Consider the following 72089-nt stretch of genomic DNA (forward strand, 5'->3'; position numbering starts at 1 on the left):
ACTACCATCTCTGTTTCCCCAAATTAGGAGAATTACTATGTACTTTTTAAAACGTAAATGCTGCTTTCATTTTTAGGGAGCACTCTGTATTCAAAATCTCACACTGTTTCAGCAAGAAATCTGTACAAAGCAGTGACATGCTGTTTTGATTATGTCTCCGCTCATCCTTTTAAGAAGGCTGAAAAGTTGTTTCAGCAGATTTCCTGCAGGTGTGCCTGATTACCTGGGCTCCACTGTTTCAGAAAGATAAATGGAAAACTTAGATCTTCATGAAATAAGGGCTGGAGGGAGAAATTCTGCAGTGAACTGTCTTAAAAAGCAAAAAGCTTCTTATCCTTAGAAATCTTTAATCATTGATTTGGTGACTGCTGTTGGAGGTATTTTGGAGAGGATGGTGATGTAGGATTTTAAGGCTTGTGGGCTTAAATAGTCATATCCAATTGGGAGCTTATATGAGTTTAAATTATGTGAAAAGATTGACATACTAGGCCTTAGGATCTATTGAATTTTCAATGACATACACATGGGTTGGTACCCATGTAAGCCTGGCACCCAGTGTTCTAAGTTATCAGTGGTTAAGTTTAGGTTCAGCATGACAGCATCTTCAGAAAAGCTTGTGCTAGATTTATTCTTTAACTTAAAAACACCAATCACTATTCTTCAGCCATTTCTTCTTTGTGAGATGTCAAACTCTGGATTTGAAGAAAAGTTTTTAAAGTTTAAAGACTGGGGAATCCAGATAGTGTCAAATGTGAAAAATCCTTGAAGAACATCTCATGATTCTTAACAATTTTGGAATCATAGGTCTTTTCAGACTCTATCCAGAAAAGTGCACATTGAACTTGATAGGCTCAGAGGACTCACCCCAGATTAAGAATACTTGTAAGAAAAAATATAAACTATCTAAAGTCTCATATTTTCACTTCTTAGGGATTGCTAGAACACACCAATTACTCAAGGTATTTTCATGGGGCCCTGAATCCCTTTCTGAAAATTAAATACCTTGACAGAAGTAATAAATACCCTCTTCCACCCCAAAATTACTATGAGTTATGTTTATACTAAAAGTCATCTCAGAATTGAAGAGGGGTTCATAAAGCCCTAAAACCAATAGAAGAAATTCAAAGTAAAAAGGCGAATGGATGACTATATAAAATGAAAGACAGTTCATCAAAGAAAACTATAAAGAGTAAAAGCAAAATGAGAAATTGTGGGAAAATAATTGCAATAAATATCTAGAATATAAGTTGCTTTTAGAATCAAAAAGAAAAACGCTAAATACCAATGTAACAAATGGTCAGAGTATGTGAAAATATGATTCTTTTAACAGTAGTTATTGAGTCATTACAGTGTGGGAGAAAAACACCCTTGTCCTCAAGGGGCTTAATTCGCAGTAAATGAAATACAAATGACCAATTAACATGTGAAAAATGCCCAACTTCACTTCATAATGGAAGAAATGCGCAAAATTATTAAGAAACAACATTGGCCTGTCATAATAGCAGAGACAAAAAAAAATAATACTGAATATTATTGAAGAGATGGGAAATAGATGCTCTTATCTATTCCAAGTAGGAAGTTCCATAGTGACAACTTTTTGGAGGATATCTTGTCAACATGTATTCAAAGTTTTAAAAACTGGGAACTCCTTGATCTATTTATTTCTCTTCTATATATCTGTTCTCAAAAAGTAGTTAAAAACTCAAATACCTACTACACACAAATTCCACTGTAGTATTAGTTATAACTAAAAAATACAAAACCAAACCAAACCCTAGGACTAACCTAAATTCTATTTAAAAATATACATCATGGTCCAATATGTGTTAAAGTAACATATACTTAGGAAAAACTAATCTAGAAAACACTGTGATTTTCATTCTATTTTTTGATTTTATATTTCTAAGTTTTCTATCTATATTCTTTTTTTTTTTAAGATTTATTTATTTACTTTAGAGAGAAAGTGCAGTGGGGTATGGGGGAGGTGATGAGGGAACAGAAGGCTGGCTGAGGACAAAGCAAAAGCTGACACCCTGCAACCTTTCCCCACCCCCACTCCTGCCTGGGACATACGCGACATTCTTTAGGCATCTCCCACCTATCTTAATGTTAATATCTTGCTAGAGGGAAAAATGGCCTGGTGTCTTGATATCTTGTAGGTCCTCTTTAGCATATGAAAGTTCTATTGAAACCTCCCTTTTCCTTACCACCCCAACCCCACGGTACAGAACCTGCCCTGCCTCACAGCCAAAGGGCAGCAGCTCTTTCTGCCCATGGGTCCTGTCCCTGTGCTTTAATAAACCACCATTTTGCCCCAAGATGTCTCAAGAACTCTTTCTTGGTCAACGGCTCCGGACCTCACCCCACTGAACCTCATTTATATTCTAAAACTTCATGGTGGGGGGTGGGAGAGAAAATCTCAAGCAGATGCTGGGTTAAGCGCAGAGCCTTGCATAGGGCTCAATCTCACAACACTGAGATCATGACCTGAGCAGAAAACAAGAGTCGGATGCTTAACCAACTGAGCCCCCAGGTGCCCCTCTATATTATTTTTCTAATGAAATATTATTATAATAAAATATTAGCAATAATTATCTTGGGCTGCTGAATTTAGGATGAGTTTTATTTTCTTTTAAAGAAAATTACTTATTTGCTTCTCAAATTCTCTATATTGAGCAGTTTTATATTTTTCTAAATTCAGAGAAGAAAAAAGCATTATTTAAAAGCAGATCTTGACAACAAGAATATATTCAAATGCCTGTCAAGTTATAATAATTCTATGGAGGCAAGAAAGAATATTCATGTAGAGAAGACACTTGGTAGAACCAGCCATCTTTAGAACATGTAGTTATTTGCTTGATAACATTTATGGGATTTTGATTCATTGGAAAAGAAGACAGAATTAAGTATTTTCTGCTTGATATCTGATGTTACTATATAATTTTGAAAAGGTTATACTTTGAACTTTCAAATGTTCTTAAAGGTACTAGGCAGTTTTGAAGTTTAGAAATTGGTTTACAGAGGTCTAAGCTTTAAGTTAAGCACTTGCAACATTTATCAAATATTGTTCTCATAGCTTCACAGTAAGACATTTGAAACCATATTAAATCCTTTTATCTCATTTACTTACATTTTTTCACAATAAATCTTAAGAAGTGCAAATCAGATGCCTTTTAGAAAATCCTAGCTAAAACCTAACTAAGGCAAAATGTCTGCAAGCATTTTAATACACAAGTGGTATGCCAGTGTTTTATTGCTACATTCAAAATAAAAAATGAAAAGAAGTTTAAAGAGATTAGTAACATATTTCAATCACACGTCTTTTCATAGTTTATATGAGAAATCTTCCTATATGTTAACATTTAGATATATATCTTTTCATGCCCACATATGACTATGGATACACAAACACACAGACAACCCAGTATCTCTTCAAGTATTCTTTGGCTCCTTTTCTTATTTATTTATTTATTTATTTATTCCATCAATTGATTGTTTCCCAGACATTTGTTATGTGATAGATATACTTAAGTATAACCAATACTTAGATGGGTTAGATATGTTTTGGTTTGAGGAGCTTACAAATGTAGTGGGTAAGACAAGTACATAATGCCATTATAACAGAGGATGCCACAGAGTAGTATGTACCAACAAGGAAATGACTAATTTGTCTTGCTTTGGGGGTGAGAGTGTAAAGAAATAACAATTACACTGGGGTGAAGGGCAGGAGCTTCTTAGGTGGAGAAGAAAAGAGTATTCTAGGTAGCAGGAATGGCACATAAAAAATACTCGGGTTTGTGAATGCATATTCCTTGTATAGGACTGACCAAATTGTAGGGTGAGCAAAGGGGAATGGCCTTTGGGGTTCAATTGTGAAGGGCTTTATAGACCAGGCTTTATTTAAGTCTCAGTCACAGTGACCTGGGACCTGACCATTATCAAGCTTCAAGGCCAAGGGTCATCTTCTCCTCTGCCTGATCTAATATCCCAGAGGGTTCTATTTGGAAATGCAAATAAGGCCTCCTCGAGGCAGAAAACAATCCTCCATTCCCACTGAGGAAGTGCTTTGCCTAAGCCCATTTTTCTTTCCAGGTATACCTTCTTCAGAATCAAATAGTAAACAATGCCCAGAGTGCTTTCACAAGACCTTCTCATTTGCAATGACCCAAGAAACCCAGCTTTGTTAATAAGCACTGAACACCTACTCAGTCTGGCAACTGGGTCAAAATGTTAATTACTCTCCAATAGCCACATTTTTTTTTCTCTCTTCATTTGCTTTTTCACCTCCTCAGAGACTTTAATCAAGTTTGAATTTTCCTCACTGCTGAGACTAGTGTAGTGTTAAAAATAAGTTAGCCCTTTGCCTGTCTCCTGGGCACCTATAATCTCAGGCGTCATTAGCTTCTCTCCCTTTCCAAGTTAATTATATTCAGTGTGAGCTTGAATTTTCAAATCCATCTGCTTTCTCCATCTCTGGAGATAGTTTATTTATATCTACTATTTTAAATAGAAAAGAGACGGAACAACAGTTTCCTCATACTTTAAACGTTTTGAGTTTGATGTAATAGCCATTTCTTTTAAAATAAAATCAATGGGAGAGAATTTATTTCACAGCATCTCTATGCCTAAACACTGAAAAAAACTGTCCAGTACAACTAAGGTATGTCTCTGCTGGTCTCTTATCTAGGCACTTACCACAATTTATAATTATATATGTATTTCCACGTTCCATTTGTAATGCTAACTGGACCGTAAACTCTGTAAGGGCAGGAAAATGTTTTGTTTATCAATTTATATATTATGGTTTTATATATATATATATATATATGTATATATATACACATATATATTATATATATGTATGTTAGTGTATTATCTGGAGAATGCTAGGTGCTCAATCTTTATAGAATGAAGAAAGAAAGGAATCAAAGTTTATAATAACTGTAATATTTCAGAAGATCACAATTTTTTTTAAATCACCAAGGGCCATTTTATTAATTTTACTTTTATGGGTGCTATTTTAGTTACCTATTGCTGTGGAACAAGTTGCCCCAAAGCTATGACTAAAACAACAATTTATTATTTTTCACGATTCTGTGGATTGGTTGGGTGGTTCCTCTATGGCTTTCATTTGGGTCACTCATATGACTGTGAATGCTGGACAGTCAGCTGAACTCTCAGGTCCAAGATGGTCTCACTCACAGCTGGGAGTTGGTGTTGGGTGCTTCAGTTCTCCTCCTCATGGCTTCTCATCTTCTAGTAGGCTACATTGGCTTTTTACATGGTGTCTGAGTGCAGGATTCTAAGAGGGCACAGATAGAAGCTACAAGCTCTCTTGAGGCCTATACTTTGGAACTGACACAACCTCACTTCTGCCATAATCTTTGGTCAAAGGAAGTCACAAGGTCAGCATAGCTTCAAGGGATGGGGGAAAAGATTCTACTTCTCAGTCAGAGGGATTATAAAATATTGTTCATACATTTTTCAATTTGTTGAATATTTTAAAGTGATGATAATGAAGATGATGAGGGTGATGATGATACTAAAATACCAAGTATTTACAATAAGCAGTGTTCAAAGTGATTTAAGTATTTACAACTCACAAGAGAAGTATGAATTGGGTGATATCATCCTCCTCAATTTATAGACAGGGAACAGGGTTAGAACAGTTAAAGAACTTGCTCAAAGTATGATACAAATTTAGATATGGAAACATAGATTGACTAATTTAGCCTATAGTTTTCCTCTCCTTCCCTTTCTCTGTACTCTTTTTTTATGAAGAAATAATCCCTGCTATCTGGGTTATGCCTCTCCATGTCACCATCAATCCTGATTTAAGTAAGCATCGATTATTGTTTTGGCTGGGTTGCTAATAAACAATAGAGTTGAATGAATAGGTTATGTGTAGGCACTGTTAACTACTACTGGTAGCCTGATTTGGATGTGTTAGAGAGTAGGTTCAGTCCTTTTTATTTATTTTTATCTTTATTATTATTATGAATGTCATTTAACCCTTTAAAAAATTGATTTAATGGGCACCTGGGTGGCTCTGTCAGTTAAACATCTAACTCTTGATTTTGGTTCAGGTCATGATCTCAGGGTTGTAAGACCAAGCCCCATGTCCGGCTCCATGCTCAGTGGGGAATCTGCTAGAGATTCTTTCTATCTGCCCCTACCCTGCTCATGTGCTCCCTCTCATTCTCTCTCTCAGATAAATAAATAAATCTTTAAAAAATAATAAAATTAGTTTAAGAACAGACAGGCAGCAATTATTTAGTTAATAAGATTGCAACTGGTCCTCCTTTTGGGTTACTATTTCAACTGGTAACTTTCTCATAGGCTAGACATCTCAAAAAATTTTTCTTTCTCTAGTCTTCTTCAGTCTGCATAACCAGTTTTAATTTTTTGGAAAGTTTCTCCTGTCTGTCTCCTCCTTCACACTCACTTCCATTGGGCATAACTTGCTGCAGCTCAAAGTTTGGATTATTGACCAGCAATATTGGCATCAACTGGGAACTTGTTAGATATGCAGAATCTCAGATTGCACCTAGAACTGCTAAATCAGAATCTGCATTTAAAAAGAGAGAAGACAAATAAAATTAGAAATGAAAGAGGAGACATTACAACTGATACCACAAAAATACAAAGAACCATAAGAACAATGAAGATGAACAATCATATGTGAAAAAATTATATAATCTAAAAGAAAGAGGTAAATTCTTAGAAACATACAACCTTTCAAGATTGAATCAAGAAGAAATAGAAAGCCTGAATAGGCCAATAATAAGGCAAGAGGCTGAGTCAGTTAAGCAACAGTAACAACAATAAACTCCTAACAAAGAAAAGCCCAGAACCAAATGGACTTACTGGTGAATTGCACCAGTCAAAGAAGAATTAATATCAATCTTCCTTAAACTCTTCTGAAATTATAAGTGGAGAGAACACTTCGAAACTATCTTATGAGGCTAGTATCCCCAGATACCAAAGATACAACAAAAAAGCTACAGGCCGGGACACCTAGGTGGCTCAGTTGTTAGCCATCTGCCTTCAGCTTAGGTCATCATCCCAGGGTGGTGAGATGGAGTGCCACATTAAGCTCTATGCTCAGTGGGGAGCCTGCTTCTCCCTGTGCCTGGCACTCCCCCTGCTTATTCTCTCTTTGTTAAATAAATAAATAAATAAATAAAACCTTAAAAAAAGAAAAATATGGGCCAATATTTCTAATAAATTTAGATGCTAAAGTCTTCAATAAAATGCTAATAAACTGAATTCAACAGTACATTAAAAAGGTCGTACACCACAATTCAGTGGAATCTATCCCTGGGATGTAAGGATGGTTCAACATACGTAAACTGATTGATGTGATATATTACATTAACAAACTGAAAGATAAAAACCACATGAACGTCTTAATGCAGAAAAAACATTTGACGATATTCAACATCCATTCAAGATAAAAAAATTTTTAACAAGATAGGATTGGAAGGGTCTTACCACAACACAATGAAGTCCATATATGAAAGGTTGGCAGCTAGCATCATACTTAATGGAGAATAATTAAAACCTTTTCCTTTAAGATTTATCAAGAACCAAGAATATTCACTCTTGCTGCTTCTGTTCAACACAGTACTTAAAGTCCTAGCCAGAGCAATTAGGCAAGAAAAAGAAATAAAAAACACCAAATATGAAAGAAGTCAAATTATCACTATTTGCAGATGACATGATCATATATGTGGAAAATCCTGAAGACACAGCAAAAAACTGTTAGAACTAATTAATACATTTAATAAAGTTGCAGGATACAAAATCAATATACAAAAATCAGTGGCATTCCTATATAGGAATGACTATCTGAAAAGAAAATTAAGAAAATGATCTCATTCGCAGTACCAACTAAAAGAATAAAATAGGAATAAACTTAACCAAAGAGCTGAAGAGTGTATCCACTGAAAATATAAAATATTGATGAAGGATATTAAAGAAAACACAGATAAATAGAAATACATCATTTGTACATGGATTATAAATAATATTGTCAAAATGTCCAGTCAGAAATCACTGTCAAAATCCCAATGGCATTCTTTTCAGAAATAGAAAAAACAATTCTAGAATTCATATGGAAATACAAAAGACTCCAAATAGCCATGGCAGTGTTGAGCAAGAAGAACAAAGCTGGAGGGCATCATACTTCCTGATTTCAAAATATATTTTAAAAACCACAGTAATTAAAATAGTATGGTACTTGCATAAAAATAGACATCTAGACCAATGAAACAGGATAGAAAGCCCAGAAACAAATACAAATACATGCATTTATGGCCAACTGATCTTTGACAAGTGTGCCATAAACACAGTGGAGAATGAATAATCTCTTTAATATACTGTTGGAAAAACTGGATATCCACAGGAGAAGGAAATTGGACTCCTCTCATACCATGTAGAAATAAGAGATAATTGATATAAAATCAACGCAAAATAGATTAAAGACGTAAATGTAAGAACTGAAATACAAAACTACAAGAGGAAAACATAGGGAAAAATCTTTTGACGTTGGTCTTGGCATTGATTTCATGGAGATGACACTAAGTGCACAGGTAACCAAAGCAAAAATAGACAAATGGTATTGTATCAAAGTAAAAATGCTCCTGCTACTGAAGGAAACAATACACAGAATGAAGAAACAACTTACAGAATGGGAGAAATATTTTCAAACCATAAATCTTATAAGGGGTTAATATCCAAAAAATATAAGGAACTCACCTTAATAGGAAGAAAATAACCTGATTACAAAGTGGGTGAAGGACCTAAATAGGTATCTCTCCAAAGAAGATACACAAATGGTCAATAGGCAGAGGAAAAGTTGCTCAACTTCACTCGTCATCAGGGAAATGCACATTGAAACCACAAGGAGATATTGCCTCACATCTGTTAGAATAGCTATTATCACAAAGACAAAAGATGAATGTTGCCAAGGATGTGGAGAAAAGGGGAACCTTTGTACACCATTAGTGAGATGTAAATTGGTATAGCCATTATGAAAAATGGTATGGTGATTCTTCAAAAAATTAAAAATAGAGCAGCCATACATCTTAGCAATCACACTTCTGAGTATATATCCAAAATAAATGAAATCTGGAAGAGGTATCTGCACTTCCATGTTTTTGCAGCATTATTCCCAATAGTCAAAATATGGAAACAACCTAAATGTCCATCAGCAGATGTATGGATAAAGAAAATGTAATACACACAGATGACACACAGACACAGGCTATGCACGCATACACACAAGAATATTATTCAGCTTTTTAAAGAAGGAAATCCTGCCATTTATGACTACATGGATGAACGTGGAGGACATTATGGCAACTGAAAGAAGCCAGACACAGAAGGGTAAATACTGCATGATCTCACTTAGGTGGAATCTAAAATGTCACATTTATAGAAGCAAGGAGTGACATTGTGGTTGCCAAGGGCTAGGAGGTGGGGTGAATGGGGGAGATGTTGGTCAGAGTACAAAGTTTCGGGCTCTACATGAGTAAATTCTGGAGATCTAATGTCCAGTATGCTGGTTATAGTTAACAATATTGTATTGTATCCTTGAAGTTTGCTAAGTGGGTAGATCTTAAGTGTTCTCATAACCAAATAAATAAACAAACAAGCTGATGGGTATGGTATGTTAATTAACTTGATTGTGGTAATCATTTCACAATTGATATCAAAACTTCAAGTTGTATACCTTAAAAAATAGTATCCCTATTTGTCAATTACACTTTAATATATCTGGAAAAAATCCTTTGTTAAAACTTGGGCAAGAAAAGGATCTGTATTTTAACAGTATCCCCAAGTGATACGCCTGTGTTATAAATTTTGAGAAGCAGTGTCATAGTGAATGGATGAGAGCATCAGATCTGGGTTTGAATTCTGAGTGCCCCTTGCCGGCTATGTAATCTGAAGCTGGCTACCTCAAGCTCTGAGTTCCTCATCGATAAAATAATGACAATAACAGTATGTAGCTTTGAGGTTTGGCGTGAAGATTAGATAAGATTATGATCAATATCTGGCACATTTGGTGTACTCAACAAATGTTAGTTAAGCATACACTACTATTGTCCTTGTCCAGTTGCCAGCAATTTTTTCTCCCATTGGACCATTGTGGTAATTTCCTGCCTGCTTTTCTAGTTTTAGGCTCTCCCCCTTCATCCCATTCTCTACTCCAGTGACCGTTATTTCCAGCAGCAAATATCTGATAGTGATACTGCTCTCCTCAAAAAACTTCAGGGCCTCTCACTGCATTCATTAGCATTTTACTGCATTTGTGAGCCAAACTTCTTTGCAGGAAATTTACAGCCTCCTACTGTCTAGTACAGCCCAGAGAGAAACATGGAAAGGCCTGAGGTGGGAGCTTCAGAATTGTGCCCTTGTTTTAACAAGAAAAGCTGTTTGACTTTGTCTACCCTTCTTTGGGCTCCAATTTATCCGATTCCTACAATTAAGTAGTTTGGTTAATAGTTTTACCAAGGTCTTTTACATCCAGTGATTGAGGAGGCTGGAGCTGAAACCAGCTCTACCGTACACTAGGAATTCCAGAGTTTTACACAATATTGAAAACTGAGGACAGGACCTCATTGCTTATGTCTTATTCCTGGAAATAAGTTTAGTCAGTCAGGAATTTTTTGATCACTGCCAACAGGTCTGCTGCATGGGCCCTCTCCATCCCCCAAAGGGAGATGAGATCATCTTCATGGGCAGACCTCTTGCCTTGACCCCTAAGGGAAAGTGGTTTTGCCTGGGAGAATCCTTTTCTTTTGTTAGGAGCTTTCTTGCCCCATCTCCTCTGTAAGGACCTTCCATTTTGTACAACTCCTCTGAGAGCCCTTCTGTTTGCTAGATGGGATACTACCTGATTCATGACTCCTTTAATGAAGTCAATTAGATTTTTAAAATTTACTCAGTTGAATTTTTGTTACTTAACAGGAATAAATCTACATATGATACTTTAGAGAGCTTTTTTTTTTTTTAAGATTTTATTCATCTATTTATCAGAAAGAGAGAGAGAGAGGGAGAGCACAAGTAGGGGAAGCTGCATTCAGAAGGAGAAGCAGGCCTCCTGCCGAGCAGGGACCCCAGTGTAGGGCTCAGTCCCAGGATCTGGGGATCATGACTACAGCTGAAGTCAGAAGCTTAACCAACTGAGCCACCCAAGCATCCCTAGGGAGCTGTTAATAAAAAGTGTCTACTACTACTTAAATCTTTTAGTGAAAGAGATACTTGCCTTGTATGTTTTTTTCCCCACAGAAATAACAAGTGTATTGTGTTAAATTAAGAAGAACACATTTTATTATATGTGTTAGAAAAACAATTGTATTTTCAGTAAAAATCATGCATTTTAGAAATTTTTTTTGCTTTTGATTTGGACGTGACTTTACACTTTTGAATAGGCTTTTGATATACCTTTGAAGCAGTCTCCAGAAGCAGATCTACCAGAATTATATTCCCAGTAAGGAGTAATGGAGCCCAAGATAAGTTTTATTCTCAAGAAACTCAAAGTTTTATTTTAAGGATGTCATGTTAAGTTTTTCAGTTGTTAAGGTAGCAAGTATTTGTGACTTTGTTGTTATAGAAATAGAATTTATTTCAAAATTATTTACATTTTTTCTCAATCCTGTGCCTGAAAAAAAGTAAAACATTTTGTGAGGTGTTTAATTAATCTAGATTCTTTTATATGATTCTTACTATTAATGTGAATATTTAATGTTGTATTTTTATTTCCCAAAGGCAGTTATTAAATTAATGGTGCATTTTAAACATGAATTGTATTTTAGAATTGAGAACTCACTGGAGATTGTTTTTTTCATCACCTAAGTAGGTAGAATTGATCTATAGGAAACAGGAGACACTGGATTTTCAATTCTTAAGATTGGGTAATGTTTTAGGCATTAATTTTTTTCCCCTCAGTGGAGTCCAGCATAGTATCCTAGGGGTAAATTCTTATGTAGATATCTGTTAAATAATGAATATACGAACACCAAAAATCAAGATACCAATTTAGCATAGTTTTTTTGATGGACATTGCTGTATTTGAGCTAATTGCTGAAAGGGCAAATGAAATAATTTAATACTATCCTTCCTGGGGTGAAGTCATAAAGGAGTCATAGGTCTGGGCTATTCCTAGGCAATAGGCAAGGAGGAGGCTACCTGTAGAGCGAACTAAATTTTTGGTATTGAAAAGTGTCAATGAAAAAACTGGGGATGGTAAAAGAAAATATTTTTACTTTCTATATTTTGCTTTGGGCTCATTGTATAGACTCTGTGAAATAAATGGAAAATTAATCTCTGCCATCCTGAATAGAAGCCCAAGAAAATTATGATGAATCAGTCTTTTTTCCCCCAATTCTGTAGCTTTAAATACATACATACACAATCTTGATTTACTCACTGAACTCTCAGGAATTTGTTATAGTCATTAAATATTATCTTTAATTTTCTTATTAATTGTTTCTCACTGTCCCAAAAGGGAGGAAAGTTTGGTGGAAAGAACTCAGGACTGATTTTTAGCTGCCCATTAAGGGTGGCTCTCTCGACACACACTAGACCGTGTTAAAAATAACTCTATCTTAAAACCATACTTTCAGGGATCATTTCTATAGTTTGTTACTAGAGAAGAGTCTCTGAATGTATAAAAATAATGATCTTTCTGGGTGTTATTTTTCTCATATGTAGCATCTGATAATCTCTAAACTATCTTTCAAGTCCAAGATTCCATGACTTCTGTGATACCATAACCCATGAAAAGCAGTAATTTCTAAGACTTCAGGTATAATACAAGTGCCTCAACTTCTGAGAATCCAATGTGATAGTGCTGTTCGACTATTAGCCATATTTAGGACACATTTTACTAATTCTGAACTCTTTATGCTTTGCTCAGGAGAAACTATATTAAGCAAATGTGAAATCCTTTATATAAGAAAGCCTTACAAATACAAGCTACAAACCAGAAGTAAATAATTATACAAGCATTATTCATTGATCCATATTAATCGGTCAAAATTTAAACGAGGTACCTTAAATTGAATAAGCATATAGTTCTGATTTTAAGTAATGACAAATAGCCAAGTATTAATTAGATATGGGAAACTGATCATTAACTTGTCTTGAAAGTAAACATGTACACATATCATGGGCAAAAATCCGAAACAGAGGATCTCTATCAAACCACCTCAGCAAATTTGCATCTGTGCGTGTGTGTGTGTGTGTGTGTGTGTGTGTATACATTTATGTATAGAAAAACTGTATAGAGGCACAGAAATGAGTTTAATAGTCACCCTTTTTATTTTGTACTTTAATTAAATGTTAAAGTTCTTTACAAGTCTTAATACATATAAATTAAATCACTAACCAATTTATATACTGGAATTTTTGAGGCCTGTTGGAAATGCTATTAGAAAAATGTCTGTTGATTTAAAATCATTTAAATCTTTAAATTCATAATATTGTCTGTATTAAAAAAGACAATGGAGGTAAAGTCTTCAGCTATTTTTCAATTACCAAATGACAACGTCTGTGTATGACCCATGGTGGCGGGTCTTCAGATATCAGGGTTACTCACTGAACCCTGACTATGCACCTTTAGGGAAGTGAGAAGGAAGGGCTTTACTGTAGCTGTGACCCAGCTTCTTCTGACCTTGTAAAGGAGCACCTAGGCTCTGGGTGTAGCTATGTAGAGTTCAGTTAGAGAACTCACCTACAACAGTCTCATGTTGTTTACATGACCTTTAACCCAGATATTATACATGGGTTATTACCTTGTTTCAAAATGGTCTTTAGAAGATCTAGAACCAAATACTATGGGTTAAAAGTCATGTGTCTTGACAATTGAGATGTAAAACTGGACATTAGGTTGTTAAAAAAGGTGGTCTCTGTGACTCTTTTCTATAAAGGGTAGATTAAAAATCAGTTTAAGACATCCACGGAGCAAGTGATTTTATGATTTAGATGAAGGAGGTGGGTTTTATAGATTTCATCCACAAACAAAATAACAGTGTTTAACCTTTGTTGAGAATACAGGCTATAAAAGTCTTTTTTTTTCTTTCTATACAAAGCGCATGTTTTATATAAGCCCAAAAAGGAAGAGATAGATGTAGTGAATATCTACAAATTTAGGGGTATTATTTTGTACCCTTGAACAAACATATACTGTACCTAAAGAGAATGTATCGAGTACGTGCTTAACATCCTGAAGAGTATTATCATTAATATGCAGATGCTGGTTTCTGTAATTCATAAGCATGAAAACAAAGCTAAATGCAAAATATGCTTAAACCATTGACTAACTTCTTACAGACATTAGTTATTTCCTTATGCGGCTATACAAGAAAGCAAAACCCCCCAAATTATTGACTTTCTAGAATGATAGTTATAGGTTACCAAGATGGTGCTTTCAAAGGACAGAAACAGGAAGACCCGGATTTTAGCCCAGCTCTTTGTACTGTGTAGCATCAATCTATCACTTAACCTTTCTGAGGCTAAGTAAATTGAGGTAATACATACCTTATGGGTTTGTTACATGTGATCTTACATATTGCATATTTTCAATACATGGTGACTGTTACGCTAACAAGTGGACTTGATTATCAAAGGCATTCGATGGGACCATATGAAATTTTGTAGATAAAAAGTGGCCAAATTTCAGACCTCATTGTACAATGTTCCCCTCCTAGGAACCTCAAGAGCACTGTTGCAGTGAGCAAAGTATGGATGGCAAGGTCAGATTCCTTTGTGAGTTTTCAGTTAATAGTCATGGCATGACCTTTTTATCAGTGACTAGTTTATAATACACTGAAATAACATCCACAACCACGGAGTTCAGGTATTTTAGACTATCCCATTCCTTACTTCCAATGCAGACAAATATTTACATTTTAGTAAAGTTAGCGTATTAAACTCATTGCATTTGAATGGTTACTTGTCCATTCCATGCTCCTAAGAGTCACAAGGGCACAGGAAGGATGGACACAAGCATACTGCTTCACCTGCTCTTTCTAATAATACCAATAACATAGGCAAATCTATCTAGACTTTTGATGATCCATATACTTTCCTAAAAGCTTGATTTCAAGGTATTTTCTATATTGTTGATTTCCCTCTCAGTCACTCTTCTTTGCACTTGAGGCAGGCGTTTCCGGAAATTTCCACTCAGCATGATGTAGAGGAAAGGATTAATGCTGCTGCTGGCATAGCTGAAACAGATGGAGAGATAATAGCCTACATGGAAGGCCAGTGTGGGCTGCTCCATCTGTAAATTCACCAGTTGTATCACGTGGTAGGGGGCAGCACTTAGGATAAAGACTGCCACCAACACCAGCACCATCTTTGTCAGCTTCATCACTCTCTCTTTTGGAACACTGGAGTTGTAACTACAAAGGAACCATTAGGATAGACAGAATATAAACAACCATAGAAATTGTGGGCAATGATTTCTTAGAACTTTTATCAACAGAGATGTAATGCAGTTACCATGTGCTCCCAGATATGTTGTGATGAGAAGAACAGATTTTGCCCCAAAACACAGATCTACAATCTAACTGTGATATAATATCAGACAAATCCAGATTGGGAACATTCTATGAGATACTTGACCAGTACTCCTTAATACCCTTGAGGTCATGAAAAATAAGGAAAAATTAGGAAACTGTCATAGACCAGAGGACACTGGGGAGATATGACAACCAAATGCAATATGATATTCTGCATTGATTCCTAGACCAGCTAAAAGGACTTTAATGGAAAAACTGGAGAAATCCAATAAGGGATAGAGTTTAGTTAGTAGTAATGTCCTAATGCAATATTCTTTGCTCTGACAAATGCATCATAGTAAGGTAGAATATTAATGGAGAAATGAAGTGAGGCATATATGGGAACTCTTGCTACTGTTTATGCCACTTTTCTATTAATTTAAAATGATTCCAAAATAAAGAATATTTCAAAATTCCCAAGTTTTATCATGTTATATTATATTTAGGCATTTAATAGAAATGTTCCAGGGACATAGTTGAAGCAGGTGAATAAGCATGGGGAATAATATAAAAAAAGCACAGCAACTGAAAGTTGTTGTAAGGTAATGATTCCTCTGTAGTTTATCATAGTAGGCACCATCATTCCTCTAACCTCTTCCGTTTTGAGGGATAACTGGACAGTATGAGTTATGCCCTTCGCATTTCTGATAAAAGTGCTGTGCATTGACCATCAATGAAAGCTTCTCAGGGGACAACTCAGGGAGAGTGCCTTACAGTTCAGTGTGACCGAAACTCTGGCAGATGCCTGGTTTGACCCAATTTAAGCCCAAGGCAGCCTCATACTGATCCATTAACAACACAGAAATAAAACCTAGCCCACAGCAGGCAAAGAGAGCCATTACTGATGACTGGACTAAAAGGAAATGCAGTTCAGCTGTAATAGTAAGGGGCATGCAACACGTATGGGAGAGACCCCTGAAGTGTCAGGTTCTGGTGAACAGAGAACATTGCACTGCGGGGCACTAAAGGACCTCTTCTTTATAAGGCCACTGCTTTCAAGAGCAGAAGATGTAGTTGATATTCCTAACACATAGAAACAAACAAAAAGTTAGATAAGATGAGAATCAGAGGAATGGGCCTCAAAGGAAAGAACAGGACAAAGTCACAGAAAGAGAGCCAAATGAAATGGAGATGAGCAAAATGCCTGTTAGGGAATGTTAGGGAATTTAAAGTAATGGTCATAAAGATACTCAGTGGACTGGAGAAATTACTGAGAGTAAAAATACACTAGAGAAAATTAATAGTAGATTAGAGGTATGTGTGCTGGCATAGTGAGCATAAAATAGTATAATAGAGGAAACAGAAGAATGGATCAGTGACCTGGAAGACAGAATAATGGAAAGCAATCAAGCTGAACAGGAGAGAAAAGAAAAAATTAAAAAATGAGAATAGATTAAGGGAACTCAGCAACACAATCAAGCATAATAATATTTGCATCATAAGGATTCCAGAAAGAGAAGAGAGGAAAAGGGGGCAGAAAATTTATTTGAAGAAATAATAGCTGAAAACTTTCCTAATTGGAGGAAGGAAAAAGACCCCTAGATCCAGGAGGCACAGAGAGCTCCCAATAATACCAACCTAAGGAGATCCGTAGCAAGTCACATAATAATTAGAGTGACAAGAAACAGTGATAAAGAATTTTAAAAGCAGCAAGAGAAAAGAAAGCATTTACAAACAAGGGAAGCTCCATAAGGCTTTCAATTGATTTTGCAGGCAAGAAGGGAGTGGCATGATATTTTCAAAGTGCTGAAAGAAAAAAAACCTGCAAGCAAGAATGCTCTATTCAGCAAGGCTATCATTCAGAATAGAAGGAGAGAAAGAGTTCCCCAGACAAGTAAAAGTTAAAGAAATTCATCACCTCTAAACCAACCTCAGAAGAAATATTAAAGGGAATTCTTTAAGTGGAGAGGAAAGACCATAAGCAGGAGTAAGAAAAGCAGAAAGCACGAAAGCAGCAAAGGTATATCTATAAAAATCAGCCTAGGGATTCATAAGCAAAGGTATATCTATAAAAATCAGCCTAGGGATTCATAAGATAAAGGGATGTAAAGTATAATACCATATACCTAAGATATTGAGAGGAGGGAAGTAAAAATTTAGTGCTTTTAGATCTAGGGTTCAAGCTTAAGAGACCACAGACTAGTATATGCATAAAATGTCATATATAACCTAATTATAACCACAAATCAAAAACCAGTAATAGATTGGCACAATATAAAGAGAAAGGAATCCAGGAATATCACCAAAGAAAGCCATCAAACCATGAGAGAAGAGGGTAAGAGAGAAAAAAAAAAAAAAGAACTACAAAAACAACCATAAAATAATTTAAAAAATGACAATATATACCTATCAATAATTAATTTTAATGCAAATGGACTAAATGCTCCAATCAAAGATAGGGTGACTGAATGGATAAACAAGTAAGACCCATCTATATGTTGCATACCAGAGACTCATTTCATTCCTAAAGACACATGCAGTTTGAAAGTGAAGGGATAGAAAACATTCATCATGCAAATGGAGGTTAAAAAAAAAAAAGCTGGGGTAGCATTACTTATATTGGACAAAATAGACTTAAAAAAAAAAGACTGTTCAAGAGACAAAGGATAGATACTACATAGTCATAGTCATAAAAGGAACAATCCAACAAGAACATATAACAATTGTAAATATTTATGGAAACAATATGGGAACACCCAAATACATAAAGCAGCTATAAACAAAAATGAACTAATACACTAATAGTAGGAGATTTTTTTTTTTAAAGATTTTATTTATTCATTTGACAGAGAGAGATCACAAGTAGGCAGAGAGGCAGGCAGAGAGAGAGGAAGAAGCAGGCTCCCCACTGAGCAGAGAGCCCGATGCGGGGCTCGATCCCAGGACCCTGAGATCATGACCTGAGCCGAAGGCAGCGGCTTAACCCGCTGAGCCACCCAGGTGCCCCAATAGTAGGAGATTTTAATACTCCACTTGTATCAATGGATAGATCAGATAGAAAATCAACAAGGAAATGGCAGCTTTGAATGACACACTGGACCAGATAGATCCAAGAGATATATTCACAACATGCCATTTGAAGAGTGGAATACACTTTCTTTCAAGTGCACATGGAACATTCTCCAAAATAGATCACATGATGGGCCACAAAACAAGTCTTAACAAATTAAAGAAGATCAAAGTTGTATCATATATGTTTTTCTGACCATATGCTATGAGACTAGAAATCAACCACAAGAAAAAAATCTGGAAAGAACACAAATACGTGGACATTTAATAACATGCTACTAAATGGTGAATGGGTCAATCAAGAAATCAAAAAGGAAATTTAAAAAGGGACACAAATGAAAATGATAACAAAATGGTCCCAAATCCTTGGGATGCACCAAAAGCTGTTCTATGAGGGAAGTTTATAGCAATACAGGTGTACCTCAAAAAGCAAGAAAAATCTCAAATAAACATCCTACTCTTATATATAAAAGAGCTAGAACAAGAACAAACAAAACCCAAAATCAATAGAAGGAAATAAATAGCAAATAATATAGCAGAACAAATGAACCAGAAACAAACAAATAAAAAAACCCATAATAGAACTGATCAATGAAACCAAGAAATGGTTCTGTGAGAAGATAAACAAAATTGATAAAACATTAGCTAAACTCATTAAAAAAAAAAAAGGGCTCAAATAAATCAGAAAGAGAAAAAAAATAACAATCAACATTACAGAAATGGAAAAGATAATAAGAAAGTATTATGAAAAATTATATACCAACAAATTAGGCAACCTTAAAGAAATGATTAAATTCCAAGGAACATATAATTTCCCAAAACTTAATCAGGAAGAAACAGAAAATTTGAAATGGACTGATTACCAGCAATGAATTAGTATCAAAAAACTCCCAACAAACGAAAGTCCAGATCAGAGGGCTTCACAGGTGAATTGTGCCAAACATTTAAAGAAGAGTTAATACCTGTTCTCAACCTATTCCAAAAAATAGAAGAGGAAGGAAGCTTATAGATTCATTGTTTGAGGTCAGCATGACCCTGATACCAAAACCAGATAAAGACATTACAAAAAAAGAAACATAGATCAATATCTATGATGATCACAGATGCAAAAATCCTCAACAAAATATTAGCAAACTGAATCCAACAATACATTAAAATCATTCACCACAATAAAGCAGGATTATCCCTGGGATGTCCAAAAATAAACCCACAATTATATATATAGTCAATTAATCTTTGGCAAAAGAGGCAAGAATGTGCTATGGGAAAAAGACATTCTCTTCAACAAATGTTGTTGGGAAACTGGACAACTACATGCAAAAGAATGAAATTGGGCCACTTTATCACAACATGAATAAAAATAAAGTCAAAATGGATTAAGGACCTAATGTCTGAGATCTGAAACCACAAAAATCCCAGAAGAGAGCACAGGCAGTAATTTCTCTAACATCAGCCATGGCAAGATTTTTCTATCTAGGTCTTCTGAGGCAAGGGAAACAAAAGCAAAAATAAACTATTGGGACTATATAAAAATAAAAAGCTTCTTCACATCAAAAGAAACTATCAACAAAACAAAAGGACCACCTACTAAATGAGAGAAGGTATTTGCAATGACATACCATAATAGAATTACCATATGATCCAGTAATGTACCACTGGGTAATTACCCCCAAAGTACAAAAACACTAATTTGAAAAAGATAGATGTAACTCTGTGTTTATTGCAGCATTATTTATAATAGCCAAGATATGGAAGCAACTGCACTGTCCATCGATAAACATAGATAAAGAATGTGTGATATACATATAATGGAATATTACTCAGCCATAAAAAAGAATAAAATTTTGTCATTTGCAACAACATGGGTTGAGCTAGAGAGTATAATGCTGAAGGAACTAAGTTAGCCAGAGAAAGCCAAATACCATATGATTTCACTCATACGTATAAGAAACTAAACAAATGAAGAAAGCAAAAAAAAAAAAAAAGAGAGACAAACAAAAAATAGACTAAAACTAGAGAAGAAACTGGTTGGCAGAGGGATGTGGGTGGAGGGAAGGTTAAAATACGTGAAGGGGATTAAGAGGGGATTAATTAAGAGGAAGTTATGTGTGGGAAATCTAGTGATATTGTCTGTCCAAAATAAATACAGTAGTCCAGTCTAGGACAAATTTTAATAATATTTTTAAAACCCAACATGTTATATATTCACTGACTCACTTAAACAACTTGGTATAGATAATTTCAAGTAGAAAATAATTTTTTAAAAAGATTTGTTTATTTTTAGAGAAAGAGAGAGCACATGTGCATTGGAGGGAGGGGCAGAGGGAGAGGGATGGAGAGAGAATACTTAGCAGACCCTCCCCAACCCCCTACCCCTCAGTGAGCATGGAGCCCAGGCAGGGCTCTATCTCAGGACTCTGAGACCATGAGCTGAGCCCAAGTCAAGAGTCAGGTGCTTAATGGACTGAGCCACCCAGGGCCCTCTAGAAAATAATTTAGATTTATTCACAGAGTTTTATAGACAAATATCTTTAACATTTCTTCCCAAGTCTATTGTCTTAGTAAGTCTTTGGCTTTACTTACTACTAATTAATCTTGTCCTAAGTATTCACGTGTTAATGAGACCCCTATCCTTCAAATTAAAAATTTAAAACATAGAAGTTAGAAAGTTATACATGGCATCTAAGATATTCACGTATGTACACAACTCTGCAAAGTGTACAAATAAAACATTTAAATAACATTGTTGATGACAAAGATATTCTTTAAATAGTATCTTGAGTTCTGTTTACATTTTTATGAAACCATTACATCAGTGATTGCGACATTTATCATTGAGAGATCCTCAAATAACTGCTTCAGAACTTGTCCTGTTTTCAGAAATCGCTCATGTAGACATTAATGCCCATACGTCTAAATGTATGTTTTAAGTGATTGTTGTTTAAATTTCTGTTGTAGATGTCTTAGGATCTCTGAATTGTTCTTTCAACAAGTAAAGCAAAATAGGGTAAACACTTACCATCTGGCATCCTTATTCTGTTGATACATCTCCCAAGTATAGCATAAAATTAAAATATAGCACACCAAAATCAAAGGCAAAGGAAAAAAAAAAGTTGTTATCGTCAAATAAAGTGTATACCTGTAAAATGAGAGAGAGAAAGAGAGAAGACATAACTGTCATATTCCCAATGCCAGGAACTTTTACAGTTTATGAGGCATGATTCTCTAATTTTTTTGGGCTTAAGATAAAAGGCCTTGGGGAAAAGTTAAGGATTTTTGTTTCTTTTACATAGAAAAAAATAAAATAAGATAAAAACAGAGAGGGGGGGTAAACCATAAGAGACTCTTAACTATAGAGAACAAACAGGTTCACTGGAGGGGAGGTGGTGGGGGAGGTGGGGGAACTGGGGGATGGGCATTAAGGAGGGCACTTGATGGAATGAGCACTGGGTGTTATTATGCAAATGATGAATCATTAAATTCTAGTCCTGAAACTAATATTACATTATATGTTAGCTAAGTTGAATTTAAAATCTTGAAAGAAAAAAAAAAGCTCTTGCTTTCCATTGTCTGCTAGCAACAGTGCTTATCTCTTTTCTGGCCAAGCCCCAGGCTACGGAGTATGAACAGGAGAGACTATGTATTACCATGATCCTGTAGTGTTGTTAACAACAATAATGAACAGCAGGTAGCATTTATTATAGAGTAGGCACGGATATGAGTACTTTACATACTTTAAACCATTGAATCTCGGCAACCCCATGAGTGCAATTGCCATTAGTATTCTGTTACAGAGGAACAAACTAAGGCACAGTGGTGTGAAGTGGCTTGCCCAAGGTTATCCAGCTAGTTAGTAATGAGCATCTGGGTAGGATGAACACAGACAGACAGTTGAGCTGCACAACCCACGCTTGTAATCAAGGCTCCAGATGGCCTCTCAAAGGGCCAGTCTTTTTCTCCATGCTCCCTCAGGGGAAATTTTCAGGTAGGCCAACTCCATTTCTGTACAGATGCCAGGTGTCCTCCTTTCTGGGAAGAAGCATGGCAGCCCACGTTGGGTGGGTGTGGACAGGGTGACAGGGAGAGAGACCACCTGGGACCCGAGGGACTCTGAAAGCCGTACAGTGGTTCCAGTCTCAGTTCCCCATGAGAACTTAACTCTAGGAGGATCAACAGAGGCTAGAATTTCAGAATATCCTTTATGATAACCAACCAAAAGTAACAGAAGCAGGTTCTGGTGCAAAACTGTGAATCATTGTTATTTCTTTGGCAAAGGCTGAAGTCATAGAGTCATCTCAGGTTGAGCTCCTCTTTTAGATATGTTGGGGTCCATATTAATGTATCAGCCACCGGTGATTAAATATCATTTCCCTTTAGATTGGTAGATGGCTTTTACCTGTAAGTGCAGCCAGTGCTGGTGGGGGAAATAATGAATAAACAATAAATCCTACTGATGTTGCAGTCCTCTGGAGATTTTCATTACTGGATTTGAAGCCTTGCAAGGGTCTCTACCACCATTTCTCTCAGGCTATGACTACATGATGCAAAAATTACTCATCTACTCAACAAGTGGTGTATGGGAAAAAGGAATCCTCCAGAATGGCTTGAGATAATATATGCAAAAAGCACCTAACAGAATACGTGGCACTTAGTAGGCCACCAGAAAATTTTAGTTATAGACTCCAATGCTGTGTTCAAAATTTCAAATAAAATTTTTCATTTAATTTTTCTTTTCAAATTAAAATGTGAGAAGTGCCTGTGTTGGCTGCTATGTTAGCTGCTGAGTGCTGCTGTAACAAATTTCCACAAGCCGGATGGCTTGAAATAACAGAAATTTATTGTGTCCATTATGGTGACCGAAGTCTGAAACTAAGGTGTTGGCAGGGCTGGCTCCTTTTGGAAGCTCTGAGGGAGAATCGGTTCCATGCTTTTCCCCTCGCCTTTGATAGTTTTGGGCAGTCCTTGGTGTTATTTCACCTGTAGATGCATCACCCCAGTTTGTGCCTCAGTATCCACAAGCTTTCTCCTCTGTGAGTCCCTTCAAATCTCACTTCTCAGGAGGACACAAATCCCTGGATTTGGGCCTGGCTCTAATCCAGCATGACTTCATTTAATTTAATGATATCTGCAAAGACCCTATTTCTAAATAAGGTCACATTCACAGGTCCTGAGAATTAGGACTTGAGTATATCTTTTTGGGAGGAACACCATTCAACCAAACTCCAGTGGCATACCGATAAGGTCTGAGTCTTAGTAACTCCTAGACCCTTTTGGAAATTTTGCCTCTGCCTTGATTTTTGTGTTTCTGTTGTACCTGGTTGCCATGGACCTTTAAAATCCATATTTAAATATATTTTTGTCCACTGAAGCTACATAATTAAACTCCAAATCTTTTTCTAAAGGTTACCCTCCCCTTAAAATCAAACTACCAACCTGATTGCGGAAAGCAGAAAAGTAAGCGGGGAGACTGCCCCTTGGAGGGTCCCCAAGGACACTCTGCACGGCTGCTCACACGTTGACAAGGAGGATGAAGCACTCCACAACTTAATTCAACTCTATTTTTCTTAAGTTTTAACAACCTACCGGAGTACATCGTCAGGGGATGTTAAATCAAAAGCACAACTCTCCACGCCGTCTTTAAATTTGATGACCTTCGAGTAGACCCAGACAGGCAACGCCAGAATGAAGGAAGCTGCCCAAAGGCCCAAATTGATGCGGATGGTCTTGTACCTCGTTCTCCAACTTGTAAGTCGAAATGGTTGGACGAGAGCCAAGTACCTGCAAAGCCCGTTAAGAAGGGTTTAGGAACAATCAATAAAAGCACTGAGCTCCAAGGATGAAAGGTTCATGACAAGAGTAAATTATTAGTATTATTATCCTCCCTGAAGCACACCTCTATCAGGGTAGAAGAAAGTTATATTTTTTAAGAGCTGGCTGGTACCTGTAGAGAAAACAACTCCTGACCCTGCAAGTCTGAATAAACCACTCACTGAAATAGCTGTCGTTTCCACGAACACACTGATAATGGTGAAATTTAGCCCTGTGCAAACTCTCTCTCTACAAAGGCGCTTCCCATGCAGGCTAGGCTCTGGAAAACTTTGTCTCTGAGTGGGGGTTTCCTCCAGGAGGGAGAGGCCCCCTTTACTGACGCGGAGGCAGGAAGGAGGCAAGTGCTCTGGCTGGTAGGAGAATCCGTTGGCGGGATGGGGCTCTGGCCCACTGGGACAGACATTTTGCCCAGATGGCTTTCCAGTGGGGGACCCAGGCTCCTGGAGGTTCAGTTCACAGAAATCACAGTGAGGATACACAAACGTGACTAGTGCAGACAATGCAAATGCCTCAAGACACTTAGGCTGGAGCCCAGAGAGGGGATGTGGGCTAATTTCATAGGGAAAGGGGTTTTCTTTCTTCTCTTTTTTTTTTCGCATTTCTGATCCAGAAAAAAAGGATAATCATGAATTAAACGTGAAATCCTGACATACCATATATATTTGGTTCTCTAGGAAATCCAAGAAGAATTTTTCAGACCCAACTGAAAACTAAAGAGGCTAGACCCAGAAGGAAAAGTGTTAGTGAACGTGCACTTCTGCTGGAGGTGCTGGTGTTGGAAGGCAGTATTTGTAGACATTACATTAATGTAAAATATGTTTTGATGGTCATTTAATGTTTGTAGAGCTACTTAAGGAAGATTTATAAAAATAAAATTCTTTTCCCCTGTTCTTTCAATTTTGCATAAAAGGCAGGACTTTCTAAGGGATACTTAGTTAAGGGAACCTTTGGCATGAAGGGAGACTCTTGTGGCCCATGGTTCCTTAGCCACTCCTCCTCCTGCATACGGCACCTTCATTACCTGTGGCTAAGGAAAGAAGGACTCCTCCCCCCACTCCCTTGCTGGGGAAGGGAATGAAGCAGTGATTGTACAGATGCCCAGCCATCATTCTGTCTGGGATTAAAGGGTGATGGAGTCATGGCATCAATAGATTAGGGAATCTTCTCTGATTGTATCCTCCCTGCAACACCTTCCTTCCTCCAGCTGAAAACCCCTCCCTGGTTTTCCATTGCCTTTCAGATAAAATTCAGAGTTCTTACCATTGCTTGCAAAGACTTTCTTCGCCTGGTACTGCCTGTCCCTCAGGATGTAGCTTGTGTCATTCTCTCCCTGGCCTCCCTTCAAGCTCTCTTCCCTTTCAGGGCCAGGCGCATGCTGTCCTACCTGCCTGGCTCCCTCTGATTGCTCTTGCTCTTCCTTTGAGTCTCTGTGTAACAGTCTGTGTCTCAGAGAAGCCTGACCACTCACTCTATACAAGGGCCCATGACTATATATGCAGATTGTAGGGGAACTCTCCTTTCCCTTCCTAGTACCTATCATTGTGTGGAAATACAGATTCACCTATGTGACTCTTCACTTAATGTCTGTCTACATCTCAGGAGCGGAAGCCCCATGAAGGAAGGAACCTTGACTGTTAGTTTAATGCTGCTGAATCTCCTATATCCAGCATAGGTCCTGGCCTATAGTCGTACTCAAATATTTGCTGAATGAGTGAATAAATGAATAGGGGATTTGGCTTCTGCTTACTGACTTTTGAAGTTCTAGAGAATTTATTTACAAAAGTAGTCTAGGCAGCTTTCATTTGGAGGTATATATTTTTAATATTTTGGATGTTTACAGAACTTTTTTGGTATTGATTTGGAGGTAGGCACCCACTTTTGAAACGCTACACATACATGTAGATATTACTTACCAGAGAAAGAGGGATGAAAATGATCAGAAACACTTGAAACTTGGGCTCTATTGAATTCACAATTAAAACAACTTAATGTATAAGCACTAAGGCTTGCTGATGGCACTGACATGGTTATGGCCTTGCAAAGAGAAGTACATTTCTTTTTACAAAATTGCAGATATTGTTGAAGTTTTATGCATGTAGTACAGTTGGAACTTGAAGAAATGCTGAAGAGGAAAAGGTTCAGTTTTATAGAAACTTCATTTTTCTCTGGTTATAGAATCCAGTGAGGGCAGAGAGAAGGATAAGGGTCTTAGTGTCTTAATTCTGAAGTAAAATTTTAGCATAGTGTGTCCACTAGATTAAAAAAAATGAAATTCAGGTGTATAAGACAAACATGCACATGTACACATTCACTCACAGTAAAAGAACCTGTGAGCCTTAGGAAATGTGTACAGCTGGTCTGTTCCAATGCGGACAATGTCGTTCTCTTTATTTGTGTAAGAGGTTTACAGAAGAGGTACTATTTCCCTTCTTTAAAGAAAAAGCCAATACTCTCCTGCTTTCAGGGTTTAGGGTTTCAAGAAATTTTATTATCTCTGAGAATGGCATTACAGTTGGTAAGACTTGTACTTAAGTTTCTTACTGTGGGCCTGCCCTATGCAGAGCCCTCTCCCTGTGTTGGGATGCTGGCAGGCTCACCAGCCTTTACTCAAGACACTTTCAGCCTTGGCTGGCATCAGCTGAACTAACCAGACCTACACAGTACATTGATTTTAAAAATGCGGTGTTAATTATAAATTGAGAAGCACACTCTATATTTTGAGAATTCTTTTATAGGAAAGCAACAGGTTATAAAAAGTACATTGAACATCACCATCATTATTCATGTCTGAATAATAATGACTCAGTGAATGATTTCTTTAAACCTTGCTATTCCTTTGTTAATTCATTTGAAAAAGTGCTCATCACTTCTCCACCCCAAAGGCACATGTGGAAGGGTAAAAGAGGCAGAGTTGAGGAAGGAGTCACAGATGGACCCAGGGAAATTTAACATAGCCCTCAAGACTGAGAGTCATTCATTCATCAATATTTTCTGAGCACCCCTGTGCCAGGCACTGTCACACAGATACTTGCGATGTATTAATGATCAAAGACCCTGCCTTTGTGGAATTTACTTTTGAGGGGCAGGGGAAGCTGAACAATAAACAGTACACACATACATGCACACACAAAATAAATTAAACTATGTGATATATTGGCAACAAGGGAGAAAGATAAAGTAGATCGGGGTGGGGCGGTTAAGTGTGCTGGCTTGGGGTAGGGATGGGAAGATGGATGGAGATTTTATGTGGGTTGTTCTCTGAGACAATTCCTGTTATGCATAATACTGTGTCTTTAGGGCTTGTTTCTATTTGGAGAAAGCTGCTAAGACCTAGTCTGGAGGTCCTAGCTTCTGAATGATGCAGGGACATCCTAGTTTGCCTGCTTCCCACAGAGGCCAGTTAAGGAGGTAATTACTAGCAACCTGACCTCTTTAGAGACAGCTTGGTCCTGGACTGGGCTCCACCACTCACTGGCTTTACAAGTACCCACCATCACTATCGTCTCCTTTAATAACATTAGTTTACATTGTTGGTGAATATGGTTGTGGTACATTCCAGGTCACAGTCAAATGCACTTCTAATTATGTAAAATGGTAGCATTTGCATTAACCAGTCATAACAAGGGGTATAAAAATTGTAAAGTATGGTCTTCCTGGTACTGGAACATCTCTTTATAGCTATTCAGGAGCCCAGATCTATTCCCCAGATTCCTTCAAGTTGCTAGGTGATCACAGGAGTCTGTGAGATATTGAACATACCAGTGAGATATTGAACATACCAGAAAGAGCCCTGAACAGAGTGAGGAGACCTACTTTAGTTCTCAACTCTGCCACTGACTTGCCAAGTGCCTTCAGAAAAGCCCCTCACTTCTTGGGACCTCAGCTTCCTTATTGCAAGAACGATACACTCATTCTGGCTTCCAACCTTTCATGATTTCCAGATATTTTTTTTTAATCTTGTAATGAATTATAAATAAAACTAAAGTTAAAAAGAATGATTTTCAAAAAGGAGATTTTAGTGTCTTAAGTTTTCCATTAAAAATTTATTTCTATGAAAGTTGGAAAGAAGATTTTTAAGTCCTCCAGTGAAACTAGCAAAGGAAGAGGAACTTGGCTGTTACAAACCAGCACCAATGTTGCTTAAGTTGGGATGACAGTGGGAAATAACAGGCACTTCTGAATTATGTTAAGCTATTTCAAAGTTTCTTTACTTACCTGTCCACACTCATCACAGTCATGATGGCGCTACAGGCAAACTGGTTGCAGGTATCCAGTGACGTGATAATGGTGCAGAGGGGCCCCCCAAACACCCACTCTCCTCCCCGGGCCCATTGATGAATAAGAAAAGGCATTCCAATGATGTGAACCAGATCAGCTACAGCCAGGTTGCAGATATAAATGTCAGGAATGGTTTTTTTCCTGGACCTGAAAGAAAAGCATGGAAACTGAGGATTGGTATTGACAGTATGCACCTTCTTCAATTTATGCCACCTGTTGCAAATTGTTAATTATCAAAATGAATTTTAAAAAGAAGTTAAAGGAACACCTACCCAAATGCACATACAAATGCTTACTCTTGTGCATATTTAAACATTCTGAACTGTATATCTAATAGCTAACTTTGGTAGCTTAAAAATATGGCCACAAAGTCTCTGATACTGCTTTTGAAAGGTAGAACCTAGTTCCGTTACTTTGAGGGTGGTTGGGCTTAGTAACCCACTTTTCACACATGGAATTTGGTGGAAATGACAATGTGTGACATAGAATATAAAGGCATTATAGGGTTCCTCCTTGCTCTCCTTTGGATCACTTTCTCTGGGGTAGCCAGCCGCCATCTTGGGAAGATACTCAAGCAACTCTTTGGGGATGTCCACATGGAGAGGTCCACATGTTGTCAACAGCCAGCACCAGTCTTCCTGGTGTGTGAGTGAGCTACTTTGGAAGTAGATGCTCCTGTTGCCTTGGAGAGGAGTGTAACTGCAGCTTGGTGAGAGACTCCAAGCAGGAACCCCCCAGTTAAGTTGTTCCTGGATTCTCACCCCTTGAAATGGTGTGAGATAATAAATGTTTATTGTTTTAAGCCACTAAGTTTTGGAGGTAGTTTCTACATAGCAATAAATTATACCAACTTGAAGCTTACTCCAGAGAAAGGCTAAGTCCTTGCTTATGCCTATCACCAAAGATAGCAGAATAGCGAAAACAAATGGTTTCCATCATATAATGCATTTTTTTTCCCCCACTGAAGTGGAAGTCAATCCTAACAGGTCATTGCTAAAGAAATTTCAACCTTTACTTAGAAATATCCTAAGAAACTTTAACCCACTAGCAAAGACTATAAATTAAGATGTCAAAATCCAGACAATGTAGAGAAGAAATCTGAAAAAGGTAAACTGGTAGAGGCAGGGAGGATGATCTCATGGCTTCTGCTGAGGGGAGTGATTTCAATGCTACCTAGATATGGCACTCTTCTTCATAGGCAGAAGAATTTCCCAAGAGCAGAAATTTAAATTAAAAATTTACTTGGTCCCTATGTTCAAGGAGTTGGGACATACAACAATAAACAGGTAACATCTTTATCTGGGAGATGCTATTCCTTAATTCAACAAATATTTTATTGAATACCAATTATAGGTCAAGCATAATATTGTGCTCTGGGGCAGCAAAGCTAAATAATCTATAAACCAGAGCATCAAAGAGTTTGTACTGTAGATACATCTAGATACATGATCCCACAGGGCGATGAGAGAAAGCTAGAGCAAGCACAGGGAGCACACAAAACAGGCCTCTGTCCCTCCCTTGGGGACAGTCAAAGCAGTTTTCTTGGCAGAAGTGGCATCTGAACTGAGGACAAATAAGACTTTTAAGAGCACATAAAAAATTAGCCTTAAGGTTATATTATGTCACAGTTGCTAGTTCAGGGCTTTGCTCCTCGCTTGGAGGCTAGTGTGTGTCTTTATTATTCATTGGCTGAAAATTCTACAGCCCGTGAATTTTATTTTTAAGCCAGTGAATCCTCCTGTGATATTAGTCAGTGAGGATATTTTACCCAGGCCCTGGCAAGTCCACGTTGTGTGGGAAGTTACTGCCGTTGAGTACTTGACTCAGCAACCACACTCTGGGCGTTGTCGATGCCACTATAAATTATGTTGACTCCTTGTCCCCAGCTGGTGGTGACTCATATCAGAAAGACCCAAACTGAGAAGAGATTTGAGGAAAAGATCTTGTTGTCAACCAGAAAAGCAGCCAAGGATTGTCCTTGGTCTCTCATCCTCTCTGTTTTCTCCAGGCCTGTGGCAATGGGAGATGGGCAGGGATGAAGGAGGATAGATAGACCCTAGAGGTCAGGTAGAAAAATTTCCACATTAAAAAACAAAAAACAGAGAGAGGAGTCAAGATGGCGGAGAAGTAGCAGGCTGAGACTACTTCAGGTAGCGGGAGATCAGCTAGATAGCTTATCTAAAGATTGCAAACACCTACAAATCCAATGGGAGATAGAAGAGAAGAAGAACAGCAATTCTAGAAACAGAAAATCAACCACTATCTGAAAGGTAGGACTGGCGGAGAAGTGAATCCAAAGCGACTGGAAGATAGACCGCGGGGGGAGGGGCCGGCTCCCGGCGAGCGGCGGAGCAACGGAGCACAAAATCAGGACTTTTAAAAGTCTGTTCCGCTGAGGGACATCGCTCCAGAGGCTTAACTGGGGTGAAGCCCAGGCGGGGTCAGCGCGGCCTCAGGTCCCACAGGGTCACAGAAGGATCGGGGGTGTCTGAGTGTCACAGAGCTTACCGGTATTAGAACAGGGAAGCCGGCTACAGAGACAGAGCCGAGGAGTAAGCTCGAAACTCGGGGTTTCCTTGAACCGGTCGCAGGCTCGGTAAGCTCGGAGCGCGGCCGGAGGCCAGGGTGACGGGAGTAATTGGGCGCTGTTCTCTGAGGGCACACTGAGGAGTGGGGCCCCGGGCTCTCGGCTTCTCTGGGCCGGAGACCAGGAGGCTGCCATCTTCATTCCGGTCTTCCAGAACTCTACGGAAAGCGCTCAGGGAACAAAAGCTCCCGAAAGCAAACCCAGCAAACCCGAGCGGATTACTCAGCCCGGCCCCGGGTAAGGGCGGTGCAACTCCGCCTGGGGCAAAGACGCTTGAGAATCACTACAACAGGCCCCTCCCCCAGAAGATCAACGAGAAACCCAGCCAGGACCAAGTTCACCTACCAAGGAGTGCAGTTTCAATACCAAGGAGAGCGGCGGAATTCCAGAGGAGAAGAAAGCAAAGCACGGAACTCATGGCTTTCTCCCCATGATTCTTTAGCCTTGCAGTTAATTTAATTTTTTTTTCTTTTTCAATTTTTTTTTCTTTCTCTTCTTCTGCTAAATTTTTTTAACTTTTACCGTTTTCTTTTTTAACGTTTTTTAAATAGTTTATCTAATATATATATATATATATTTTTCCCCTTTTTATATTTTTTCTTTATCGGCTTTCTTTTTTTAATAGTTTCTTTTTTTTTTTTTCTTTCTGAACCCCTTTTTATCCCCTTTCTCCCCCCTCATGATTTGGGATCTCTTCTGATTTGGCTAAAGCATATTTTCCTGGGGTTGTTGCCACCCTTTTAGTATTTTACTTGCTCCTTCATATACTCTTATCTGGACAAAATGACAAGGCGGAAAAATTCACAACAAAAAAAAGAACAAGAAGCAGTACCAAAGGCTAGGGACCTAATCAATACAGACATTGGTAATATGTCAGATATAGAGTTCAGAATGACGATTCTCAAGGTTCTAGCTGGGCTTGAAAAAGGCATGGAAGATATTAAAGCAATCCTCTCGGGAGATATAAAAGCCCTTTCTGGAGAAATAAAAGAACTAAAATCTAACCAAGTTGAAATAAAAAAAGCTATTAATGAGGTGCAATCAAAAATGGAGGCTCTCACTGCTAGGATAAATGAGGCAGAAGAAAGAATTAGCGATATAGAAGACCAAATGACAGAGAATAAAGAAGCTGAGCAAAAGAGGGACAAACAGCTACTGGACCACGAGGGGAGAATTCGAGAGATAAGTGACACCATAAGACAAAACAACATTAGAATAATTGGGATTCCAGAAGAAGAGGAAACAGAGAGGGGAGCAGAAGGTATGTTGGAGAGAATTATTGGAGAGAATTTCCCCAATATGGCAAAGGGAACAAGCATCAAAATCCAGGAGGTTCAGAGAACCCCCCTCAAAATCAATAAGAATAGGTCCACACCCCTTCACCTAATAGTAAAATTGACAAGTCTTAGTGACAAAGAGAAGATCCTGAAAGCAGCCAGGGAAAAGAAGTCTGTAACGTACAATGGTAAAAATATTAGATTGGCAGCAGACTTATCCACAGAGACCGGGCAGGCCAGAAAGAGTTGGCATGATATATTCAGAGTACTAAATGAGAAAAACATGCAGCCAAGAATACTATATCCAGCTAGGCTATCATTGAAAATAGAAGGAGAGATTAAAAGCTTCCAGGACAAACAAAAACTGAGAGAAATTGCAAACACCAAACCAGCTCTACAGGAAATATCGAAAGGGGTCCTCTAAGCAAAGAGAGACCCTAAAAGTAGTAGATCAGAAAGAAACAGAGACAATATACAATAACAGTCACCTTACAGGCAATACAATGGCACTAAATTCATATCTCTCAATACTTACCCTGAATGTTAATGGGCTAAATGCCCCAATCAAAAGACACAGGGTATCAGAATGGATAAAAAAACAAAACCCATCTCTATGTTGCCTACAAGAAACTCATCTTAAACCCGAAGACACCTCCAGGTTTAAAGTGAGGGGGTGGAAAAGAATTTACCATGCTAATGGACATCAGAAGAAAGCAGGAGTGGCAATCCTTATATCAGATCAATTAGATTTTAAGCCAAAGACTATAATAAGAGATGAGGAAGGACACTATATCATACTCAAAGGAACTGTCCAACAAGAAGATCTAACAATTTTAAATATCTATGCCCCTAACGTGGGAGCAGCCAACTATATAAACCAATTAATAACAAAATCAAAGAAACACATCAACAATAATACTATAATAGTAGGGGATTTTAACACTCCCCTCACTGAAATGGACAGATCATCCAAGCAAAAGATCAACAAGGAAATCAAGGCCTTAAATGACACACTGGACCAGATGGACATCACAGATATATTCAGAACATTTCATCCCAAAGCAACAGAATACACATTCTTCTCTAGTGCACATGGAACATTCTCCAGAATAGATCACATTCTTGGTCCTAAATCAAGTCTCAACCGGTATCAAAAGATTGGGATCATTCCCTGCATATTTTCAGACCACAATGCTCTACAGCTAGAACTCAATCACAAGAGGAAATTTGGAAAGAACCCAAATACATGGAGACTAAACAGCATCCTTCTAAAGAATAATTGGGTCAACCAGGAAATTAAAGAAGAATTGAAAAAATTTATGGAAACAAATGATAATGAAAACACAATGGTTCAGAATCTGTGGGACACAACAAAGGCAGTCCTGAGAGGAAAATATATAGCGGTACAAGCCTTTCTCAAGAAACAAGAAAGGTCTCAGGTACACAACCTAACCCTACACCTAAAGGAGCTGGAGAAAGAACAAGAAAGAAACCCTAAACCCAGCAGGAGAAGAGAAATCATAAAGATCAGAGCAGAAATCAATGAAATAGAAACCAAAAAAACAATAGAACAAATCAACAAAACTAGGAGCTGGTTCTCTGAAAGAATTAATAAGATTGATAAACCCCTGGCCAGACTTATCATAAAGAAAAGAGAAAGGACCCAAATAAATAAAGTCATGAATGAAAGAGGAGAGATCACAACGAACACCAAAGAAATACAGACAATTATAAGAACATATTATGAGCAACTCTACGCCAACAAATTTGACAATCTGGAAGAAATGGATGCATTCCTAGAGACATATAAACTACCACAACTGAACCAGGAAGAAATAGAAAGCCTGAACAGACCCATAACCAGTAAGGAGATTGAAACAGTCATCAAAAATCTCCAAACAAACAAAAGCCCAGGGCCAGATGGCTTCCCGGGGGAATTCTACCAAACATTTAAAGAAGAACTAATTCCTATTCTCCTGAAACTGTTCCACAAAATAGAAATAGAAGGAAAACTTCCAAACTCATTTTATGAGGCCAGCATCACCTTGATCCCAAAACCAGACAAGGATCCCATCAAAAAAGAGAACTACAGACCAATATCCTTGATGAACACAGATGCAAAAATTCTCGCCAAAATACTAGCCAATAGGATTCAACAGTACATTAAAAGGATTATTCACCACGACCAAGTGGGATTTATTCCAGGGCTGCAAGGTTGGTTCAACATCCGCAAATCAATCAATGTGATACAACACATTAATAAAAGAAAGAACAAGAACCATATGATACTCTCCATAGATGCTGAAAAATCATTTGGCAAAGTACAGCATCCCTTCCTGATCAAAACTCTTCAAAGTGTAGGGATAGAGGGCACATACCTCAATATTATCAAAGCCATCTATGAAAAACCCACCGCAAAAATCATTCTCAATGGAGAAAAACTGAAAGCTTTTCCGCTAAGGTCAGGAACATGGCAGGGATGTCCGTTATCACCACTGCTATTCAACATAGTACTAGAAGTCCTAGCCTCAGCAATCAGACAACAAAAGGAAATTAAAGGCATCCAAATCGGCAAAGAAGAAGTCAAACTATCACTCTTTGCAGATGATATGATACTATATGTGGAAAACCCAAAAGACTCCACTCCAAAACTGCTAGAACTTGTACAGGAATTCAGTAAAGTGTCAGGATATAAAATCAATGCACAGAAATCAGTTGCATTTCTCTATACCAACAACAAGACAGAAGAAAGAGAAATTAAAGAGTCCATCCCATTTATAATTGCACCCAAAACTATAAGATACCTAGGAATAAACCTAACCAAAGAGACTAAGAATCTATACTCAGAAAACTATAAAGTACTCATGAAAGAAATTGAGGAAGACACAAAGAAATGGAAAAATGTTCCATGCTCCTGGATTGGAAGAATAAATAGTGTGAAAATGTCTATGCTACCTAAAGCAATCTACACATTTAATGCAATTCCTATCAAAGTACCATCCATTTTTTTCAAAGAAATGGAACAAATAATCCTAAAATTTATATGGAACCAGAAAAGACCTCGAATAGCCAAAGGAATATTGAAAAAGAAAGCCAAAGTTGGTGGCATCACAATTCCGGACTTCAAGCTCTATTACAAAGCTGTCATCATCAAGACAGCATGGTACTGGCACAAAAACAGACACATAGATCAATGGAACAGAATAGAGAGCCCAGAAATGGACCCTCAACTCTATGGTCAACTCATCTTCGACAAAGCAGGAAAGAATGTCCAATGGAACAAAGACAGCCTCTTCAATAAATGGTGTTGGGAAAATTGGACAGCCACATGCAGAAAAATGAAATTGGATCATTTCCTTACACCACACACGAAAATAGACTCAAAATGGATGAAGGATCTCAATGTGAGAAAGGAATCCATCAAAATCCTCGAGGAGAACACAGGCAGCAACCTCTTCGACGTCAGCCGCAGCAACATCTTCCTAGGAACATCACCAAAGGCAAGGGAAGCAAGGGCAAAAATGAACTTTTGGGATTTTATCAAGATCAGAAGCTTTTGCACAGCAAAGGAAACAGTTAACAAAACCAAAAGACAACTGACAGAATGGGAGAAGATATTTGCAAATGACATATCAGATAAAGGGCTAGTGTCCAAAATCTATAAAGAACTTAGCAAACTCAACACCCAAAGAACAAATAATCCAATCAAGAAATGGGCAGAGGACATGAACAGACATTTCTGCAAAGAAGACATCCAGATGGCCAACAGACACATGAAAAAGTGCTCCATATCACTCGGCATCAGGGAAATACAAATCAAAACCACCATGAGATATCACCTCACACCAGTCAGAATGGCTAAAATGAACAAGTCAGGAAATGACAGATGCTGGCGAGGATGCGGAGAAAGGGGAACCCTCCTACACTGTTGGTGGGAATGCAAGCTGGTGCAACCACTCTGGAAAACAGCATGGAGGTTCCTCAAAATGTTGAAAATAGAACTACCCTATGACCCTGCAATTGCACTGCTGGGTATTTACCCTAAAGATACAAACGTAGTGATCCGAAGGGGCACATGCACCCGAATGTTTATAGCAGCAATGTCTACAATAGCCAAACTATGGAAAGAACCTAGATGTCCATCTACAGACGAATGGATAAAGAAGATGTGGTATATATACACAATGGAATACTATGCAGCCATCAAAAGAAATGAAATCTTGCCATTTGTGACGACGTGGATGGAACTAGAGGGTATCATGCTTAGCGAAATAAGTCAATCGGAGAAAGACAACTATCATATGATCTCCCTGATATGAGGGAGAGGAGATGCAACATGGGGGGTTAAGGGGGTAGGAGAAGAGTAAATGAAACAAGATGGGATTGGGAGGGAGACAAACCATAAGTGACTCTTAATCTCACAAAACAAACTGAGGGTTGATGGGGGGAGGGGGGTTGGGAGAGGGGGGGTGGGGTTATGGATATTGGGGAGGATATGTGCTATGGTGAGTGCTGTGAAGTGTATAAACCTGGCGATTCGCAGACCTGTACCCCTGGGGATAAAAATATATGTTTTTAAAAAATAAAATTAAAAAAAAAACAAAACAAAACAAAACAAAAACAAAAAACAAAAAACAAAGCAAAAACACCACAAAAACTCCCATAAATTTTAGCCTATAAGCAGATGTTATTTCCATTTGAATTGGGATATAAACGGTAAGTACTTGCTTAGGGTCTAATTGCAGCAATTAGATTCACGGCCCTTGCTCTTCTCCAGACAGGACCCATCATTTACTGATAATGAATTATGGTAATTCCATTGTTGAGGACAGTACAGACCATTAACTGGCAATTAAAAAAATTAAGTGTTTCTAAATGATATTCTGTATAGAAAAGGAGAATTCTGAAGCAAAAGATGATCTGGGCATAAGATAATAGGGCAACAAAAATAACACATTATGTCTATTACTGCTTTCTTTACTCAAATTGACAGCATAGAAATTAAAACACAAATAAAGAGAAATTGTAAAATCTCTGCCTATATAACTTGCATTCTTTTTTTAGGTCTAATTTATCTCCAGATTTTCCATTGCCAGGCTTCATTAGACTTCTGTCTTTCATGACTCAAACATTTAAAATAAAAAATGTAGACTAGTGTGATCATTTTAGCAAACATGTTTTCCATATGGTTAACATGGCCATATCTAATGTTCACTAATTTGGAGAATGATAAAACAAATTACTGTTTTCCTCATTACCCTGCAATAAATTATATAGTTGTTATAAATCATAGTTTGCAAGGATATTTAATCAAAAGGGAAACATACTGATTCAGTAAAAAATTCCTAATTATGTATATAGCATACATTTATGTAACATCTAAATAATGTATGTCAACATGTGTTTAAAAATATGTTGCAATCATATATGAATTGGTTACAGTGATTACCTATTGGGTAATAGTAATAGGACTGATTTTGACTTTAAAATTTTTTCTATTAAGGGGCGCCTGGGTGGCTCAGGCTCAGTTTAAAGCCTCTGCCTTCAGCTCAGGTCATGATCCAGGGTCCCGGGATCAAGCCCCGCATTGGGCTCTCTGCTCAGCAGGGAGCCTGCTTCCCCCCCTCCTTCTCTCTCTGTTTGCCTCTCTGCCTACTTGTGATCTCTGTCTGTCAAATAAATAAATAAAAATCTTTAAAAAAAATTTTTTTCTATTAAAACTGTGTTTACATTTTGCAGTCAGAAATGAGAATATATGCTATGGATTAAAGAAAACTGCTGAAACATATAACACCACACACGCAGGAGGCCGTTTTGCTGGTCAGTTTGCTCTCAAATCCATTCCCCACCTTCTCCAGCTGTGTTCCTAGGTGTCCTTGCCAACTGGTTTTTGGTTGCTTTTGTCCAATAGGAAGCACTACTGGGGGGAAACTGGAAGATGGAGGAGAGGAGAGGCCAGGGCAATTCCTTGTTCTTTCTACTGTTGGCGTCTCTGGGCAGTGGCTGCATTCCATCCATGGTTCCACCTTCATCCCGTAGTCCCTGTTCCATGGCCCCAGACCCCATTCTGGCTGTAGCTCCCACTAAGCAGCCCAGACTCCTGAGGTCCGTAAAACCACCTGCCTCTTTTTCTCCATCCAGCTCAGGGCCAGGAGAAGGGAAGTGGTGTTGGGGTGGGAGATGGTGGTAGGACAGAGTAGAAGCTTTCTGCTTTTGTGTATCTCTGGGTTTCCTTACTAGCCCCCGTTAGGTTTTTAACTCTAATTGAATTAAATTCCTATTGTGAACCAACCAACCCCAATGGATTAGTAGTGATTTTTGGAGCACACTGTGCTGGAAAGAATTCTTCGTCTTCACCCAGGCACTACTTACAGGACAAACCTGTGCTCATATTGGAGATGATTGGCATGGATGGGAGAGTTTAGGGTCAAGGGACATATTTGTTAGCCTTGCTCTAGATGCATAGTGTAATACAGTTGGAAGAGAAACTGCCTGGGAATTCCATTTTCATTTCTATGTCCTCATAGTGTCCTTGGGCAAGGCATTCAACCCCTTTAGATTCCAGAGTTGTCTTGGTGCACTTGGTGCACCGTCGCAAGGAGGCTCTCTCAACAACTTTCCATTTCAGGTGAAAAGTTCTGCAGTATCTAAAACATAGGGTATGTATGCAGCAAGGGTACGGTCTATCCCAGCAAGAGCTTATGTATGACTGATACTCTGAGAATGGCTGAGGGCTGGGTCAGAGGGAGCCAGTAGTTATGATTTAAGCTGGCTTGGAGAAAGGAAGAAGTCTTGTTCTAAGTATTTCCCCTCCCCATCTGTCTTAGCAACTGGTCTCCCACCATCAGATTAAAGCATTGACCCTCTTGTAATCTCTGTATAAAATGTAGACACCATTGGGAGGGTTTAAAGTAAGGTGTTTTAGTAATTCATGATTTAGTGTGAATTTGTTGACTTTATAGGGAGTTGAGGTTAGGGAATGATGGAACAAGGACTTTTTATTTATCAGGAAGAAGGGCATCCCTTAGAGTCTTTGCCCACATGAAGCTGTCTGTTAGTAGACAGGTGAATGATGTGTTCAGGAGGTAGGAGTGAGGGACTGATGGAGAAGAACATCCTCCCCTTTGTGGAAGTAGCTTCCCAGGGCCCACTGAGACTGTGGAACATAGTTATGTAATAGGGTTAAGTTCACTAGTCTCTCTCTGAAGAATAAAAGGGAGAAATGATTATATTATAATTGGCCCAATTTCCCTCCTACATTTTCTAACCTAGCTTCCTTTTGACTAGCTGTGAATTTAATGTGTGACAGAGTAGTAATGATCTGGCCTCACTACTTTATAGTCACCTTCCTAATGCACAAATTGCTTCTTACTCTTAAAAATAGCCACACAGAACCTCTTATTCTGGAAACTCCGTCTTCCTCAAATCTGTTTTTTTCATACATGTTTCTAGTTTTCCTGTGCAAAGTTATGAGTTAGCTCATTGCTTTCTTCCCAGTATCACTAATGATCTTACTGATTTTAGTTCTATTCATTTTCTGAGATAAATATTCATCATAAATAGGAAAGTCCCTAAATCTTTAAATGTATCTATTTCTCCTTATTTTTAGTGTAGTTTTAGTATTCTAATTAGGCCACCCATCTGTTAAGAAGGCAACAAGTAAAAGATCATGGCAAGACATGATGAAAATATTAATAACAAATTGCCTTAAAATTTTTGGAGAGCAATTAAAAAAAAAGTGTTAGATTAACTCCAAGCCAAAAAAGAAATTAAAATTAATTTGCTTCCACATGACTTTTAAAAGATGAATACATTTTTGGAGAGCAATTTGCAAAGAAAAATATTAAAGTCCTAGTAATGAAAGTTAAAATTAAGTTGCTTCCAAATGTTTTTTGTGAGACTAAAAGATTCATCTTAAATGCTCCGTTAACATATATCTTCTCACATATTATCTATGAAATGGTAATGATACAAAGAAAGGACAGATTTTTTACAGTCATTGCAAATAAATTGGTCAGTATGATGGCACAGGTTTTCTTTTTTCTAGTTAAATGGTTATTTGTTTTATGCTGAGAATTTGTTTCCAGGAATTACAGCTCAGTATCGACTTTTAGAAGAGTTCATACTCCACATTTCTTCTTTTTTTTCCAGCTTTGTCTCCAGATGGGTAGATAGGGTCAGACCATTATCTATTGATGTAATTTGAGGGGAACCAAGAATATTCTCTGTCCCCATATACCTCTTCAACAACTTTTCACAGTGTCTGAAATTTAACATTGAAGAGTCTTTGCATATAAATGTTGCCTGTAAAAAATGCAACCAGTTCTGCAAAGAACTCGATTTCTCCCCAGTGAGGCCAAGAGGTACGCTACATGTATCTCTAGGAGAGGACAGCAAAAATACCAAGAAGTAGGAGGGAAAGATGGAAGGAGAAGTGGGCAGGAGCAACAGGCAAATAAGAGAGAGCTAGAAACATTCTCATGTTTCTGACTATTAACCCTCTACTTGGTATTATTTCCTCCTTGAGCCTTCCTGAGAATATCTGATTACCTCATGAGTTCCTCCTGGAACTCATTACTTGAGCCATCTTTTTTTTTTTTTTTTCACTTGATTGTTCCTAATGTCTTATATTATTTTTATTTTTATTTTTTTTTTTGGGGTATTCATCCTTTCTTTTTTCTTTTTCTTTCTTTTTTTTTTTTTTACAGCTTTATAAACATATATTTTTATCCCCAGGGGTACAGGTCTGTGAATCGCCAGGTTTACACACTTCACAGCACTCACCATAGCACATACCCTCCCCAATATCCATAACCCCACCCCCCCTCTCCCAACCCCCCTCCCCCCATCAACCCTCAGTTTGTTTTGTGAGATTAAGAGTCACTTATGATTTGTCTCCCTCCCAACCCCATCTTGTTTCATTTACTCTTCTCCTACCCCCTTAACCCCCCATGTTGCATCTCCACTTCCTCATATCAGGGAGATCATATGATAGTTGTCTTTCTCCGATTGACTTATTTCGCTAAGCATGATACCCTCTAGTTCCATCCACGTCGTCACAAATGGCAAGATTTCATTTCTTTTGATGGCTGCATAGTATTCCATTGTGTATATATACCACATCTTCTTTATCCATTCGTCTGTAGATGGACATCTAGGTTCTTTCCATAGTTTGGCTATTGTAGACATTGCTGCTATAAACATTCGGGTGCACGTGCCCCTTCGGATCACTACGTTTGTATCTTTAGGGTAAATACCCAGCAGTGCAATTGCAGGGTCATAGGGTAGTTCTATTTTCAACATTTTGAGGAACCTCCATGCTGTTTTCCAGAGTGGTTGCACCTGCTTGCATTCCCACCAACAGTGTAGGAGGGTTCCCCTTTCTCCGCATCCTTGCCAGTTATATTATTTTTAAATTTTATGTGTTTAAATCTTTTTTTAAAAAGATTTTTATTTATTTATTTGACAGAGAGAGAGAGAGAGAGCAAGAGAGGAACACAAGCAGGGAGAGTGGGAGAGGGAGAAGCAGGCTTCCTGCCAAGCAGGGAGCCTGATGCGGGGCTGGATCCCAGGACCCTGGGATCATGACCTGAGCCAAAGGCAGACGCTTAACAACTGAGCCACCCAGGCACCCCGATTATGTGTTTAAATCTTATCTTTTCCACTAAATGGGAACTTTTTAGAGTCAGATGCGGCCACATTTCTTTGGTATTTTCATAACCCTTGGTGCTAGGCTTGCAATAGGTATTAGTAATACATACTGTGTTGAACTACTTCTAGCACTTAAAAAATTAATGTAAAATGCTTGATATTCCAGAAACCAATATTGCACCATATGTTAATTACCTAAAATTAAAAAAAAAATGCTTGATGTTCACAAATGACTTTACAGGATACAATACAAAATGCCTTGAATTCATTGACAGTAAAATTCTCATACATTAAATAAATCTTCAGTAATGGATGGTGTAAAAAATGCCATTCATAATGCTACACTTAACTGCAGAGATAATGACAATAAAAATTTGAAAGTGGGCATGCTGATGAGAAACCACCTGGGGAAAGTGACCAGTTATGAGCTTTCTCAGGGAGGGTGAGTGTCATCTCCATCACCATCGTGATGGCTGCTCTTGTTCTTAATTGCTTCTGTGACGATTCTTTTATCCACATGGTAGATACAGCCATCTTTCTAGTTTTGATGATTTTTTAAAAATGATTTTTATTTATTTATTTGAGAAAGCAGGCAGGGAGGAGCAGTGGAAAAAGCAGGCTCCCACTGAGCAGGGAGCCCAATGTGGGGTTCTATTCCAGGACTCTGGGATCATGACCTGAGTGGTAGGCAGATGCTTAACTGACTGAGCTACCCAAGTGCCCCAATTTGCTTGTTTTTATTAGTGTGGAGAAAATAGCCTGGGATTTGCAATCATGGGATCTGAGTTCAATTCCAGGACTATCACGTTCTAGCTGTGTGATGCTGGACAAGTTATTCTCTCTCCTAAGTCTCTTTTCCTAAATGGGTATAATAATAGTACTGCTCTTTTGAGGATTAAATGAGATTGCAACTCTGCTTTGTAAGTATAATATGACACACAAAAGACTTGTAGTTATGTGTTAATATTCACCTACTAGGAGGTACTCTCAACTGTGTTTTCTTATATAGAAGCATGGATGAAATTTTCTTTAATGATTTCTTTAATTATAAGCATGATTAGAGACTAGGGCAATAACATTAAAGATCTTATGTTGATTAAAACAAGTAAAGCGTAAATGTAAAAATTATCAGGATAGCAAAGATATCAAGCAGTGATGGGGCACATTGACTCTGCACACTAACTCTGAACCCATGGGAAACAAGTAAATCTATTATTATTTTCCAGGTTGAGCTTTATGCTGTGGAGAGGTTGAGAGGTTGGAGGGAATTACCTGAGTGAGGTGGGAGATGTGAAACAAAGGCAGGAGGTGTTGGGAGCAGATGGCTCTCAGTTTGGCCTACATGGGGCTGGTCTATACTGAGGGGAACAGCTCACTCTTGGTGACTGCCCGAATCTTTGGGTGATCAAGTGGAGTCTCTCTCTTGCCCAAGTGAGTGCAAAATAATCTCTTTAACCAACTGGGGGGTGGCAGAATTTTTGTTTTTTTTTTAAAAATAAATATAGAAATTCCATCTTTATTGGCTGTATAACCATCTCTGAGCTGTACACAGGATAAATCCTATTGTCGAAAGTTGAAAATAAAATGGTTGTGTTGTAGTTTTACTCCATGCCTGGGCTCCAGCTCTGGAGATTCTGAATTAATTATCTAGGATGAAACTATGTATTAGGATTTTTGAAAGCTCCCCAGGTAATCCTATATGGGGCTAAGATTGAGAATCATGGCTCTAAAAATTCACCAACCCAGCAGGAAGCATTGTTTCTGTCTTTTAATTTTGAGTTTTGCAACTCAGATGTTACTTAATACATGATGCAAATATCTGTAGAACCTTCTTTAATGCTCTTAACCAAATCTTCCCAAAACTGATTTCATTAAGAAAAATCCTATAGAGGGAAAAGGATTCATTTAGTGAGTATGGAACGTGCCTAAATTATGGAAAACGATAGAAGCTCTTACCTTATTATAGTGAATACAATAAGGACATTGCCAACCAGCCCCATTGAACAGATAATCCCAATCATAGAAGGGAGGATGATTGTATCCACAATTCTGAGGGTTTGATAAGCAGACTCTTTATTGCAGGATTTGTTCAAAAGTTCAGCAGAGGTGTTCCAACAGGATGAGTGAAGTGAATTCATTGTTTATGAACTTCCAGTGGTTAAAGCTGTGAAAGGATAAGAAGTAATTTATTTAATGAGTTTTTTAAGCAGTTCCACAAACATAACATTTCTTTAACTTAATTGAAAAAAGTATTTATCGGGGCCTTCTTTGTACCAATAACCCACGCAACATAAGATTCCAGGTGAATATGACTGTTCCCTGTCCATAATGGCCTCACAGATTTTCAAAGGGGATATGTAAACAGCAGGTTACAGAACAGTGTACTGTGATAATATGCATATGTTACCACACCTTATTATACATTCTTTGAACACTGCTGATACTTACTCAGTACACACTGGTACTGGTCATCTACAGCTGGTATCTGTTCTTATTTGTCTGTGTGTCTACTAGTATTGACTAGAACCCCTGCAACACTTACACTGTTAAACATCTCTTCTCTGTCTACGGTAAAGAGCATGGGGACACCAACTCTAATTATTTGGGAATGGAATGCAGTAAGACTTCCTGAGATGATTCCTGGGCTATCTTAAAGGATGAATAAGAGTCAGCTCATTAGGGGTAACTGGGTGGTTCAGTTGGTGGATTGTCTGACTCTTGATCTTGGCTCAGGTCATGAGATCAAGCCCTGTGTTGGGCTCTATGCTAGGTATGGAGCCTCTTTAAGATTTTCTTTCTTGGGGCGCCTGGGTGGCTCAGTGGGTTAAGCCGCTGCCTTCGGCTCAGGCCATGACTCAGGGTCCTGGAATCGAGTCCCACATCGGGCTCTCAGCTCAGCAGGGAGCCTGCTTCCCTCTCCCTCCCTCTCTGCCTGCCTCTCTGCCTACTTGTGATCTCTGTCAAATAAATAAATAAAACCTTTAAAAAAAAAAAAAGATTTTCTTTCTTCGTCTCCCTCTGCACCCACCCCACCCCCAGCTCTCTCTTCCTCTCAATAAATAAATAAATAAATAAATAAAAGAAATGGATACATTAAAAAAAGAGCTCAGTAAAGGACAATGCAGGAAGGAAAAAGTATCATCGCCAGGGGAATACCACATATGAAGTATAATTATGGCACAGGAAAATTGTGCTAAAAAAACAAGTAAAGAAACAAAATGAAATAGATCTGGAAAATTATTTGCTTGACAAAGACACTTAGAAGTGTCATCTAAGTCTTGTTTCTGGTAATGGTAAATTGGGTAACTCAGATTAACCCTCCCATTGAAAGCAATATAATATGCTGGACAAAAGTTTATATGTATATGTATGAATATGTGTATGTGTGTGTATACAGCAGTTTAAAAATGTTCAAGATCTGACCAGTGTTGGATGAGATCCTGTAACTGGGAGGTAAGCAGAATATTAAAGCACCAAGGCTGTCTTTATCCAGAAGGCACGTATTGTTGCCACAGCTGTTTGAGCTCTGGTTCCATGTCTATAATCGTGTCCAGAGAGAGGTCAAGACCCACAGCTTACAAAGGTGGAAAATTTTGCAGAAGAATGCTTCTTCTGAGCTGGAGCCACAGACATTACATCCTCAGGTATGGATGTACTGGATTTAGATTATTCTCTCCTACCTCTGCCACCACTGGGAACTGCTCAGATGGTTGCCTTGCTATCTTTGCAAGGAGGAGAAAATGGATCTCCGGGGTTGTGGCTTCCAGAGACCCTTCATTAGGAGGGTCCAGAAGAATCCTCTCTCAGATATGTACTCTGAGTACTCGAGTTAGCCCAGGGACTCTCAGGACTTGAATTTAGCCTGATATGGTCCAGGAGTATGAGGCCCCTAGTACTGGGCAGATGCAAATGCAAATTCTTTTTGAAGGGGAAAGCAGTTATCCCAAGGCCCCAGGGAACTCTCAAAATATTTTTTGAGGTTAATGGCCAGCAAGCAGTCAAAGATATAAGCATTACTTATATACTGCTTGAAATGGATTAGACTTAAAGGTAAGACCCTAAATTGTAAAACTACAAGAAGAAAATGCATGGAAAAAGTGCCTCAACACTGGTCTTGACAACAAGTTTTTTGGAAATGATACCAGAAGTGCAAGGAACAAGAGCAAAAATAAGTAAATGAGACTACATCAAAATAACAAGCTTCTGAGCAGCAAAAGAAACTATCAGCAAAATGAAAAGGCAACATATGGAATGACAGAAAATATTTGCAAACATTTAATCTGATAAGCAGTTTTTATCAAAAAAATAAGGAACTCATACAACCCAGTAGTAAGACACAGATAGTACAATTAAAAAATGGACAAAGGATTTGAATAGACACCTTTCCAAAGAAGACATCTGAATGGCCAATAAACACATGAAAAGATGCTCAACATCACTAATCATCAGGGAAATGCAAATTAAAACCACAGTGAGATCACCTCACACTTGTTAAAATGGCTAAAATAAAAAAGACAAGAAATAACAAGTGTTGGTGAGGATGTGGAGGAAAGGGAATTTTTTTGCACTATTGGAAGAAATGTAAATTAGTACAGCCACTATTGGAAACAATATGGAGTTTCCTTACTAAATTAGAAAAAGAATTACCATAAGATTCAGCAATCACAATCCTGTGTATATATCTGAAGGAAAGGAAATCAGTATCTCAAAGAGATATCTGTATTCCCATGTTTATGGTATGATTATTTACAATTGCCAAGATATGGAAACAACCTAATGGATGAATGAAGTAAACACCAGACACACACACACACACACACACTCACACACATACACAGAGGAATATTATTCAGCCATGAAAAAGAAGGAAATCCTGCTTTTTGTGACAACATGGATGGAATTTGAGAGTATTATGCTAAGTGAAATAAGTCAGAGAAAGGCAAATACGATATGTTCTCATTTATATATGGAACTTAAAAAAGCTGAACTCATAGAAACAGAATGATGGCCAATGGTAGTAGAAAGAGGCAATGGGGAGTTGCTGTTTAATGGGTATACAGTTTTAGTTGTGCTAGAGGTCTGCTGTATTACATTGTGCTTATTCAATATTCAACACTACCATTCATTTAAAAACTTGTTAAAAGGATTGGTACCTCAATAATAAAAAATGTATGTGAAAGGACAAAATGGATATTTGAAAAATGGAGCAGAGTGACTATTTCATTTTCTAGATGGAATAATTCAGTCAGTGGCCTATTGGTAAAATATATTAACAAAAAATAAAAGGTAACATGGAAATTGGGAAAAAAGATATTATTAGGATAGCCAAAAAGACAAGTCTCACAGTATATTTCTAAGACATACAACCAACAAAAGGCTCTTGTTCTGAATATTAGAACCAATTAGAAAAATATAGACAACTCAGCAGAAAAATGGCCATAGACTTCAACAGGCAATTACAAAACAGGTATCCAATAGTCAATAAACATTTTGTAAGGTATTCAGTATCGTTGGTGATAAAGAAAAGGCAAATCGAAACCACAATGGGGGGGCGCCTGGGTGGCTCAGTGGGTTAAGCCGCTGCCTTCGGCTCAGGTCATGATCCCAGGTCCTGGGTTCGAGCCCCACGTCGGGCTTTCTGCTCAGCAGGGAGCCTGCTTCCTCCTCTCTCTCTGCCTGCCTCTCTGCCTACTTGTGATTTCTCTCTGTCAAATAAATAAATAAAATCTTTAAAAAAAAAAAAAAAAAAAAAAAAAAAAAAAAAAAAAAAGAAACCACAATGGGATATCTGCATATAACTATCAGATTGGTAAAAACTTTCAAGTCTGAGAGTTCCAAGTGCTGGTGAGGATACAGAGCCACAGAAACAACCCCCACTGTAGGAGTATAAATTAATATACCGCTGTGGAAAACAAGGAGGCATTATTTATCATAGTTGAATATATACATATTATTCCATGACCCAGAAACTTCCCTCAAGATGGGACATACCTAGAGATAAGTTTATATGTATCAGGATGAGTGCTCTCGTGTGCTCATAGAAATATTTGTTTTAAATGTCCTAAATTGAAAATAGTTAAAATGCCCATTAACAACGGGATGGAGAAATCAAGTGTGATAGACTCACACAATGAAACACTTACAGTGCTAGAGGGGACAGACTCCCAGTACACACAATAGCATGGATGAATCTAATGACTTAAAGTTAGGCAAAGACAACAATTCATACAGTATGACTCCATTTACACAGAATTTAGAAATACAGGCAAAACAAATCTACATAATTAGAGATAGATATAATAGTGAAAATATAAAGAAAAGCAAAGGAGTGATAACTGGAAAAGTCAGATTGATGGGACGGTTCTATGTATGACTCTGCAGGTTTTATTAACAGTAAAAAGAGCTTTTAAAATTCAGTCTAATACCTAACCATACGGTTTCAAGGCAGTAATCTGAATCTTTGTTTTTCTTCTTTATTAATACTTATCTTATGATTAATTTTCCTACTTTGCCTCTGTGCTGTTCCGTATTTCTTTCCTGTTATTTCAAACATTAAAAATCAGGTAATATAAATGTTAACTTTGATTGAGTTTCTGTTATGCTGAAATTTCATGTCAAAATATATGCAAAAATTTTTGCAAAAAAGCCATTTCCAAGCAAAACAGTTATATATGACCGACTGGCTGAACTCATTAAATAATCTCATACAGAGAAACATATTCACAGTCAGGTACCTCATGTTGTTTTAAAAGCAACAAATGTGGCTATTTGAAAAAGCCAGGATGACTAATTTATTTCAGTCTTCCTTCTGTTATTTAGATCATGAAAAACCAATCCTTAAGAAAGATTCTGGGGGATACACAAAAATCTAGTGTTTAATAGGTGAAAATAAACTTTTACAACAATTGTTTTCAAGCATTTCCATAAGTTCGATAAAGAAAATATGGACTATATATTCAAAATAATAGATTTGGGGAATATAAATGCATTTTTTAGAAATTATTTAAATTTAAGATAACCTTTAATCTATAATCTTTGCTCATGTCATTAAAAACCTGACAAGGTGAAAGAGCCCTGTTACTTTGGCAGTTAGTGTTTTACTCCTGATGTGAATTAATTTAATTATTAATTAAATTAAAACCATTGTATAGCATTTCCTGTAAATGTTGGAATTCAAATTGCTGAATCTGTAAAAGTTCTATGCAATTAAAATTTTATGAGTCCTTCTGTCATATTTATAAAAAATTTCTTGCTTTACCAACTCACCTAATTTCAAATTTGAGAAATGCATCAATTGAATAATAAACCCACGTCAAGGAAAATAACCTTCTTGTCCTTTACCTTGTCTTGTTACATGTGACAGGCAGTGGCCTGCTTTCCCTCCAGTATATGAGCATGAAAAAAGCTAAACATGAAAAGCTACTGGTCAACAATATTTGGTGCTTCACCAGGATCAGCAAGTACCATATTCTTATCTTAATCCTTATTTCTTATCCGTATACTGTATTCTTATCTAATCCTTATAGACACTGCTCACTAGTTAAATATACAGAAATGAAATATTAATTTACTGATTATTGTAGAATATTAGCTGTTGAAAAGTTTTAAGCATTATTAAATTATGTTCATATTTTAAATATTATTAATATGTACTCAGAAGTTTATTTTTAAAAAATATTTTACACAAAGAATCTGTGTAAAATCTCTCAATTCTTAGGTAAGATTTCATTATATCTAAGGGCCATTTTCATCCAGGATGATGCCCTCTAATTTTATCATGAAAACCAGTGCTTTCTCTGACTGACTTAGTTTGCTTAGCATTAAAATTCAAGCTCCAACCACATCATTGCAAATGGCAAAATTTCATTCTTTTTTATGACTGAGTGTGTGTGTGTGTGTGTGTGTGTGTGTGTATACATACATATATACCACAACTTCTTTATCCATTCATCAGTTGAGAGACATTTGGGCTCTTTCCATACTTTGGCTGTTGTCAGTAATGCTGCTATAAATATCAGGGTGCATTTCATTTATATGTGGAATTTAGGAAACAAAACAAATGATCATAGGGGGAAGAAAAAAGAAGCAGACCAAGAAACAGACTCTTAACTAGAGAGGACGAACTGATGGTTACCAGAGGGAAGGTGGGTGGGGGTATCAATAAAACAGGTGATGGGGATGAAGGCGTGCACTTGCTGTGATGAGTAACAGATGTTGTACCCCAGTGTTGAATCACTAAAATGTACACCTGAACATAACATTACATTATAGCTTAACCAACTGGAATTTATATACAAATTAAAAAAAAAAGAAAAAGGAAAACCAGTACTTAAATAAGATTAACTTTGGGGTGCCTGGGTGGCTCATTTGGTTAAATATCTGACTCTTGATTTTGGCTCAGGTCATGATCTCAGGGGCTTGAGATCGAGCCTCTGCATTGGAATCTGAGCTAGCATGGAGCCTGCTTAAGAATTTCTCTCCATCTCTGTCAGTCCCTCCCCGCCACCTTCACATGCTTGAGTTCTCTCTCTCTCTCTCTCTCAAAAGAAATAATAATAAAATTTAAAAAAAGATTAACTTATAAATACTCCTTTGCAGAAAACTATCTGTGTTGCCACTGTCTGTCCTCATGTGGTACCTCGAGGGTAAATCCATCCACCTAGGTATTAAGTAAAAGTACTTTCCCCTTGAAACTTTTAGGTGTAAAACTCTTTCTCATTTATTAAATTGCAAGTTTTGACACTTATGTGAAATAAAACTCCAGAAATCTGGTCCTAACTAGTTGAAGACATCTTTTTGTAGGAAGATTTTCTTCTTAAAAAAATAAAAGGGGGAAATTTATGCTTGTGAGTTTGGTGTTGAGAGAAGACTGACAGTGTCAGTTTAATGTATTCTGATTCACATCGTTCATCTATGTACACTGACATCTTCATACATACACAATTTATTCATGATGACTAGGACAAGCAAAAGGAGGAATGGATAGAAAGGAAATAAGATTTTTTTTTTAAGAAAAAGCGAGAGTGTTAAGTCTGAAAAGTGGTAGGAAAATGTACATGGCAAAGAAGAGCGTGACGCAGAGAATAAATCAAGAGATGATGAATTCACTTACATTGCAGTGATATTTCACACAATTTCAACTATTAAAAAAATGAATTCAAAAATAATAATCCTTGACTATTTTTCAATGAACATAATCATGTTGATGGGATTAATGAATCTGATGAACCAGTTTTATGGCTGTTTGTCTTGTCATTCCTTTCAGGTTAAATATCAGAAAAAAATATTATATGGGAAAAAGTTCTGCTCCTACTAACTAGCTAAATCAATAAGGATGTTTCAGTGGTCATGAGGCACAAAATATAACACTTAGATTTACCTACTATAGCCCTGACCCTCCCCACACTACCTATAGGTCCAAGTTGTATAGAATTGTTTTCCAAGTTATGGCCCAATTCATCAGGGTTCTTTATTTTTCACCTAATTCACCTATCTCCCTCCATTCTATTAAAACCTCTCTTTGGAGAATCTTTATTTTATTTTATTTTTTTAAAGGTTTATTTATTTATTTTAGAGAGAGAGAGAGAGAAAGAGAGTGCAAATTGGGCATGGGGCAGAAGAGGAGGAGAGATAATCTTCGAGCAGACTTCCTGCTAAGCAAAGAGGCTGTTGCAGAACTCTGTTACATGGTCTCAGATCCTGAGATCTTGACCTGAACTGAAACCAAGAGTCAGATGCTTAATTGACTGAGCCCCCCGGGCATCTTGGAGAATCTCTATTTTAATTATCTCCAGGCATGCTCACTTATTTTTTCAAAAAATTTTATGATGTCTATAGCAAAGAACAAGATCAACAAAATTTCCACCTCCTGGAATTTTTTAATATATAAGGGTTTAAGGTTTATTAAAATTTACTGAATCCTGCCACTTGCAATCTATAACTTTGTTTAAGTAATTTCTCTAAGTCTCAGTTCCCCCACTGGTAAAACAGTAATAATAATAGTACCTATCACAAAGTATGGTTGTGATGATTAATGTGATCATATGAAAAAGTGTTGAGCATAATGAGTTCTAGTAAGTGTTCTGTTAAACTAGTCGTTATCATCATCATCAAATGCAGTAGAGCTTCCTTATGAGGGTGTAGAACCTGAGGACAGAATGGAGTGATAAGAGTTGTAGGATTAAGAGCTGTGAACAAAGGCAGGGCAGTGGTTAAGGCTCCACATTTTTTTTTTTTTTTTTTTGAAGAGAGGTTGAAAGAGAAAAGGAGAGCAAGAGAATGAGGGTGAGGGAGAGGGAGAGAGAGAAACTTAGGCAGGCTCCACACCCAGTGCAGAGCCCAACCCGGGCTTGGTTCCAGACCCTGAGATCATGACCTGAGCCAAAATCAAGAGTTGGACACTTACTGACTGAGCCACCCAGGTGTCCCCCCCTTTTAAAACTTTAATCTACAGTGAGTGGCTTTAGAAACTCTTTAAAGCTATAAACTGAGGCACATTTAAATTTTGTTCAAGAGTTTATTTGAGCAGACATCGATTGGAATCAAGGAACACCAAACTGAAAGTGGTTAGAAGTGCCCCACTGACAGGGGCAAGGGGAAAGGTTTTTTCTAGAGAAGATGCAGAAGCAACGCAAGAAAATTATTTGATTGGCTGTAGCTTATGGTTGTTTTATTTGCGAAAGCCTCATTGGCTGTTTTTGATTGTTGATTCTTAAGTGTTAATTTTGTGGATTCAAGTGCATTGACTTCAGCTTAGGGCTGAAGCTTATTACATAAGCTACCAAGACATTAGGACCACCTTGGTCAAATGGCCTCCTTGTTTAATCACTTTAACAAGACATAGCACCAGTTTTTAGCTCAAAACACTTCAAACAGTAAAGAGAACCAGAAGAAAAGGGTTCACTCCCTTGACCCTGTTGTTATTGATTGCCTAGACAGTAGCTACAATGACCTGATCTAAGCATGGGAAACCAGGCTTGGTGACCTCTCACAGCTAGAAAGAAAACTTTCTAGGGATTACTCTCACTTCTGAGCTTCCCATTTATCTCTAAGTGACAAGGAGAAGCTGGAGAGAAGGGACTAACAGAGTTTAGCCTGATGATGACTATATCATGAGTTAGTGATGATGATGAGCAAATATGGCCAGATTGGCTGGGATTGTGTTTTCAACATACCCACCACTTCATTTCTCCCTCTCACCTATCTCCTTTGGGTAAGTAGTATCTCAACACTGTAATCAGTGCAGCCTAACCAACCAAACTTTACGTTCACCCTTGATTAATACAAAGACATTTCACTTTTTATTTCAAATATGCACACCATCCTTCATTTGGATTCTTTTCCCAACTTAACCAGAGAGAAGGTTCTCTTCATTGGGATGATGAAGGAATTGGACCTCACATCTGGTGGTGGGTATGCAGATGGTCAGGAACACATGCAGATTTGTGGGTGCTTTAGCTTATTCAATGGGGGGGTGCTCTTTAAGTAAAAACAAAGTCACAATACACATTTCAGTGTAGATGTTTCTTTAGAATGAGAAAAGACATGACACTTCACAAATTTTTTAAAAGGTGAAAATACCCTAAACACAAAATCCAGGAAAACAGCATACTATTTTCATTAATTGCTTAACAAATACCTGTCTCCTACATGTTTTGGTTGCATAATCCTTAATTATCTCTACAAATGACAACAATTATAAAATATCGTCTCTGTTACAGTTCAGAATCTATAGCCTTAGAAAACTTTGTGATTTTGCACAAGTCTCAACCTTTTTCTTTTTTCTTTTTTAAAAGATTTTAATTATTTATTTGAGAGAGAGAGTGGGCAGAGGAGTAAAGGGAGAGGGATAAGCAGAATCCACGGTGTGTGGAGCCTGATGCAGGGTTTGAACCCATGACCCTGAGATCATGACCTGAGCTGTCCCCAGGACTCTGAGATCATAACCTGAGCCGAAATGAAGAGTTAGATCTACACTTAACCAACTGAGCCTGAGCTAGGCACTTTAGTTAACTATGTGATTTTGCACAAGTCTCAGTGTTTTAATGTCTGAATTTTTTTAGCCTAAGTGAAAACCACTTATAGTCTGGTGGACACCAGTTCTGCATGGATTTGGGGCATCTGTGGTTGGCATTATTGCCCTAGGAGATGAAGCCACTGGTGGTGAGGAATGGTGTGAAGGAGCCTGGCTGCTGTAGGCACTGCTTGTGGAGCCCAGCTGCTCCACAGCTCAGTCCTTCAAACCACCAGCTGCCCATGCTGTTGTTCCAAAATGCTACCTTAGCTCTGGCTGCTGGAGGCTCACCGAGGCTTTCATCTTTCATGAAGCATCACCTGTAGCTTTTTGACAGCTCTCCCCAGCTACCTCATATTTATTGATGAACCTAGGGTCTTTGAGACCCTGGGTCCTACTTCAGCCCACTTTCTGGCAGCTTCTTTTGTACCAGCACCTTCCAGTCTCTGCATCTGGACTGCTCAGGCCTTGCTAAGGAAAGGAGCGCTGGCTGAAATCCAAGGCCTGCCGCTCAAATTTGTTTTACCTTTAATTTAAGGGATTTGCATCCTTTGCTGGAGTTCTTGCCTCGTATGCTTGCTGGCCTCTTGCCACACACATTTCTTTGTCAGCTACTCACACATTCCACATCAAGAGCGATCTTAAGCTTATAGAGACCATAATGCTAACACCTACCTGACTTACTGATTTTGTTCTAAGTTTAATTTCACTTTTATTATGAAGTTATATTTAGTAAATTTGGTTTGATGTAAGTAAATGCTTAACTTTTGATAAGTGATTAAGGTCTGGGATACAGTCTGACATGTTATCCCACTCATTCATGAATCACTCTCAAAATGTGTGAATAAGAATGAGTCTTCTTCTGCTCAAGCATTATCTAACATTTTAATTAGCACGTTCAAAATCTCCTTTGACCTTGAACTGTATAGCTGGAAGGGAATGTTTTTTGCAGATTTCAAAACAGGTTAGAGAGTCTAGACTCTTATATTCTAGGCCTTCTTTTTCTAAACTTTTCAGATTCTTTGGAAAACTCCAGCTTATCATTTTGCTAAAGAAGATTTTTTTAAAACAATAGTTGGAAATAAATTTTGAAGGAAATATACTCTTCACTTATGAAGAACAGAGTGTCCACGAGATTGTTCACAGGAGTTGTGGTATCAGGCAGAGTAGGGATATGCCAGTACTCTGCTGGGTCCTAGATGGTTTTGCTTTCCTAAGCCCCTTCCTCCGTAAAAACTTAAAAGTTACATTTTATAATTGCCCTGCTATAAATACAGATATAATCCAGGTTGGATTCTATTTCTTTTTCCCTTTTGAATTTAGAAAAAATTAAAACATTTTCTTTGGCCTCTACAAATTTTCTGGGCCCTAGGGCTTTGTGGCTTCTGTGTCCAATGGGTAAGTCAATTCCACTTATCCTTATATTTAAAAAAGCACACCAAAGTGTTGACTTAGAAACTCAAAATGTCATGCTGTCCCCTCAGCTTTGAGTGAAGATGACTCACTTACTTAGAAGAAAGACTATTATTACCAGTCACTGGAACCACAGTGAAGTTTTCTAGATGAGGAGTATACTTCATCATGTTAACATTCCGTCTTGGGCCATATCATATGTTTATTTCTGGAAATAAATATAAACTGAATGTAAGTGCTTTTAATGTGCGTTAAGCCCAAAAATCATACCCACAAATTAACTAGGCAAGAAAAAAGAAAGCGCTCTCAGAATCAACTTCAGCGGAGAGTCTAGTGTTGGGTGGCAAAGGCATGGAGAAACGTGAAGGAAGAAAGTACAACTGAGCAGCCTGTCTGCCAGGGCCCCACCCAAAGACAAGCATTCAGCAGCTCCAGAAAGATGACCCTCCATGAATGCTTGATGATGCCTGAAACAAACTTAACTGAGGATGTCGACTTTCATATCCACAGCACAAATATTGTTTATCATGTGAACACCCCTGAGAAAACAAAGTATTGGACTAAATGCATGATGCAGAATTAAGGATTGCCATCTGAACTTTCTCAGGAAGGAGGTTGCATTAAAAGGGAATGTCCTGGTTTTGCCTAGCTTTTAGACTCTGGAAGAGGCTATGGGAAGTCAAGACAGTAGAAATATAGGTCATCCATTGGCCTTCCTTGAAGGAGGAATGGCGTGTTGAGGGTGGGGTGGGGGGATACAGATAAAGCAAGCCAGGTACCCTTCTTCATAACTTGTACTACATCAGAATGAGGGGGCAGTGGACTTTCTGAAGCAGTGTTAGAGAGTCCCGCTCTTCTGATGTTGGTTGGAGTGTGAGCAGGGAGGGTTTGGGGAGAGGAGAAGGTGCCATGGCTAGAATTGGGCCAAGAGAACCAGCAGTGCTCCTGCTACAATTGTGCAGGTCATGCACCGCCCAAGAGCACCACATCTAAGGGGGGGGGTGGTTTATTTACTTTGTAGACAACATAGGTTTATATATTTATTAAAACAGTTTTCTGGGGACGCCTGGGTGGCTCAGTTGGTTAAGCAGCTGCCTTTGGCTCAGGTCATGATCCCGGCGTCCTGGGATCGAGTCCCACATCGGGCTCCTTGCTTGGCGGGGAGCCTGCTTCTCCCTCTGCCTCTGCCTGCCATTCTGTCCGCCTGTGCTCGCTCTCTCTCCCTTTCTCTCTGACAAATAAATAAAATCTTTAAAAAAAAAAACAAACAAACAGTTTTCTGGCTGATGGTAGTTGAGTGCTTTGTTTTAATAAAATTGGGATATTTTATCCATTTTCTGACAGATGGATGTCGAGTGTCTTGGGGAAGTCTGTAAATTGCAGAAAGGCACATTTATGCCAGTAGCCCTGTATCCCTTCAGGAAATTCCTCAGCCTGAAAGAATTCCTGCATTTTGTCCTTACTGAGGGCAGGAGTCATGTTTTTTTACATCATTTTTTCCTATCATCTAATATAGTAGTGCAGTTTACATATGAAACTGAACTTTCCCCAGAACCAAAGTAGCCACTGACTACACGTGACAGCTGAGCAGTTGAAACATGGCTTGTTTGAATTGAGATGCCCTGTAACTGTCAAATACTTTGAAATCTTAAGACAAAGTGTGAAAAAATAGAAAATAACTCCTCAATAACTAGTTATATTGATTATATAAGGAAATGATAATTTTTTATATAATGGGTTAACTGAAGTATACTATTATAAAATATGTTATTAAAGTTAATTCCACCTGTTTCTTTTTACTTTTTTAAATGTGGCTGCTGGAAAACTTTAACACGTGGCTTGCGTTGGTGGCTCATATTTCTGCTGAACAGAGCTCTTCCTTAGAAATCTGACTAGAAAAAAAATCCTTGATAATAATTTATACAGTAATCATTTACATTATCACCAGTTTAATACCCTTTCGTTAATATAATTCTGATCTACTTCATATTATCTCTAGGAATGATATGAGGCATAATCTTAAATAGGGTTAAAGAAGAAAATTTCTGAAAAATAGATGTTTCTTCATGGAGAAGATATTAAGTTGAAAAGAAAAAATAATCTTTTTTTTTTTTTTATGGGTTGGCACTTTGCCTGATGATCTGCAAGTTTTTATTTGGAGAAGAATGTTGTTTGCTCCTGAAAATCTGCTAGTATTATTTAAGTAGCCTTATATGAACATAGTGACTCATGTTTGGTACAGATTTTTGTTTAATTTGATCATTTCAATTTATATAATGACTATGGTTTTACAGTTTTATTATTTTGTAATAGTTTATTGTTTGTAGCTTATCTATAAACTAATGAGAAAGTAAGCATTCTAAAAGTACCCTAGCAAGCTTTATTCAACCAGCTAGGGACCTATGTTAAATACAGTTTTCTAGATATATGACTTTTCCCACCACAGACTCTCCTTTGGGCATGAGTGAAATGGACCATTACAAATTTGAATAGATGTCAGGATGGGGCTGTGAATTTAACAAAAGAAACTTAGATAAGTTACACTTCTTTCAAATAGGTCAATGCTTATAAAATAAAAGAGACATCTTAGTTTGACAATGAGAAATCAACTACAGTAAAAAAAACAAAACAAAACAAAAAAACAAGGGTCTTCCTCACTGCTAATCCTTAACTTGGTCATCAAAGATAATGATTCATCAGCTTGTTTAATATTATTATTATTATTTTTAATTTCAAAAGTAAAGACTGTTCTAAGCCATGGTCCAAATAAAAAGTTATGAATTCATGTATCTATCACTTCCTATTCAATACTGAAGACAAAAAATAAAGATGTTTTATGTAATAATAAAAAAATTACCAGGTCACTTGGGTGGCTCAGTGGGTTGAGTGTCTGACTCTTGATTTTGTGAGATGGAGCTGGGTGTTGGGCTCTGTGCTCAGCAGGGAGTCTCCTTGAGATACTCTCCCTCTGCTCTTCTCTCCCACTGTGCTCTCTCTCTCTTTTAAATAAGTAAGATCTTAAAAAAATAATCATGGGCACCTAACTTCCTCATTTCAGACACCTGAGCCCATATCCTGGAAAAAAAAAAAAAAAAAAAAAAAGGTTGTTGCTGAAACTCTATTAGCATTATTTAAGTAGTCTCATGTGAACCTAGTGCCTTTAAAAAATTTTTTTTGGGGAAGACACATTTTGTTTTCATCCCAGGCTTTTTAGGATGTGGCCCTTCTCTCTCTCTCTCTCTCTCCTGAATTAAATGGTGCCCCCTGATAAGGAGTGCTTATGGGAAAGAATGTTTGATATGAACCCAGCCATAGCCTAGGAAACATTCCTGAAGCCACTAAAGTATTAAAATAATTTCACAAAGATAAGAGGGCTTAGAGCTTTGTCTCATGATTAAGAGTGTAAGCTCTGGAGCCTGAGTGCCTGAGACTGAATCCTGGCTCTGACACTATCTGTGACCTCGGGCAGGTCATTTCATTTTTCTATGCCTCAGACTCTTCACCTGTAAATTGGGGAATAATAATAGTACCTACCTCATAAGGATTGTTTTGAGGATTATATGAAATGATGCATTTAAAGCACCATGCCAGATGTAGAGTAAGTGCTCATAAATAGTAAGTGAATAGGGACGCCTGGGTGGCTCAGTTGGTTAAGCAGCTGCCTTCGGCTCAGGTCATGATCCCAGCGTCCTGGGATCAAGTCCCACATCGGGCTCCTTGCTCGTCAGGGAACCTGCTTCTCCCTCTGCCTCTGCCTGCCATTCTGTCTGCCTGTGCTCGCTCTCTCTCCTCTCTCTCTCTGACAAATAAATAAAAAAATAAAATCTTTAAAAAAAATATTAAGTGAATAATTTAATTCTCCTCATGGCTCTATGCCCACAATCTTTAAAGTGTTGATGCAGAAAATGAAATTGACAACTATTAGTTTATTTAATATATTTCCTTAGCATCCTCTTAGCCCACTGAATTTCCAATGATAGGAAGATATCTGTTGCTATAATGGCTTCTTTTCCCCAAACTTTGTGATTCTGCCTTCCTTTTGCTGGCACTGTCTCTATCTCTCTTTCGCTCAGAATTGCCTCTACACAAGTTCCCTGTGCTGCTTTAGGCACAGTCAGTTACGTCACTCTTGGTTTTGGTTCAGATCATGATCTCAGGGTTCTCAGATCGAGCCCCGTGTTGGGTTCCACACTCAGTGGAACCTGCTTGAGATTCTCTCTCCCTCTTCTTTGTCCTACTACGTGTGCTCGCTCTCTCTCTAAAATAAATAAATCTTTAAAAAAAAAAAGGTTTCAGAGGGAAAAAAAAAGGACTAGTCAAATAAGTGTTTGTAGATGGAGAGGGACACTTCTCCTACACCAACCCCATATTCTATAATTCCTTCTTCTTCTGTGTATCTAGGAGATTGTTGTGGAACGAAAGGGCAGTATATGAGGTTTTACAGATATTTTATTTACTAGAATTGAGATAAAAATGATTGGTATTTTTCTGCACAAAGACCAGAAAATAAGCCACCTTTTCTTTATGGACAGGTAAGAGTTTCAAGAAAAATGAAAAGGGTGGCCATAAAGAAAAGACAATCTAATCCTGGGCATCAGCTTGTGACCTGAGCTGTTTTCTTCAAAACTAAAGTCTGGCCTCTGGGAAAAGCCTTGTCCTCAAAGGGGACCTGGCCAGTGGAGTATGGGCATAAGACTGGGGACTCTGGGGGAACCTGGGTGGCTCAGTTGGTTAAGTGACTGCCTCAGGTCGTGATCCTGGAGTCCCAGGATCAAGTTTCACATCAGGCTCGCTGTTCCACAGGGATTCTGCTTCTCCTGCTGACCTCTCTCCTCTCATTCTCTCTCTCCCTTTCTCCCAAACAAACAAATAAAATCTTAAAAAAAAACCCAAACAAACCCAAAAAACAAAACACTGGGGACGCAGGGAGTGAATCCAGGTTCTACCCTGCCGGGACTGAGAAGTGGGTAAATTTCTCAATGTCTTGTAAGTTCAGTTTCCTACCTGTTTAATGAGAATGACAGAGCCCATCTCCTAAGGCTGTTTTGAGGACATGAGTTGGAATAGGGGAGCACCTGGCATGCAGGAAGCATGAAATAAGTGCTGGTGATTGCTGTTGTTATTGTTAATTTTCTATCTATGCCTTTGCTCATGTTCTCTCTGCATGAAAGTACCTGTTCTTCCTTGGTGATGTGGAGAATGCCTCTTTTTAGGAATGCCTCACCTTCTTGGAGAAATACCCTCCATTTCTTTTCCCCCAGGGCTGTAAGTCTCGCCTGCCTCTATGCTTTCAGGTTTTGTACAGATCTTGTGATTTTTAGTGCTATGTTCACAATCCTCTCCCCCCAAACTGTGAGTTACTGTAAACATGTGGCATATGTTCAACATCTGCTTTTTAACTGAATTAACAGATAGCTTCTCTCTCCAACCCATGTTCCCCCTGACAACTTCTCATATACCTTGCATCTAATTCCACATTCCGGACTGTGATTTCTTGGTCTGGGAGACCCTTGCTCCCCACCCGTCTTTGTGTTCCTTTCAGATGGGCCTTTTTTGGGTTATCCTTCTCTTAGCCCCACTGCTTGCTTTGGTTAGGCCCTTCCTCTCCCACCACAACAGAATTGCTCCTCAGTGTTTCCTAGTCCATGTCAGAGCTTCCTCCTAGGGAAACCTTAGTTAATGACTCACATCAGCTCACCTCTCCCCAGTTCTACTCAGGATGACTGCTCAGGAATGTAACAGTACCAAGGAATGTTACAAATGTTACATCTCAAAGGGTACTTTGTAGTGAGAAATTTTGTAGGGAGAGTGGTCTTCCTCAAGGTGTATGTAGCTGGTGTCAGCCATGATGTTAGAGACCCCTCTTGGAAAAGGATTTTTCTTGCTTCTGAGTCCTCATGCTTAGATGTTTATTCATAGAAGATGTCATGAGTAGAGAATTATGTCTCAAAGTACTATCCACACCAGCAGAATACATGTGAAAATTGTCCTTCCTGTAACTAGAACCGTCTCCTCTTTTATTATCATTGTCTGCAACTCTGGACTTTCAGAAGCAAGCCTTCTCCTAATTATTCCAAAAAGAGAATTTTTTTGTTATTTTAAAAACTATATTTTATTTATTTATTTGATGGAGAGAGAGAGCACAAGCAGGGGGAGTGGCAGGCAGAGTTAGAGGGAGAAGCAGGTTGAGTGGGGAGTCTAATGTGGAACTAGATCATAACCCTGGGATCATAACCCTGAGCTGAAGGCAGATGCTTAACCAACTGAGCCACCCAGGCCACCCACAAACAGAAAATTTGAGATAATCACAGTCTAGCTTTTGTCTCATCACTCCAGTGAAGCGGTCCTTGTCAAGCTTATATAATCTGATGGTTGACTACAAACAGTGAATTCTTATTTTAGTTGATTTCCTGGCAATAGCTAACATTATTGCATAATTCCTCCTTAAAACACTCTCTTCTGTTGACTTCCTTAACATCACACTTGCTTGGTTTTCTTGTTACGGTCTCCATCTCCTGCTCAGTCTCCTTGGCTTGTTTCTCTTCCCTCAGTCCTTAAGGTGTTGACACACCTTAATGTTTGGTCCTAAGCCACTACCTCTTACCTCTTACCCCTCCTCCTCCTCTGCAAGATCTTATCTATTCCTCATTTCAATAATTTTGTGTGTGTTCGCATGCATGTGTGTGTATTGCTGCTAAAATGGTAATCATGGTGTTGAAGAAGATACGGACTGAGGTCTTACTACACGCCATGCACTTTAAGAATTTTAATTGGTATTAAGTGGCTTAATCATCACAGTGAGCCTGTGAGGTAGAACTGTTATTGATCTTATTTTACAGATAAGTGCAGGGTCAGGAACTGGCCAAACGGTCTGGCCTTGGATCGTGCATTGTCAGCCAGCACCCTGCACTGCGTGTTTCAATTCTAGAGTTCTGGCTTTATTCCTGAATATCACCCTTGGACTTCCCACAGGCACCTCAAATAATATACATTAAGAACTAAACTTAATCATCCTCCATATACTGCTCTTTCTCCTGTGTTCCCTATTTGCAAGGAGAGCACCATTTCCGCCCAGCTGGCCAAGCTGTACACCTGGCATTGTCTTCACCTTCACTCTTACCTGCTGTTTAATTAGGAAGCAGATCTTCTCCATTCTGTTCCTTTCCCCAGATCCACCCACGTTTCTCTAGCCTCATTGCTACTACCCTGACTTTGGATGCTGTAGGTTACCTTTTGTCTCTGTTACTGGAATAACTTCATAACTGGCTTCCTTGCCTCTTGTCTTGCTCCCTCTGCAGCCAGTACTAAACAGATGATATAATTTGTCTGCTTAGTACCTCCACATTGCCCTGAGACTCGAGGTGCACCACCTCAGAGAGGCTAGATGACAGACTTGTGCTTCTCTCTCCTGCCTCAGCTTGTGTACCTGCTACGCCTGCAGTGCTGGTTCAGGTCTTGGAATCGGCCACAAACTGCTCCGTCTTTGCATCTTCACAACTTGCTCTTCCCTTTGCCTTTAAGTATCTGGCCTGTCCTCTTTATTGCATTTTGGGCCAACATGTTATATTTTTAGTTTTTGCTTTGTACATTTTATTGGTTTATATATATATATATATATATATATATATATATATATATTTAAACATTTTATTTATTTATTTGACAGACAGATCACAAGTAGGCAGAGAGGCAGGCAGAGAGAGAGGAGGAAGCAGGGTCCCTGCTGAGCAGAGAGCCCGATGCGGGGCTCGATACCAGGACCCTGGGATCATGACCCGAGCCAAAGGCAGCTGCTTAACCAACTGAGCCACCCAGGTATCCCACTATACGACTCTTTTTAGGATATGTTCTCTTTTTATTTTAGGAAAGAAGGAGGAGGAGGAGGAGTGGGAGGAGGAGGTCTCTCCTTTGTTGAATAAGTTTTCTGTGCTTAACTTTAAATGGACAATTTCTGTGGAGAATTTGAATTGGAAAAAACCAGTTTTTGTTTTTTTTAAAAGATTTTATTTATTTATTTGAGAGATGGAGATCACAAGTAGGCAGAGAAGCAGGCAGAGAGAGAGGAAGGGAAACAGGCTCGCCGCTGAGCAGAGAGCCCAATGCGGGGCTTGATCCCAGGACCCTGGGATCATGACCCGAGCTGAAGGCAGAGGCTTTAACCCACTGAGCCACCCAGGTGCCCCAATTGGTTTTTTATATTTTAAATACTTGTTTTGTCAGCTTGAGTAAATTATCCTTTGACTCACATGTATCACACAAGAAACCTCCCATCTTCTTTCCCTCTTCCTCTTCCAATTTTGATAGGTATGTAATTACAAATTTCCAGGGCCTCTAGCATGCCATCCTAATCCTTACACTGAGTTTGGGGTTGGTTTTACAGCTAAATACATTCTGGGTTCCCTGCCTTTCCTTTTCTGTAGGTAAGGAATTGGCCAGAAGCCCCACAAAAAGTGGGTGGCAGAACCAGTATTTAAACCAAAATTTGACACAAAATTTTGTGTTTTTTCCACTATGTCATGCTTCTTTTGAAAGTAGAAATGTGCATATTTGAAAGATAAACTATACTGAAAGCAAAAGAGATCAAGACAGTACACAGGAAAAATGAGCAAAAGTATAAAAAGAGATGAAAAGGAAACATGATAAAATCTAGGTAAATAAATACATGGATGAGAGTACAATTCACTTCACTGGCATAAAACATGTAAAAATAAAAATTATTTTAAAAATTCTATGTGGGTACAAAAGATAATATGTATTTTTCATATTTGCAAGCCAATAATGAAGTCAAATAAAAGGAAAAAGAGATTAACAAGCCTAGAGAGGGTAAGTCTTTTTTAAAAAGGTATTAAAATAAGGTTAACAATCATTAGAGATAATGTGCATTCCTTGAATAAAGGCAGCTGTAGACAGAGTATTTAACGTATTTGATCTCCCAAGGGATAGCTTCTTGCAAGACATTTCTGGTTTGGTTTTCCTTGGCTGGTTTGTAAATCATTTAGAATGCCTTCAACTTCCAGTTTGAAAAGGACCAACCTCAAATAGCTTAAACATAGCAGACAAGTCCAGAGACATGGTGGTGGTTCCAAGATTGTTATTTTGATGACCTAACAGTGACATCAGTTTCTAGGTTCTTTCCATCTTTCTCCACTGCAGCTCCCTCATTAGGTAAGCCTTTCTCCAAGGGTGGTCCCCTCAGGGATACAAGAAGTAGGCAGCAGCTCCAAACATCACATCCTCACATAAGCACAAAGACCAGAAAATAAGCCAGCCCTTCTTTGTGGACAATGATGGAGAACGTGCAGTTCTTCCCAAGCAACCTCTCCTGTAGACATCCCCATAAGCATCAATGGCTGGAACTGTGCCATTTGTTCATTGCTATACTAATAAATAATAAGAGTAGCACAATTACAGTGATTGGTCTAAAATAATCTAGATTTCCCCTCCTGCCCACCCTAGGGCTAGGGATGGATGTAGACTCACCTGATGCACACAGACACATAAACTCAATGCAAGAAGAAAATAATCAACCAACAGCATTTGTCACAGGTGGAGACAGAACAGAAAGACTTTACCCTTCATCCTTGACTAATCTGCCTCTCACTTTTGACTCTCAAGGACCAATGAGAGTCAGGATGGGCTAGCTGAAGACACACAATTCCTTCCTTCCTTCCTTTCTTCTTTTTTTCTTTTTGGCATATAACAGCTGATTGTTTTGGGCAAAAGTGGCTATCCTTAGATCTATACCTTTTTTTAAAGATTTTATTTATTTATTTGACAGACAGAGATCACAAGTAGGCAGAGAGGCAGGCAGAGGGAGAAAGGAGGAAGCAGGGTCCCTGCTGAGCAGAGAGCCCGATGCGGGACTCGATCCCAGGACCCTGAGATCATGACGAAGGCAGAGGCTTTCACCCATTGAGCCACCCAGGTGCCCCTATAATTTTTTTAATACAATGAATGACACACTGGATTTCTCTTCAAGAATGACCATAATAAATATTTACCCATGACTAAGGTTAAAGTCTCAATGTATTTATCAGTCAGTGAAGAGACCACGCTTTATGTCTCCAAGAGCTAGGTGGATATTTACACATACACACATGTGCAGTCACACTCATAAACAAACCTGTGACTCCAATGAGAAAAATAAACATAAAGTACTTATTAAAAATAAATATTTACAATGGTCAAGGAGGGTTCCAAGATCATATGTACAGAGATACACCCCAAATTTAAAATTACTGCCTAGATTTTCATGTAAAAGGGGAAGACGTGAAAACCAACACAAAGAAGTGTCAATTATAATAATAAGCAAGTTTATAGAATATGTGTAATGTGTCAGATAATGGTACTCAGCACTTTATGTATATTATCACATTCTTACAATCATATTCATAGCAGATACTACTATCAGCTTCATTCTGCAAATGCGGATGCAGAGGCTAAGACGACAAGGACATTGCACAATTCACCCCGGTAATGAGTGGAGGGGAAAACTGAACCTATTTCTGTCTGCCTCCAAGGCTGTGTGGTCAATCTTTGACCTCTACTGAAAAGATGCGGGAAGCAATAGACACAGTTTCCCTGAAATGTTCCCTTCCCTTTAGGGACCCAAACTGCTCCAATGAGCCTCTGGGACATTGGGTTAATGGATTATCCTTGTCATTGTTCTTTGAAAAGGACTAAGAAACACCTTGAGAAAATCTCAGATAGAAGCTCTTTATAAAGAACAAATTGCATAAATTCTCTCCTAGATTTTGAAAATATAAAATATTTTAGGTAGAATTTACACAATGAAATGCCTTAATAGTTAATTTTATGCCATTTCTATTTGAAAAGTTGTTTTTATATGTGTTCTACCAAAAAGAGTAGCTTCTCTTTTAAGTTTCTGAATAATTCTGTTGGAGGAAAACACCTACCTAGACTTTTAAAAGAGAGCGGCGATACATGATATTTTTGTACATTTTCAGGTTTAAAAGGCATTTTTTAATGCAAGTTTATATGCAAGTTCTAGGGTTAAAAAAAAAACCCAGAATTAAGTTTCATCTTAATGAACATGAGTGATCAGAGCATTGTAAAATGAGTAGCTTAATTTTTTAAAAGTCTTGGAACATTGGATGTATTTAGAACAAGGTGGGAACCAGTTGATGAGACTTCATGTTTTTGATGACTTTAGAACCCAATAGTACTTACATACTTCAAATTTGTGGCAATGAGCTGCTGACTGTATGACATTAGAGTTCATTGTGGAAAAAGCTTTGCCAGTGTTTTAGATGCTTACTATAAATCCCTAAGAATAAAACTTCTTCTTCCCATCTAGTTCTTTCAGAATGTTAGAGTCACAAAATAAACACACTATCGTGTGTGTCTACTGCAATGGATGATCATGCCAGATTCTTGGGTTCATGAGCAATTCTATTAGGTATGAGTATATAGACCAACAGCATTTTCCACAGAACTCAAACAAAGAATCTTAAAATTTGTAAGGAACCTCAAAAGACCCCAAATAGCCAAGCAACTTTGAAAAAGAAAAGCAGGTCTGGAGGCATCACAATACCAGACTTCAAGTTATATTACAAATCTGTAGTGATCAAAACAGTGTGGTACTGGCAAAAAAATAGACCATGAATCCATGGAACAGAATAGAAAGCATCGAGATGACCCCACAACTACATGGCCAATTAATCTTTGACAAAACAAGAAGGAATATACAATGCTAAAAAGTCTCTTCAACAAATGATGTTGGGAAAACTGGACAGCAAAATGCAAGAGAATGAAACTGGACCACTTTCTTACCCATACACAAAAATAAGTTCAAAACAGATTTAAGACCTAAATATGAGACTGAAGCCAGAAAAATCCAAGAAGAGAGCACAAGCAGTAACTTTTTTGGCATTGACTGCAGCAATTTCTTTCTAGATATGTCTCCTGAGGCAAGGAAAACCAAAGCAAAAATGAACTGTTGGGACTATATCAAAATAAAAAGAAAAGGAAATAATCACAGCAAAGGAAACAATATAAAAACTAAAGGCAGGGTTTGCCTGGGTGGCTCAGTGGGTTAAGTCTCTGCCTTCAGCTCAGGTCTTGATCTCAGGGTCCTAGGATCGAGCCCCATATCAGGCTCTTTGCTCAGTGGGGAGCCTGCTTCTCTCTCTCTCTCTCTCTCTCTCTCTGCCTGCTTGTGATCTCTGTCAAATAAATAAATAAAATCTTTAAAAACAAACAAACAAACAACAACAAAAAAAAAAACCTAAAGGCAACCTAAGGAATGGGAGAAGATATTGTAAATGACATTATCTGGTAAAGGATTAGTATCCAGAATCTATAAAGAACTTACAAAACTCAACACCCCCCAAAATGAATAACCCAATAAAAAAATGGGAAGATGTGAATAGACATTTTTCCAAAGAAGACGTATAGATACGTGAAAAGTTGCTCAACATCATTCATTATCAGGGAAATGCAAATCAAAACTACAATGAGCTATCACCTCATACCTGTTAGAATGGCTAAAATAAAACAATAAGAGACAAAAGGTGTTGGTGAGGCTGTGGAGAATGGGGTACCCTCTTCCACTGTTGGTGGGAATGCAAACTGGTGCAGCCAGACTGGAAAACAGTATGGAGTTTCCTCAAAAAGTGAAAAATAGAACTACCTTACCCTCCAGCAACTGTTCTACTAAGTATTTACCCAAAGAATACAAGAGTACTAATTCAAAGGGACACATGCACCCTGATGTTCACAGCAGCATTATCTATAATAGCCAAATTATGGAAATAGCCCATGTCCATCGATAGAGGAATGGATAAAGAAGTGAGGTGTGTGTGTATGTCTATCTATCTATCTATCTATCTATATCTATATCTATATCTATATCTATCTATCTATATATATGTATGTGTATATATATATCTATATGTATATGTGTACATGTCTATACATATAGATATATACATCTATATCTATATATCTCCACATACTCAGTGTGGAATATTACTCAGCCATAAAAAAGAATGAAATCTTGCTATTTGCAGCAACATGTTTGACAATTTTATGCTAAGTGAAATAAGTCAGTCAGAGAAAGACAAATACCATATGATTTCACTTATATGTGGAATTTAAGAAACAAAATAAATGAGCAAAGAGAGAAAAAAGAGAGAGAAGTAAACCAAGAAACAGACTCTTAACTACAGAGAATGAACCGATGGTTACCAGAAGGGAGGTGGGTGGGGGGGGGATGAGTGAAATAGGTGATGGGGGGCGCCTGGGTGGCTCAGTGGGTTAAGCCGCTGCCCTCGGCTCAGGTCATGATCTCAGGGTCCTGGGATCGAGTCCCGCGTCGGGCTTTCTGCTCAGCGGGGAGCCTGCTTCCCTCTCTCTCTCTGCCTGCCTCTCTGTCTACTTGTGATCTCTCTCTGTCAAATAAATAATAAATAAAATCTTTAAAAAAAGAAAATAAAAAAAAGAAATAGGTGATGGGGATTAAGGAGCATACTTGTGATGAGCATCATGTGTTGTATGGAAGTGCTGAATCCACTATATTGTACACCTGAAACTAATATTACACTATATGTTAACTAACTGGAATTTAAATAACATTTTAAAATTATGAGTATATAGAAAGAGTTAAGAATTCTTTTATTATTTAATTAAATAAAATGTACCAAAGTTACTCTGATGTGTATTTAATGAAATACATAGTTGTTATTGTGCTGCATGGTAATTAGCTGCAAGCCATAAGAAATTGTAAAAGGACTGTCATTTTGCCAGCACTAATTTTTTGTCAGCTCTAATTTTACACAGTCAAATCTAATTTTTAAGCACTTCTCTATAGTCACACAGTTTTGCCTAGATAAGACTCATTCTCTCTCTTCTCTCTGTCTCCTTTTGCTTTTCCTCCTGCCGTCTCCCAAGATGAAGGAACCCCTAATTCTGGCTGAGCATTCCCATTCACCACCCCTCCCCCACCCCATCCTCCCCAGGGGATCCAGCTGCTTGGGAAATGGCAGGTCTTGGAATCTGCAGACTTTGAAGCCATGCCTCATCTGGATCCTTAAGTGTAGATCTCCTGCTTTATTTGTAGGGATCTTTATAACATCCCCAATATTTTGGTGTGGGATAGAAAGAAGAAACCCAGCGTGAGGTGAGAATGTGGGACCTCAAAGGAGAGAAAGTCCATGTGCTAAAGTTTCAGGACCCTCAGCATTTGACAGTTTGGGGTAAAGAGGAATGAGAGCAGGGATGGAGATAAAGGATGGGGAAGAGAGGGGAGCAGCCTCTGGGGTCCACCTCTTCTGCAAGAGACCTTGTGTCCATACATGTCCCTGGGGCATAGATTTTGGCAGATTTAGCCTAAGCTCCAACTCCCAAAGAAAGCTGGAAGGTGGATAGACAGGAAGAGCAGAGCCACTCCGGCTTTTCTCACCTGCCCTCACAGGTAAAGCTTGCTTACCTCTCTGGAGGAATCAGGTGGCAATATTAAGGCCCAATCTTAGTCCTGTTACTTTCTAGCTGTGTAACTTCCGCTAGTCACCAACCTCTCCAAGCCTCATTTCCCCCAGTGATGGTTTCCCCATTGGTGCAATAAGAGCGATACTCTTTACCTAACATATTTCTTGCAAAGATTTAATGAAATGAAGCATTAAGACATTGCTTAACAGAGTAGGCTCTTGACAAAAGTTCTTTTCTTTTCTTCTCCCCTGAAGCACAAAGAAGTCTCCTCCTGCCCCACCCCATCTTTCCCCATCTCCAGCTTTCCTCAGTTTCCCCTATCCATATTTCATTTCATTTCACTTCTGAAGATCAGAATGTTAAAAATAAATGTATAAAGTTTTGGGGGTGAGTAACTATGAGACAGAAGATAAGTGACAGCTTTTGGTTCCTTCCCTGTGGATTATAGAAGGGAATGTCATAGTCCTGGAGAGGGTGTCATGGAGAAAGGCAATGTCTTCAAGGCGCAGGAGCATTTTCTATCTTTTGACTTTGTGGCATGTGAGATGTGACTGTCCTTCCTAAGGACCTAGGACCTCTGACTACACACTGCCCCATCCATCAGGTCTAATGGGCTTCCAAGGTCCTTCTGAGAGAAAGTCCAGTATCCTACTCTGGGACTAACCTAGTAAGTTGGGGAGCTTTGGGTATCCAGTGGGATAACCACAGCACCTTATACATTTAGCTCATAACTTGTGCTAAGTGCTAAAGGCTCACTTCTTGATTGATACTGGACTTCTCACTGCAATAGATCTTGCCCCAAAATCCATTTTTGGTGTTTGGGAAAAGCTAAGCAGATACTAAAAATGAAATTGGTTCTCTAACAGCATCTTGGACCTATAGGACTGTTCCTGCCTCCTCTTTGAAGTGCCTGTGGTTTTCTTTCCCAACTTGATCTCTGTTTAACAGTCTATATTAATATTTCAGGAACATTAGGTGGTCTATTGATGGTACTTTATTCCCTAGGCTCGAAAAACTCTTTTCTTGGAATTGGATTGCTTTGGGCAGTATAACAACTAGTACTAGGCTAAGAGTCAAACAATATTGCCCTTGTAATTATCTTGTCATGGCACGAGATGATAGATGAGGACATGTCTGCTCTGCAAAAGGCCAATTCAATGGTGACATTAAACAGATGTCATGATCCAAATGAAATACAATTAATGGCTTACCAACCCAACCCAGTCATATCCAGCCAGTCAGCACCCCCTCCCCACATCTCCACCCACTATATTATACTAACAAATATATTTAAGTAGAAAATGCAATATTAAAAAGTTAAAAAAAATTCACTGAAAATACCCCAACCTGCAAATCTGTGCTGAGCTAAATTCAGTGAAATTTCCGTGCATACCTCAAGTGGAAACAATTCTGTGTTTTTGCCTGATTCTTTAGTAGTATCTTCAGGGGGGTTTTAATAAGAAGATTCCACTACAAATGAAGACACCAGACTTTGGGGCAAAACCTTATTAAGGAGCATAAGAAATCACATCGCTCTGTCATTGCTAAAGAAAGAACTTTAAGAATTTCTCAAAGGCTCTAAGAAGCCCCAGACTGATGTGCAAAATCTAGGCTCCCTCCTTCCCTCTCAACCCAGTTCCCTGCTAACTGGGAGGCCATCAGGGGAGTTCAGAAGACCCTGCACACCTCCTGTGATCTCTGAGTAATTTAAAGTTAGCCAAGTGGGGAGGGGGCGTCACAGAAGGCTGCCCAAACCGGTGAGCGAACACCCACACAGGCAGAAGCTGACAGGGAGACCTACCAAGGGTGTGGAACTGTCCTTGGCCTTTCTAGTTCAGAAAAGGCATCCTGATAGGAAAACAACCCAGGGATCAATGCCTTGTCCTTGCCACTCTATTCCACCCTTTTTAGAGACAAACTCCGTGCACTCCACCTGTCTGAGCTGAGGCTGCTGCCTCCCTGAAAGCCATACTACCTTTCTTTCCCCACACTTTTGTTTCCATTTTCTTCAC

General features: G+C 38.3%; 1 protein-coding gene and 1 pseudogene across 1 annotated transcript; one reads left to right on the forward strand and one right to left on the reverse strand.

Annotated features, from left to right (window-relative positions):
* The first annotated feature begins 12616 nt into the window (after positions 1-12616).
* Positions 12617-12699, forward strand: LOC125103471 (uncharacterized; annotated as a pseudogene).
* Positions 12700-15097: 2398 nt separating this feature from the next.
* Positions 15098-44341, reverse strand: MCHR2 (melanin concentrating hormone receptor 2). The gene is made up of 5 exons (XM_047735162.1): positions 44160-44341; positions 28626-28835; positions 24165-24359; positions 21601-21720; positions 15098-15413 (listed from the first exon to the last, which is right to left on the reverse strand). Exons 1-5 carry the CDS (start codon positions 44339-44341, stop codon positions 15098-15100), a joined length of 1023 nt encoding a protein of 340 aa, XP_047591118.1.
* Between the last annotated feature and the right edge of the window lie 27748 nt (positions 44342-72089).

The sequence above is a fragment of the Lutra lutra genome, chromosome 6 (genome assembly GCF_902655055.1).
Source record: "Lutra lutra chromosome 6, mLutLut1.2, whole genome shotgun sequence".
NCBI lineage: Eukaryota > Metazoa > Chordata > Mammalia > Carnivora > Mustelidae > Lutra > Lutra lutra.

Coding starts and splice junctions, on each gene's coding strand:
- MCHR2 (XM_047735162.1), bottom strand. CDS start 44,341: ATGAATTCACTTCACTCATCCTGTTGGAACACCTCTGCTGAACTTTTG. Junction 28,836..44,159: donor ATTGTATTCACTATAATAAG/GTAAGAGCTTCT, acceptor CTTTTCTTTCAG/GTCCAGGAAAAAAACCATTC. Junction 21,721..24,164: donor TCCCCTGACGATGTACTCCG/GTAGGTTGTTAA, acceptor CTCATTTTACAG/GTATACACTTTATTTGACGA.